We start from the raw sequence: 72089 nt of genomic DNA, 5'->3' as shown, positions 1-72089 counted from the left end.
TGCTTCAACTAGTCCCTTGCGTCTGTGTGGGTGCGCTAAAGGGCCGCAACCTGGAAGGTGTCCAGCAGCCAATCATCCTCACCACTAGAGGCTCTGTCGAATACCTGGCCCTTCTTAAATTCTGCGCCTCTAGTGCGTCCTCAGAACGCACAGACCATTCGTTCCTCTCTCCTTGTGACCTACATCCCCGATATCCCACCTCTTTGTGACTCCTACCAACTCTGCAAACACAGGAGCTCACGTACCCTAGTGCCCTGGTCCCTAGACCGTAACAGAAGGCTTTTTTAGTAGGCTGCTCTATGTAGAAGGGGATACAATGCAGATATGAATTACATTTATTAAAATAAAATTGAATTAATCTGTTTATTATACTTGTTGACGGTGCACTGAAATAGGTTGAAAAATAGGAGACAAACAGCATGAGGTAGCAAACACTGGCGGTGCGTTCCGCCATTTTGGAGTAGATTTTGGTATACAGCAAGATGGCGACGACCGCATGTTGGTGCTCTGCCATCTTAGTGTGTACCAAAATCTACTCCAAAATGGCGGCGAGAATGTGCCGGCAGCCGATGTGGCCACCGCTCGTTCAGTGTGAGACGTCACCGTCATGTGACGTCACACGCTCTGCCTCCAAGATGGTGGCGGGCATGCACAGAACACGCGTGTTCTGAAAACTAATTCATGTATGCTCGAATATCGTTTTAATATATTCGGGCATATATTACATTTGTTATTTCGGATTCGGATGATCCGCAGAATCAACTGATTTTTGTTGCGGTACATGTCAGAGCTATAGCAAATAATAATAATAATAATAATATTAGTGTGCGACTGTGGTGAGTGACTGCAGAGTGGGGAGTGACTGATGTCACTGGCTGAGTGTTCTCTGTACAGCGCTGTGATATATGTCAGAGCTATATAAATGTGTAATAATAGTGGTAGGATATTAAAGTGTAAGCTCCTTTGCTGCAGAGAATGATATTACTGGCTTAGTATTCTCTGTACAGCACTGTGGTATATGTCAGAGCTATATAAATGTATAATAATAGTAATAATAGTGTGTGACTGTGGGGGGACATTAGACTGGCTTGCATGCCTAATGTCTTCTAAGGGGCCTTTGGAGCAAGGTGGGTTTGGGTGGGGGAATGCGGGGGCCCCGAGAAAAAAATATTTGTTCCTTAGGTCCACCACTGATCAATGTATGTCGTGTATAATGTAAGAGAAAACTAAAACCTCTTGCCCTTTTCTCTATTAAGGTTTTATTTCTTCAAATTTAGAAGGAATTTTCATAATATTTATAAACAACTTCTGAATATTTATACGAACAATCATACTGAGTGGAGCTAAGATAACTCCATTATTGCTGCCAGCATATATATTTTAATAAAGGCCTAGAACTTACAAAACTGAGAGGTGCATTATTTATGATGGCTGCCATTGACTTATTATTGAAATGTCACTTATTAACAAAGCTATATGCATGAAATGAAATGTCAGCAATGGGATAAATAAATATCTCTAGTTGTTTGTTGTATACAATATAATTAGTAATACTTACATAGAAGGCCTGTCAAGGTAAGTAAAAATATAAAATAATTTCATAAGTACACAGCATATAGGATAAATACCATGCACAAGTACAGGTGAAACTCGAATAATGCTGTGCAGGATCTGTGGTTGGCTCTGCCCACCATAGACATCGCAGAGCTCACCACAGATCCTGCAAAGCCCCCTTGAGACCCAGCAAAGCCCCCCACAGATCCTGCAGAGACCCTGCAGGATCTCAGGGGGGCTCTGCAGGATCTGATCTGTGGTGGGCTTTGCAGACTGCAGAGCCCCCTCAGATCCTGCAGAGCCCATCAAAGGGTATTGCACAGCACACCTGAGACTCTTTGGTGGGCTGTGCAGAATCTATGCTGGGCTCTGCCAGCATAGTCCTCTTACCTTGCACGGCCTGACCTCTTTGGAACGCGGCCTCCTCATCCTCGGCGCCCGACACGGCCTCCTTGTCATCTTCGCTGCCCGACTGAAGCTTAGGCGACGCCTCCCGCCTCCTCCGTCAGTGTCTCTGCCTCTTCCGTGTCTCCGCCTCTTCGGCACTCGACACATTTTTTCCTCTCATGGGGGCCGTCTGCCACATTTCATACTTTAAAATAAAGTGTAACTATATCCAGTTTACGTACTACAGACACTAATACACACACAATAAGGTCTTATTCATATCTGTAAAATAATTATAGAAAAATAAACAATAATAAGATAAAAAATTATTAAAAAAATAAAAAGTAAACGACAAGATAAATAAAAAAAAGTAAAAAAAAATTAAAAAGTGCTAATAAAAGGGGGAAAAAACAATAAAAAAAATTCAAACTAACCCTGCCATTCTCGGGGAGGGGGGCGCATTGTGGAATCTGGCCTTGGGGCGGCAGGGAGAGTAAATCCCTGACCATACACATACCTTGTTCTTGCAGTCTTCTCTTCCTTAGCAGTGGGGGGCGGGTAGCGATTTGCATATGAATGAGCCGCGATATTTACATATGAATGGGTCGCGGCTTATTGATATGCAAATTACCGCTGTCCATTCATATGTTAATATCTCGGCCGGTGATACGGGACAGTGCAGGCTGCAGGAACAGCACCAGCAAGCTCCGGAAAGAGCACAGAGTAGAGAGAGCTGGGGGAGGAGGTGTTTCTCTGGCCTCCCCCACCAGCGCCCTCTACTGTCTACTGTGTGGTAGTGCCGGCTCTGCTCGCTACCACACATAAGACACTGCTCTGCACGGAGTCGGCCATCGGCATAGTGTACCGGCCCGAACACAATCACGTTGATTGTGTTCGGCCCGGTCCGGCCCGGCCGACCGGGCAAGTGCCCGGTTTGCCCTATGGCCAGTTCGGCCCTGATCTCATATATTAGTTTCACCTTTTAAGTTGCATTAGTGAAATAAATGAACTTTGCACGATATTCGAATTATTCAAGTTTCACCTGTATATAATTTTGCTGCACCAGAAAGCAAAATAGTTTGTACAATTTGATTATGAATTGTTTTTGTTGACAAACTGTTGCAGATATGATACTTACCAGCCAACATGGTGCTGGACACATGGCCAAGCCCATCTTGGTTTATTGAAAACAGGAACAGTATGCTAACACCCCCACTAAACAACTACTTTCCAAACAAGTCCCATCATCTTTCAGAGTTCTTCAAATGTTGACGTTGATAGTGGTTTTGTAATAGCACAACCTATGATCTTATCAGTTTCACAGTATTCAAACACAATCACATTTTGTTCGGCAAGGTCTCACAGGTAAAGGTGTCTGACATTAATGTGCTTCATTCTGGCACTGCTCTTTTCATGCACAGGTAGCTATTGCATTTCTACCCACGATATTGACTCAGGCTCAGGTTCAAGCTACAACAGCTGAGGATGTGTCCGGTGAAGCAGCCGTATCTACAGACAGGATTCCCCGTCCTGTGACTGACGAGGCAACCCTTTAGGCCGCTCGTCCAATCAATGGATGGCTACGAGTGGGCTCGCCTTAAGTATCACAGCCATTGTTAATACTAGGAGATGTTGACATTTTCAACTTGGTTTGGACCGTTGTCCTCACTACTCATCCATTCTCTTCCCACTTCCCCATAAGGGGGTCATGATACTTATATATTTCTCACACCCATTTCTTTTCAGACCAGGCATTGGTCCATGTATTCACTTACAATGCTGTAATCATGTCGACCTTTGTGAGTATGTTTCTCATCCACTATTGTTTTTATCTTAAATAAATTTGTCTGCACCAGGAAAAGCGCCCCTTGATGAAGTTTTTCCCCAGATTTTGCAGTCCCCCTAGCTGGTTTGGGGCAGCGTCCTGCAGATTTTTTATTACATGCTTCTCTTTTAAAACAGACTTTGCACTTCATTGCACACTTTTTATCCTGGTGGAGCAATTACATTTGGCGCTTTTTTGTTCACATCTGTACAGGCTGTAGTCCTGTATGAACCATATATCACAAGTGTACAGCTGGGGTGCCCTTATTGGATCTCGCAGATTTTCTTGCTGAGGTTGCAGGCTCTCCCTTTTCAGAGGATCATTGATGACAATTTTAATTTCAGTGATGTCCTGTTCCTTCTCCAGCAGTACCGATGAGGGTTCTTGCTCAGGTTGTTGTTCAGACAGTGCTCACAATTATATTTACAGTACTGCTGAATATTTCCTTATTGGTGTATAGATGCAGAATTCTATAACCCTTTTAAGACTCACTGTAGCTTACAAATACACCTTCCATAATACAAAGTTTCCATTTTGCATGGTTTTGGAGATAGCAGGCTGTCATAACTGCCTCTCCCCAGTATGTTGTTGGCATAAACAAATCAAAAAGCCCACTAGGAGGTGTCACTAAGCCAGCCCCCCACCCAATCAGAAAGGCTCCGTGGGGCTGCAACAGAAAGTGATTTATGACCTCTCATCTGTTGCTTTTCACAACAGTAGCTATATTTTTATATACACACATTTCACCACCTGATAAACAATAGACTATTGTGGGTTATAAAATTAGCTTGTAGAGATACCAGATTTGACATACCCATGATGTATGCCTACCTCAGAAGGGGGCATGTTAGTATCCAGCCCTCTGGACCTTCTAAACCCACCATGTCTGGTGCACTTGTGCTCATGATCAAATGCAGTTTGGGGTGTTTGTTTGTTTGTTTGTTTGTTTCTCTCTCTTTCTCTCTCTGCTGTGCAGGGACCTGAATGGAGTATACACATTGTACACTACCGATAAGTTAAGAAAAAAATAAACGGTAACAGCTCTGGCAGTGTGCAATACACCACACACTACCAGAGTTACCAGAACGCACTGGCCTATCCACCAAAACACAGCAATGAAGCAGATGGTCTATGTCTGCGTCAGAAATCCCTGGATTTCTGACGCAGGGGTCACAAGTACACAGAACAAAACAAAGGATAATGCAATGCGTTGTGTTTTTCTAAATGTGTTTTTATGCTGTCAATGTTTATCATAGCATCTAACAAAATTGTGGGAAAAATATATCCAAAATGTTTGAAAAACATGTATGTAAGAGAGTTTATGAATGTAAGAGTGTTTATGACATGTTTGACGAATGCATTGTGGTAAATTAAATTACATGTTATAAGTCAAACTGTGTGCTGACTTGTAACAAACACAGCAAGTAAAATAGAAGTAAAAGTATTAATGTTGTACACGTCAACTTACCTATCCATGTACAGTACTGGATTGTGCAGTGCACAGTAATGCACAAACAATGCAGTGCATTGGGTTGCCATTTATTTTAAATGGCATTCCAACATACCTTTGTAACAGTCTGAATGGGCCCCAAATGTTACCTGTGGAAAACGTGACCAAATACGATGAGCAGCAGTTCAGTGCTTTGTTCTAGTTTTGTTTTTTCCTCCATTTAAAACAATCAATATCCATTAAAACATGTGACTAAACCACATTGGATAAACATTGGGGAAAATGTGCTAACAAGAAAAGCAAACAATCATAACTCCTGTTCCAGTTCCAAACAGTGAACTGTAGAGAAAACAACTGAAGCTGATTGGTTGCTAATATTTGAACATTATCTTAACCTCCTCTGGCTATTGTAGTTAAACTAGAGAGATGCTACTCTGTTTTGAAACACCATTTTTTCAGAACTGTGCGCAAAAGTCTGTGATTGTGATGTCATTAGCAGTGCAAATCAGAGCCATTCTATGGCTTGTGATTACTGTGATCGCCAGTCATAGTGATAACTATTGTAAATGCTCCATGTGTTTACATTGTGGTAGGCCACTGACCACCAATTTTTGTGGGATTGTTTTTTTTGGGGTGGGGGGGTTAAATGCCACTGACCACTAATGATGGTGGTTAGGAGTTTTTTGATCCCCGTGACACAGCCGACATGCTGATCCCGGGCTCGCAGACACAGGAAAGTGGATAGGGATCACCAGCTGACCGTCACATCCTTTTGCCCTGATGAAGGTACCCTGCGTGGCCCCGAAACGTTGGCTGTTTCACTGTGACTTTGTCCAAATAAAATGGACTTATTTAAATGATATTGCTGAGTGCTGGTGATCCCTATCCACTTTCCTTGGTTTTATCCTTGACATCTAGCCTTGCATACAAAGCAGTTTTAGCGCAATGCAATTTCATCCTCCACTGAGGCCCCATTCACACATGAGCGTAGCGTAAAAGTGCGTTACGTTCGCACACGTTCATGCTAGTTTGGTTTTCACGTTTGCTATGTTAACACAATTTTCCTTTCCTTCCCCCATGCCAAGGCCATGCCACATTAAATCACTATCCATCTCCTGCCACCTTCACCTTCGTAACATCTCCAGAATACGCTCCATCCTAACTAATGAAACCACAAAGCTACTCATCCACTCACTTGTTATCTCTTGTCTAGACTATTGCAACTCCCTCCTCATTGACTTACCTTTACACAGGCTATCCCCCTTCAGTCTATCATGTATGATGCCGCTAGACTCCACCACCTAACCAACCACTCAGTGTCTGCAACCCCCCTCTGCCAATCCCTCCACTGGCTTCCAATCGCCCAAAGCATAAAATTCAAAATATTAACAACCACTTACAAAGCCATTCACAACTCTGCCCCAGCTTTATCTCAAACCTTGTCTCAAAGTATCACCCTAACCATCCCCTCCGCTCTTCCAAAGACCTCTTGTGGAGGTCATGTGGATGTCAGAAAGCCTCAGTCTGACTACAGCCTGGCAACTTCTAAATGTAAATAGACTGACTATGGTTACCATTCTTCCCACTTTCCCAGAGACACTCCACGTTTTGAGAGGTCTGCCCAAGGAAAACAAACCTCCCCAGAGGTTCTGGGAGCTACGCTGATCAGGATTGGTCAGTCCAAGACAGTCAGTGGGTCTTGTGGGAGATTAGGGACCTGCCGACTGGAAGGTGCCTGCTGCAATGCCCTTCAGTGAGAATTCGGAGGCACAGAGTAGAGGGAAAGAGGGGGGGGGGGTGAAAAAGCAGCAGAGTTTTCCACCAAGCACCAGGGGCAGATAGGACAGAATCAGGTGAGGCTGGAGCTTCACTTTAACCATTCTAGCCACTGTGAAAATCTGCTGGAATTTTTCCAAACTGGAAAACAAACAATTTCAGCAAATATTTAGACTGTTCAACAGACAAAACACTAAATTATTATTATTTGATAAATTGTATTTCAAGTTTATTGTTTTAGATTAGAACAGAATTACACATGAAGAGTTTTCCAGCTATCAAAGATATATACACAAAATGATTAAACCATTGTATTTCATAAAAAGGAGACAACATGTTCATGTAAAATGAGCTTATTCATTACCACAATGAACTAATTACATTTAATCAGGCTACCAAAAAAATATTTTTTAATACAAATGGTAAAATAATTGTAACTACTCAAAAAATTAAACATAACAATAACTTGACAAATACACAGAAAATGTGAATGGGAGGGAAAATTGCCAGTGCTTAAAGTAGATGTAAACCCTAAGTCAATTACATTTATTTTAAAGCACTGTGCATCTTAAAGTGTAACTTAAGCAGAAACTTTTTTTTTAAATGGTGGATAGTGTAAGGGAGGGTTATTACCCCTGTTTATTTTTTATTTTTTTGCCATACCATTGGAGACAATTCCCTTCACTTCCTGTACAACAGCCATAAGAGGAAGCGAGAGAAATCACTGTTGTCACCAGGGTCACTAGAGCTAGTGTCCCCATTAGAAGATTTTCCCTCTATTCCTGTTCTTGTGACAACTCAAAATTTGGGATTTTCTTTCACCATCACTCTCAAGTAATAATAGTCACCAGGACAAATGAAAAGAGTGAACCTGCTTAATGGGGACACAAACGGCAATACAAATCTGACTTCTCTCCATGCTATCAAAAAAGGTGGGGCTTTAGTTCCGCTTTAAACATTTGACGTTTGTTTTTTGACAAAAATACTGTTTCTTACCCTTTCTTTATCCTTGGTTGCATCTCAATGTTGCTAACCTCCAGAAGCCTATTTGCAGCCACTTCCTGTCTACATGCATGCACTCCAGTTATAGCTGCATGGCGTTTCTTAGGACGGATTTTCTTATGGTGAGAAGAGTGGGTCATGCCTGTGCAATGTGTACTTAAGTGTCCACATGTAGTATTTATCAAAAGACTATGTGACAGAGTGACAGCACAGGAGCACAATGGTGAGACAAGGACAGAGCATTGCCAGGAATTATCAGGAACTGCCTGACCTTCATAGTACTATCAACAGGTGTTATTTTAGGTTTACAGCAGTGGCGTAACAATCACCATAGCGACCCAGGCGGCCGCTATGGGGCCCGAGGCACGGCGGGACCCGGCCAGGACATCTCCCTGATGCCATGTGGGACGCCTGGGTCGCTATGGCATCTTGCTCGGCTGGCTGTCACTGGCGGCTGTGAGGAGGAACGCTCCGTTCCTTCTCACAGCCGCTGCTGAGTTGGTGACAACCAGCAGCTTCGCAGGAGGTGGCTGGGCCCGTCATCGGCAGTGATCGAGGAGGCGGGGCCTGGCGATCGAGGGGGCGGGGCCCAGTGACGGAGGAGTCGATCGTGGAGGAGAAGGAGGCGGACAGAGGATCAGGGCTGACAGGTAAGAGGGCTTGACCGTCCACCTGAGACCCTGCAGAGCCTACCATAGAGAGTCTATGGTGGGTTCTGCAGGGTCACCCTTAGGTGGGCTGTTTGGGTTATCAGGTGGGCGTAACTAGAAATCACAGGGCCCCATACAAAATTTTGCTATGGGGCCCTGTGATTTCTAGTTACGCCCCTGGTTTACAGCAAAGTAAAGTTAGAACTTCAGTCAGATTTTGAATGCTAAAAAAACAAAAAGATGGCCAGAGCACATAGGGGCTTACTTATACATATTTAAGACATTCCTATGCTCCTCAGCGCCATCCAGTGTCATATGATCGGCATCCGTCTAGTTGTATACTGGCTGGAACATTTATAAATCAGCCCCCAAGAGTTAAAGACCTCTAATCTTTACTGGCGTCTTAATTTCGATAATAATATAGCTTGCGCAGAAGAAATTTAAAAAAACAGGTGTTTTGGGTACGCTGTGGTCCCCTTTCTCATGGACTGTCCCTTGGATTTACACAGTATCACCATACCACCATGGATTTACATGGCACATCCTACTTAAAGAGGAACTTTACACTTATCTTTAAAATGACAACAAGAGCACCTTTAGAAATACTTAGTAACAACAATCTACAAAACAGATACTTGTAGATAATTGCAGGCTTTTTATTCTTTGCGTACTTTATTTTTCTTTTCCTCATTCTTCACACAGTGGCTATTTTTACTAAGGGCACATTAATCCATCTCTCTTTACTTCCTGTAATTCTGGTACATGTAACTAGGGCATGTGACCATGCACATTATCTCAGGAGGAAAAAAATGCCTTTCCCTGAGATCTCGCAAGATTTCGCAGTAGACGCGCAAGCTGGCAAAAGATTTGTTGCAGTTCGTTTCAGATTTTTCGGTATTTTGTATTTCGGAATTTGGGTCAGAAAGTCAATTCGTTTTGGTATTCAGATTTGCATGAATCTGAATGTTCGTTCGTTAATTTCAGATGAGTTAAACAATATTTACGAACAAAAATTTGTTTCAGAAAAGTGACATTAAAAAAGTGACATGTTTACTTTTTAACTTTTGACAGTCCATACAATAAAAAAGCATGGGGTCCCCCAATTCATTCCAGGGGTCTTAAGGTCTGGTAGGAATTTAAGGGGGACTCCCAAAAAAAAGTGTGGGTTCCCCCCTAAAATTCCTTACTAGACCCTTGATCCGAGCAGCAGCCTGGCAGAACAGAAAAGGACGGGGGGCAAGCGTACGGCCCCTGCCTCCTGCACCATACCAGGCTACATGCCCTCGACATGGGGAGGGACTAAATACAGTAAAATAGTAAATAAACACACCACACCGTAAAAAATTATTTATTTGAAAAATAAAACACAACACAGTTTTTGTTATTTAAAAAAAAAAAATGCCCTTCGATGTAATCCCCAGGTCAATCACGTCGTCCAGCAATGTAGATCAATGTCAATGAGGATGGATGACTGCCACCGACTCAGTGAAAGAAAAAATACCCAACGCCCACCGACACGTCAGATCCCGATTAACGCCGGCCACAAAATTACAGCTCTTTTCCCAAATGTCAACAAAGGGGCGGAGTGAGTCCTGATATCAAGGGACTTGTTTCACCCATTTTTTTTTACATTCCATTTGGGGGCCGAGAGCTGTCATGGAATGTAAACAAATGTGCGGAACAAGTCACCTGACGTCACAACTCGCTCCGCACCTTTGTTTATATGCGGGAGAAGAGTTGTTGTTTTTTACGGCCGGTGTTCGTCAGGATCTGACATGTCGGTGAGCGTATTTTTTCTTTCAGCGAGTCAGTGCCTGTTGTCCATCATGACTGCAGTGGATCTACATCGCTGGATGACATGATTGACCTTGGGATTACTTTAATGGACATTTTTTTTTTGTAAGGACTTGTCAAAAACTGTTGTGGTTTTTTTTTTTAAATAAATAACTTTTATTTACGGTGGCAAAGCATCCTCCCCATGTTGAGGGCATGTGGCCTGGTATGCTGTGGGGGGGGGGGCTCACGCTCGCCGGTCCCCCTTTCCTGCTCTTCCAGGCTGCCGCTTGAATCAAGGGTCTGGTTAGAGAATAAAAAGCGTGGGGTCCCCCTAAAATTCCTACCAGACGTGTTCTGGTATGAATTGAGGTGGGGAATCTACTCTGTTTTTTAACGTTTAACAACATAAATGTGGATAAGTTCAGATTCGTGATTTCTTCTGGAAAGAAAGTATATGAATATGCAGAAATTCGTCTGCATTTCGATTAGAAACGGAATGAATCACACGTGTCTATTTTGCGGTTTACAGATGAGATTTCCCAGCAGTACTTGTGATGTAACTTTCCCAGGATGCATCTCTTAAAGTGATATTAAAGACAAAACATTTTTCCCTCCCCCCCATGTAAATGTTAGCACTTACCTTAAATGATGTCTCTTCTTTCCCCATGTTTTCATGTGTTCCTCCAGCGGTGCGACGTCACTCCGATCCAGCGCTGACTGCTCTGTCCCTCCGATCCAGCGGTGTCTGCATGCGGGTGCATGTGTCCATAGACTTACCTTGCGTCTCTGCTCGTCTCCCGGCCGAGAATCGGAACTGCGCATGTGCCCGCCCCAAGATCCTTTGCGGCCGTACGAGCAGTTCCTGATTCTCGGCGCGGGAGCGAGCAGCGATAACGAGGTAAGTTTAAAATGATTTCAAGCGGTTTTTTGTTTTTTTTTACACTTCTTGCCTATATCTACTGCTTGCTAGCAGTAGATATAAGCAAAAAAAACCGGAGGGTTTAGAACCCCTTTAAGCATGGACTACATCACTAATGCCTACGAGGACCAGAAAGTTGAAAAACAATCATTGTAAGTAAAAGCAAAATACAGTATGTCTGTTTAACCAATGAATGTAAGTTAATTTCGTATTAGCAGGCAGAGCAGCGCACTGATGTGATTTTTAGTGAAAGAGGTAATGGTCCACTTTAAGGCGTAAAAGGTAACTTTTAAAATGTTGTCTGGTTTCTCTGTGATGAGATTCTTCTGTTGGATTTTCAATGCCATCTGTGAACCCACAGAGGAGTTTTCTTTTCTCTTCTTGTTCTACCCAACACCCAGAGTAGCAAGGGGAAATCTTCCTTGTAAGAACAAATACATCAATAAAATGCTAAAAATGGTCTGGTTATCAGTGCACAGGCCTGCTGGACCTCTACTCATTTCTGGAGTCTGCTCACAGAAACTATTTACCTATAAGGGTTCATTTATAAAAGTTCTTATACTCATGAGCTCCATCTGGTGGCTATACAATGGGCGGAACTTTTGTAGATGAACCCTAAAAACTCTGACACAAGTACATTGATAATACTCCTGCAACAGCTGCTGTGTGTTATCAAAAGCCCTGAAGAAGTGGAATTCTATAAATCCCCTAAACATGTTAGTTACCAACTTTTTTTGTTAAGACTGACTTGAAGTGTTATTAAAGTCAGAAGGTTTTTAAGCTATTTCAAATACTGATAAAATCACTGATGATGGATGTGTAGTTTCTTGCAGAATCAGCTGGTTCCCTGAGCATAGGCCCTGATAGTCTGTTTTGGAGTGCTCCTTTCCCTTGCAGTGTCCTATGGAGCCACCCTTGTGTGTTCTAGTAAGATGTATGTGTCTCCACAAACACACAGGCACAGCAAAGCAAGACACTGTCCTGCTCGCTGCTCTCCACTCTTTCTTCTTCCTTCCACCCTTTTTCCTTCTCCTTTCTCCATGCTAGTAGATAGGTAGCTGCTGGAGACTGCCCTGCCCCTTGTGATCTTGTACTGGACAGAAAGCGCAAGGAAGTCAAGCTGAGAGAGTCGGAGCCAGCTGTTCTAAATCATGATGACTAAATGATTGGGTAAGACATACTTTGCTGGGCAATGTACATTTGTTTGATTTGGTTTCATTACTGAAAAAAAGTTTGAGAGTTTAATATTACTTTATTATAAATCTAACGTTACTGGGTTGGCTACAGATCAGCCTTAAAGCCCATCTCCAGGATCATGTTAACCCCCTTCCCCCCTTCTAACTGGTTGCAGGAGCAAGAATGGGGCATTATGACAATGGAGCTATATGTTCCTTCCTCTGAAAATGTGTTTTTATTGCCTCTTTTGCCCTTATTGGACAGATCAAGGAGAGGTGAATCTCACATATCAAATAGGCAGTAAGGCAGTTCCCCGGTCTCGTCTGCATTTTGCCCCTCCCTCCTGCATCCCATCCTTCTTTTCCTTTCCCAGGTTCCTGCCCTATCTATATCTGTCCTCCTTTTCTACCCCCTAACTAACTCTTGTTAAAAATAAATGGTTTTGGAGCAATCAGTCTATCCAAGGAAACTGTCTCCTACGTTTTTTGTTTTTCCTTATTGTGGTATTGTTTGATATATGTATTGTGTCCTATCTGGTGCCTCGTGATCACATGTTTCTGTTTTTCTGCATGTTTAATTATTTACTGTTTTTTTCAATAACTAATCCAGATCAAAACAAATATACATTGCCCAGCAAAGTATTTCTTTATATTTTTCCCAATCACTTACAGTCGTCATGTTTTTGAACAGCTGCAACTCTCTCGGCTCGGCTTCCCTGAACTTCCTGTTGAGTACATCATTACATAGTCCTATGCAGGACTTTGCTCCTGCATAGTCTCCAGGAGCCATCCAGCTACAAACTTGGAGAAGGTAGGAGGGAAGAAGGCAGAGTGGGGAGGGAAGAAGGAGGAGAGTGTCAGGGCCAGTGTTTAGGGCACCAGCTGATACGGCATAAACTCTTTCCAAATACATTCGGAAAAATGTAAACCCCCCTCAATCTATCAATCATAGGTACCCATAGAAGACTTCGAGACCTAAATACTGGCATTTTGGAGGATTTGTCTTTATTTATTGGTGTTTGGTGGAAAGGAGGGGCTTGGCCTGCTGCATGGCTGTGTGTGTGTGTGTGTGTCTATGCGTGTTCCTAGGCACAGCTTGGAACACGCACGCATGGGTGCAACCACAGCAGCTGCTTAGCTGCTGGCCGCACACTGCAGGGGGCGGGGGAAGAGAGGATGCGGGGACCCAAATGAAGAATTGAGAAATTACAAAAAAACAAAGATCTGCAATAAAGACAGCCTCCCAAAGACAGCCCTAAAGCTTTAATATCACTTTAACTGCTTGCCGTCTGCCTAGTGCATGTGCACGGGTAGAAAAAAACTGTCTAATGCAAACAGCTGTTACCGGCTGTTACAAATACAAGCGATCGGTGGCTCTATAGCTGTCCGATCGCTTGTACATGCTGCCCTGTGCGCCCCCCTTCTGCAGTGCCGCCGCCCCCCCTCCTACATCCTCACTTTAAATCCCGGGCTCCGGTGTCCCCTCTGCAGCCCGGGACCGGCTCGGTGGTCTCCAGCGGTGATTAAATACCACCAAAAGAAAGCTCTATGTGTCCCCTTAAAATAGTATCAAATTAATTTCAGTACCACGTTGCATGACTGAATAAATGTCAGTCAAAGTACCGCAGTGCTGAATACTGAAAAATGGCCTGGCCAGAAGGGGGGTTTAGCAACCCTGTCAGCAAGTTGTTAAACTTCAACTAAGCAATATATATAATGCACAATAAGGTTTCTCTGTTGCATATAAGGGGCTTGTAGGAGAGAAAAACTAACCATTATGTAGGGAAATTACAGAGGATCTGATCCCTAAACACCATGTTATTAAATGGACGGCCAGCAAGGAGTTTCCCTATAAAGGATTTTAGCATTTTTGGGAAGATAGACATGACAAAATACTACGGTCAACTGAAAAACAGGGGAGGATACCGAGGGCCGAGGAGCCATAGGCTTCTTCTGCCACCAGTCAAACTGTTGGGTGGAAAGGAGGGGCTTGGCCTGCTGCAGGGCTGTGTGTGTGTCTATGCGTGTTCCTAGGCACAGCTTGGAACACGCACGCATGGGTGCAACCACAGCAGCTGCTTAGCTGCTGGCGGCACACTGCAGGGGGCGGGGGAAGAGAGGATGCGGTGACCCACTAGAAAATGAAGAATTGAGAAATTACAAAAAAAACAAAGATCTGCAATAAAGACAGCCTCCCAAAGACAGCCCTAAAGCTTTAATATCACTTTAACTGCTTGCCGTCTGCCTAGTGCATGTGCAGCAAGTTGGTAAACTTCAACTAAGCAATATATATAATGCACAACAAGGTTTCTCTGTTGCATATAAGGGGCCTGTAGGAGAGAAAAACTAACCATTATGTAGGGAAATTACAGAGGATCTGATCCCTAAACACCATGTTATTAAATGGACGGCCAGCAAGGAGTTTCCCTATAAAGGATTTTAGCATTTTTGGGAAGATAGACATGACAAAATAATACGGTCAACTGAAAAACTATTTGGTCTTCTAACCTGCATTATAGATCTAATTGCTCATTGTCAGATTTATAAAACCAAATGTGTTACTGCTAGAATTGTGCATATGCAGGAAATACTGTAAGCTTGTATGAGCAAAATATAATAGTTAAATAAAATGTTACAGAAACCTTTTCTGAAAGAAAGAAAAAAAGTAGCATTGCCATCTCACTTGCTGCTGATTGACTCAGTTTTACTTTCTGCCACAAACTATGTGTAAACTCACATATTATCCGAGTCACATTTACATTATTTACTGATTATCAACGGATAAATTATTTACGGTATATTTAAAAAAAAAAAAAACAACACACATTAAGGGAAAGTTTGTTCAAAAGTAAGTTAAAACTTATGGATTGTCTTGGCTAATTATGAAGTCAAAATTTCTGATGTAAAAATACGGATAAAGCTCAAGCTCTGCATGGATCAGTCACACTAAGTACCCTGTTAATTATTAAGGATTTAGAGGTGACATTTTGGATTATGTCTCAGCAAATCGGCATGTAACTCAATTTTCAGTTATCCGGGAGCTCAGAAATAATGAATATTATACTAAATTTTATACTTCAGCGGTCTTCTGCTTTCAATACCTTATCCTTCTTGAAAACAGCTATACTTAAAGGCATAGTACACCTTTTGGAAGAGTTTAATAAATGCACAACCCACATTAATAAAAAAAAGTTTTTTTACTTTAATAAATTTTTGCATTAATGGCCGCAGAGCATTGCAACCAAGATAAGTGTATCGTGTGGCAATGCACAGGCTTCTGGTATGAGGCTGGAGGAAGTAATCCATTGAAATCTGTGAGTCCCTTTGCACATGGGAGTTGTAGTGTTTCTATGAGTGGATCTGTGATTTAATGATGCAGTTGTGCAGGTGCAGGCACTCACAGCTGTGCCAAATTTAAAGACAAATAGCTGCAGGGAGGAGCACCCCGAAAATTCAGTTAAACTGGGGAGGGCAGTTTGAGGGTGGGTGACTGGACACTATTACCATGTTTCATCTTACACTCTAAATATGAGTGTAACATGCAACAGTGTCAAAAAGATGGGCTAAACCTTTAAATAAAAGGTCTCAGTCTAAACAAAATTGTTTATTTGCGAATGCTTTAATGAAAAGTCTTTATCAACTCATAGGGGGTTATTTACAAAACTGCTGAAGGCAGCCGAGTAAATAACCCAGCCGAAGTGAAGTGAGCTGGCTATTACCTCTGGCACATTACGGCTGATTTCAGCTGGAAATCGGCTGAAATCAGCCGTACAGCGGCTGCCTACGGGCTGCCAAACATGCTCCGTATGTTCAGCTGAGCAGAAGTGCAGAGGGACTTTGACTCATCCGATCCAACATCTGGATTGGTGGAGTCGAAGCTCTGGCAGCTCACTCGCTGCTGTTCGTTCTCATAGGGGCCGAACGGCAGTTAGCGAATAATCGAATGCCACCGAGCGGCATTCGGCTCGGCCATTCTGCTCGTTGCATCCAGGGTACTGTGCAGAATAGACAAAGAGTGAAATGAAAAAAAAATGTTGGAAAATATTTTTAAACATGTAAATAAATAGGAAAATTAAAAAATAATTAAAATAGTTTCAAGAAAAGAAAAAAAATGTAAATCATTTTTTTAAACGCCGGCAAAAGAAAAACAATTGGGCATAGCTAGCAGTGACAACTAGCTCCGCCCAACTGTTTGCTATTAGCTAGCATAAAAATAAATAAAAAGGTGATTAAAAAGTAAAACATAATAAGAAAAAAATGATTAAAAATAAGAAAATAACTATAAAAAATAAACAATAATAAGATTTAAAAAAATTAAAAAGTAAACGATAAGCTAAAAATGTAAAAAAGTAAAAAAATAAATTAAAAGAAAGAAACAATAAAAATAAATAAAAACTAACCCTGCCGGCCCTGCCATGCGGTTGCCATTCTCCGTTGATGGGGGGGGATTCGGGAAGGGGGGCGCATCCCCCCCCATCAAGATTCTCACAGCCACAGACATGACTCCCAAAGAGAGATGCATCATGGGATTTGTGGTTTCACCACAGCTGGAGGGCCGGAGGTTTGAGACCCCTGGACTAGGCATTCCCATTAAAAGTATATGGAACACTAAGGGGGTTATTCACTAAAGGGTGAAGAGTTTGGAGAAGGCAGGAGAAGTGAACAATCTAGGCCAAAATAGCTGATTTGGAAACATTCTCCAATTCAGTTCACTTTCCAGTTCAACTATGTTGTCCTAGATTGTCCACTTCTCCTGCCTTCTCCAAACTCCTCACCCTTTAGTGAATAACCCCCTAAATGTGCAGCACACTAGCCCCAATTTTTGTAGAGTGCGCATGCAGGAGCAGTACAGAACTGCTGGGAGAATTTGAAAGAAAAGGCAATTTGGCACCAAGTACGATGCAGTGGAGCTGGGATAGGTAAGTATGGGGCTTAGAAGGGATGCTGGTAGAGGGTGGAGTAATAGGTAAAACTGTCCTATTTATAAAAGGTTCATAGAAGAACTGCTTTATAGAGTAGACATGAATACTACACCACTCCAATTTATACCTACACTGGGGAATAGAGCTAGGAAATTACCATTTGAATCTATTGGTTTCTATAAGTTGTCAAACCTTGCTGTGATGAATGTTTAGGGACATTCTCAGGCTAAAACCCTATGTTGTCTTTGAATTATGTTCTGTCAATGAAGCAACCATTCTGAAATTGACAGTACAATTTGCATCACTCTGGGAGAGATAATAGATCTAGCAAAGATCAGGAAAAAAGAAGAAGCTATACTTACCACTTTACCCTTCCCGCTTACCCAGTGTGCTCCACCTCCTCAAAGCTTAGATCTGTGTATTGTGCTGTATGATACACTGTGCTGTATGTTACAGATTTCATACTATAAAGGATGAGATATTCAGGAATTCTTCTCTATATCTTACCTACTGACTTAAAAACTGTTGTTTTCTCTGCCAGAGCAGGTTTGGTCCCTTTCAGTACTTCACCAATTTCAGCATAAACAGATGCCTGAAAAACAAAAGAGCATAATTATGGAATGCCAAGCCCGGCCCCATTCTGTGATGTTGGCACTCCATCCAAACTTTTACTTCAATTTTGGGTAATTGTTGTTGCTTTGAATCACTTTCTCCTTATCTCAAGATGTCTGCAGCCCAAAGAGCTAGGTTTTTTGTTTTTTTTAAATAAGAGTCTCCAAGTGAGACTTCTGCTCACCAGTGCCCATCCTTGACTGCTAATCAGTTTTGGGCAGACTCAATTTTTTAATTTCTTTTTACAGAAGGAATTAAGCAATAGATACACATATACTTTATAGAAGAACTCCAGGCAGAATCTAGGGACAAAAATAACAAAGTTATAATCACCTGAACCCTAGACCCACCTGCCTGCTAGACCAATCCACAAAGCCTCTCTCTCCCTATGCTCCAGCAGTGGAATGTCCCTCGACGTTCTCATATCTAATACGCTGGATCGGATGTGATGATTCACAGGACCATAGACCAGCGTTTTTCAACCATTTTTTAGTCACGACACCTTTTAAACGTATGCAAAATCATGAGGCACCCCAGGCTAAAATGTCATCGATTTTAAGGGGGAGCCCATCTCTTCAAATAAAAAATTCTCCACACCACCCCCTTCACATCAAAGTCACCCTTTGCATCAGTAGTCCCCTTTCACATCAGGAGCACCCCTTTCACATCAGAAGCCCCCCTTTCACATCAAGGTCCCCTGATTTCACATCAGGAGCCCCTTTCACATCAGTCTTCATTCCACCTTTGCATCACAGCCCCACTACTACAAAATGTTGAGGCACCCCTGAGGAGGTTAGAAGGCACACCAGTGTGCCATGGTGTCCTAGTTGAAAAAGGCTCCCTTAGACTACCAGAGCGGAGGGGAGAGGGAGGGCTGCAGAGAACGGTCTAGAAGCCAGTCAGGTCCAAGGTTCTGATGAGTATAACTTTGTTATTTTAGACTCTAGATGAAAAGGTGCACTTAACCCTTGCAGGGTGGCGGTAGCCCCACTGCAAGGGTTAAGATTTCTTCTGCCCAGAGTTCCTCTTTAATTACCCAATATCTGTGCACTCTTGAAAAAAAAATACATGTTAGCGCATGATGCTGCACTCGTAATTATTTTGTTGCATAAGGCTCATACAGCTTTTAAAAACCATTGTTCATAATGGAATTTATAGGATTAAGCAAAGTGTATCTATTCGGTATTGACTTGCCTTTGGCAGTACAGCTGGTGTGTTTTCAGGGAATTTTAATAAAAACATAAATTAAACTTCAGCACAATTGTCCTTAAGCTTTCCTTTAATGGACCTCCATTTTTTTAGAAGTTTGGATGCTGCAGAAAGCCTAAAATGATGCTTCAGTCTCTCAGCAGAAGCTCTGTATTTGAACCACTAACTTTTTACAATTGATACACAAGCTAACAAGCATTGGGAACCTTTGCATTGCTGCCCATCCAACGACATGCAGGAATAAAGTTAACATCAGAGGTAGGCTCAGTTGCAGAGAAAAAGGCATACAAACCTGCAAGAGGTGCCAACTTTATTTTAATTTTAAAATGTTAAAGGATGGATTTGATAATTCTACGGGTAAAGTGGGAAACCCCTTTAATGGTAATTCCAACCAAAACTGAAACCTTGAGATGTATACAGGGAGCACTACCTGCAGTAGATTGCATAGATTGCTGCTAGCAGAGGATTCACCACTGTATGGAACTGCATTGTGTAGAATTTGTTAGTTAGTTTGAACAGACACATTTTGTTTACTTTGCATGTATATTAATTTTTTTTGGTTTTCCCTGGACTTGTCCTTTAACTGCAATCAGCTAAAATTGGAAAATGCACCTACAGAAATTAAAATTTCATTTCTAATTAGAATCTAAAGCATATGAAACAGGCAGCTCTTTTACGATACCCAAGGCTTTGTTTAAATATAAATATGATTATGTTAATATCTTGCATTATAGATTCTTAACATTAAAGGACAAATCTGAATTTAAAAGTGGTATTTAGCATTACGGAAATTTCTGTGTATTTGTAATTTACATATATTTCCTTAGAAACATTCACATTCTCCAATATCTCCCCCCCCCAGTCTCCCATTACTATCTCCTTTTCCCTCTCTCTCTCTCTCCCCCCCTCATTAAAAATAAAATGGTGTAAAAATGTAAAAGCTTAAAAGAAACAATTTTCTCCCAATCTATTTTCCCTTTAATTATAATCTTGGCATAAATATTAGCATTTCAGATGTATGCTGAGTTAAAGCTGTAAGCATCCCTTGTGTACACAGTTCACACTTTGAAATTTACATGTTCAGACATATAAATTTAATTTCGATCTAACTGGATATTCGTACAAATTTCGTTAAATTCAGACATTCACATGCATCCGAATGCCTGAATTTGAACGCGTCCAAATGAGAACGAATCCGAATGTCCTTTTAACAAAATTTGGACCTGTCTAAATTTCGCTCAAAAATAAACTAAATCAGATATGTGACTATTCTCTGGCCACTCAGATTTTTTATTTTTTTGGCTGCCGGGGGTTGCATTACAGGCAAGGTCATGTAACTTTGTTTCCAAACAAAAATTTGGATCGTTCCGAAAGGAAACTTCGGATGGATCCAACATCTAAATAACGAACTGAATCCAATTTCGGATCTGAAATCCGAAAAACAAAAGAAAGTATTATCTGAATCAATACGAAACTAAACAAATGTTTTGCTGGGTTACATGTCTAGTAATGGTACAATGATAGCCAGCTGACCTGCATGCCATCCAAGGCATTTTCCATAGTGTACTCAGCAAATCAACCAGTTTCTGAAGCTATCTAAACTTTTCTCCTGTGTTCTGCTTCAGGTAAGAAACCACTAGCATCAATGATCTTAGCCTTAATCTAAAAGGGACATACTTCCTCCCAATGACAACCAATGTATACGGTTCTTTTTTCCTACTGACCACTATTGCAAGTAAAAAATATTTTTCAGTTACCCTTGAAAATCTGTGTAATGCTTTTTTAACCTGTTTGCAGAGCAACACATTCACAGTTCTACCTCCTCAACCTGTTTCAATTACCCCAGATAGGACTATATCTCCAGACTCATTCTGAGCAGCTTCCTTGGTGTCCACATAAAGCACTGAGTTCCTCATGAGAGTGTCATCCAGTTCCCTCCAGTCAGGCCTACAAGCCCCGAGTGCTGAAAAACAATATTGCATCAACTCTCACCTCATACCAAAACAAGCAGAAATATGTATAATATATATGCTTACATCATAGAAAAGGCATATTTATAGTATGTAAAATTATAATTTTTGTATTGTAATGGTTATGACTTCCTGTGTCCCTCCCTCGATTTTTTTACCATAAAATCCTTTTCTTGAAGTACATTACAGGATAGTAATATAGATACATGGGCGTTTGCTGCTGCCTGCAGGAGATTGGACACCAGCAAACAAAAGCTGTTAGGACAGCCTAGTATAACCCCTCCCAGGGCCATCATGCCTCAGTTTAGTAGCAAGCAATAGTAGAAGTGGATCATAAGAATAGAGGGTAGGGAACTTGCATCCATTAATGCACTCCAAGAAAAGGATTTTATGGCAAGTCAAAAATCCTATTTTCTTAATCATACATTAAGGGATACAGGATAGAAATTTAGGTACATAGGAACTTCCAAAACAAATCTAACTGAAGGATGGGCAAACAAAATGCTAGCAAAGCCAAAAAACAAAGCCACCTCAGGTACTAGCATCAGATGAGGCCTAAATATCCACTTGGTAAATGTAATCAACATAAACAGAAGAGCAGGAAGCAGCCTTGCAATCTGAGCAGGACAAAGAGGAGAACAATGTCCTGGGAAGGGAAAAAGCGGGAAACCACCTTGGGGGAAAAAAAGAGGCCTTAGTCCTCAAGATAACTTTGTTTCTGTAAAGCACAAGAAGGGTTTTTACCTGTGAGTGAAGGTAGACAGGGGAATATCCCGGAAAGACTCCACAAGCAGTTTCTGGAGAACCAGCAGAACAAGGCTGAGACTCCTTGGTGTCACTGGTGAATGCACAGCTAGAGCAAAGAGTGCAACACCCTGTGCAGAGGCACTCATAAAAGGAGTGAGAGGCAAGCAGTCTTCATGAGAGGCAAGCAGTCTTCATGAGAGGCAAGCAGAAAAGCAGCAGGGCTGACCCTTGATGGTACCCAAGGCTAAATGTTGATTCAGACCAGACTGAAGTGAATAGAGGATTAGTCCAATTGAGTACTGCCTGGAATTGAAATTCCTTGCACCATGAGGAAAACTGCTTTCCAGGTGCCATGATGCAAGAAGTCAACTTCCTAGCGTTAAAGAGCATAGGGATAACCAAATCAAATAGGGACCTATCATTTTGTACCTGGACTTCAACAGCCGGGCTGTTAAAGCCAGAGAGCAAGAAGCAGGATGGTACATGGGTCCTTGGGACAGAAATTCTGGACGTTCTCCTCCCCAACCTGACAGGCTGGCATCCATCATGAGGATCTTCCAGATCAGTGGGAGTAAGGACTTAGCCAACTCCAGCACAGGACTTTCCATCCACCAGGCCAGAGCAAGCCTGGTTATATTGTTCAGGATAATGCAGTGATACAGAGTCTGCCAAAATGTTAAGATGCAACAGTCTGGAATGATATTGGGCATATGGGACTGCCTCGAAGAAGGCCATTATCAAGCCCAAAACCCTCTTGCAAAATCTGAGGGTTGGATGGCTCCTAGACTCTAGAGTCCAAACATGGGGGCAGACAGTCTGGGGTTTGTTCTGTGGAAGGAGAACCCTGGACAGGGCTGTATCCAATACCAGGCCTAGATACTCCAAATAATAAGATAATTCCAACCTGCAGGTTTAGTATCCACTGAAACCTCTGCAGGCTCTGAAAGGTCAGAAGGATGTTGGCTGTTTTCTCAGAATAAGAACATCCAGGAATCCATCTATAGGTATACCCCGAGTGAAGTAAGGAAAGAACAGGGAATAGCACCTTAGTGAAAACACAAGACGCAGTTGATAGACCAAAGGAAAGGGTAAGAAATTGATAAAGATGAGTGCCCACCTCAAACCACAGTAAGCATAGATGTGCCAGGAAGATGGGGACATCCAAGTAGGCATCTTTGATGTCCATAGAGGCTAGAAAGTACTCCAGATGGAAGGAAGCAAAGGCTGACTTAGCAGGTTTCATTTAGAAGATTTGCATCTAGGAGGAAGATGGAGAAAAAAAAATATGAAACCTTTTCTTTTTTTCAGAAACAAGACCAAAGCAGCTTAGGAGGTCATTTAGTTTTTGTGGGAACATTTGGTTCCAAGCTACACTGCGCTAGGAATAGGTTCTAAATAGCTTATAGGACCAGCAGCAACTATGTATGAAAAAGATGTCTGATATGGTAAATTAGTTGCGCTTGATCTAAATAAATGTGGATTCCAAAGTGGAAAATATCATGAATAACACACGAACATCTATACAAATAACCAAATATTCTATCCTAATGTGTGATCGATACGTGTATGATCAAACCCTCAATATGGACCAATCTCTTAGTTCCAAGAGAGAGCCATAATCAGTGTGGAAATATCCAAAATTCTTATTTAGGCATGTGATACGTGAAACTTGTATTCATCCACCCCACATCAATAATTGTTGTGTGACAAACGCCCCACGATCACTTAGTGTGGCTCTGAGTAATCTGTGACAAACGTAACACAAAACAAATACAGCAACCTAGTTGCAACCCTTATATGAATAACCCGTGAGTTTAACACTCTTGCATGTGTGAACTTGATCTAGTAGACAACGGTAGTGATTTCAAATACCTAATCGTGAAAATATAATCTTCCTAATAATAATAATATGCACACACTCGTTAGTGTCTCAGTGACCAAAAATAGGCAGTGAATAAATATGAATTAATAAATCAAATATATGTTCTAATTCTCCCCTCAAAGTGTATACAGGGAGTTAAATAATATAAAAACCAACCATGTACCAAAAAATAAATTTAAAAAAATAAATAAAAAAATAAAAGAATAAAGCGGAATAGTCTCAGCAATATAGCAAGCAGTCAATTTTTAAGAATCTTTGCAGTTTATATGTGACGGGATACGAATGGTTAATCTCCCTCTCTCAGTGATATTCAGAGGGATAATCCGTTCGGTTCCCTGATAAATATCCTCCAAAATATGACCAACCAGTCACTGATTGAGAAAAAAACGGAACATTCCAAGGTTCTAATAATCCATCTTCTCCTTTAGTCTCCAAGTCAGGCAATCAGATGTAATTTGATCTTAAATCTTGATTGTTCCAACGCCTCAACGCCCGCACCGGCAGCGTGTATCTATAGGTATCTCACAAGGGATACAAATGGAGAAAGGAGGCGAACACTCTAAGTGCAGTATTCAAGTACAATTTTTTTTTTTTTAAAGTATATGAATGCACTTACAAGAATCCAGAACTGATAAGGCTTTAAGAACGTATGGTAGAAAATCCGCTATGAAAAGTGAAGGTCGGTCTGGGAACATTGACAGGTTTGAAAATATAAAGCAGAGCGTACGTAGAGATTGAAATTCCAGTCCCTGGAAATCACATTGTGGACCCAGACGTCTGAAATACACTGAGGCCAGGTGGCCACAAAGGCCCCCACACTAAAGGCCACAGCTTGCCTTGGACTCAGAGGCTTGGAGAAACATGATGTCTTCTTAGCCACTGAGGTGGAGGGTTTTGCAGACCGAGTGAACCCCAAGGGCAGCCCACTTTTAAAATAACCCTTCCTCAATAGGATATTGCTGAGCAAAATGCTTGGGAAGAGTAAAGATCTTTTCCAGATTAGGCCAATCACTATAAAAAAAACACAAGCTGATATTTCCCTTTTTAAATAGAAACAGAGATTGAGAAGACAGAGTCCTCAATCTCTTTTTCTACAGCCCCTGTTATAAATGAACAGGAAGCCTCTATACTGAGTGTTCCTGTTCATTCATAACTTGTGGAGATAGTATGTTTACCATGTCCTCAATCATGAATGATGTAGATCACTTCCCATTCATTCATAATTGGGGACACAGTAAACATACTATGTCCTCAATTTACAAACACTCAGCAATCGCTGATCGCTGAGTGCTTGTACCTGCTCTCCATCCTCACTGGCTGTCACAGGAGGCTGAGCCAGCGGTGCAGGGACGAGAGCTTGATCTCCTCTGACAGCTGACTCCTCTGGCCCGGCCTCCTGTGACAGCTCTCTCTACTCCCACACCGCCGAACTCCTGATATGTCACAGGAGACTGAGTGGGGTTGTGCGGGAGGAGAGCTCAGAATCCTGTGACAGCAATGACAGCTGTCTCTGCTCTCCTAATCTGTCACGGGAGGCTGAGCAGTGCCGGAGGAGAGACGCCGGTGGTTACAGCGTTCTCGTCCCCTGCACCGCTTGGCCTCCTGTGACAGATTAGGAGAGCAGAGACAGCTGTCATTGCTGTCACAGGATTCTGAGCTCTCCTCCCACAGAGGGGACACAGAGCAGCGCCCAGTGGGGAGGAGAAAAACCAAGGATGCGCTGCAATTTCGGCCGAAAGATGGTGCTTTGCCAAAAGTGCCATTTTCTGCCATTATGTTTCGGTGGCTGAAATTTGCGTGCATCCCTAGTGAGCATACAAGAATAGTCTTAACAAGCTTTTAACCTTAGGCATGGTCAACATAGCTTGTTCAATGACAAGGCAGGTTCACAGTATGTCAAAAAAGACTGAAATGGCGTCCTTAACAGGTAAGTATCTTTTAAGAAAAAAAAAAAACATTAGCCAAACCTAAGAGATACAGTATATACATTTGCAGACATGGACACATTTGTTGTTACCCTGCCATGCAAAAAGAAGAACCCACAATTTTGTGTGAAATAACTTGAAACTGACAAAAGTAATTGTCCAATCCAACAGGTTATTTGAAGGGTGCCTGCTCCAGACTGCATGTTTCAGCTCTTTCCATATCTTGGATAGGATTCTGATCATGGCTCAGAGAATGTCACTTCTTAATAGTTCTTTTCTATTCATTTGTGCATTCAGCTGTATGGCTTTATGTATTCGGTCATTATGCTTTTGGGAGGACACATGACTGGTGACTGAGACATAACTTTCTGCCACTGTGTAGTACGTTTTGCTCAATAATTCTTTGAAAGTCTTGAGCTTTTCATTGTGCCCTGCCAGTTTAAAAGGCATCCTGTGTCAGATGTAGCAAAGTAGTCCCAAAACAAAACTAAGCCTCCTCCGTGTTTCACATCATGTACGGTGTTCTGTTCTTTGAACACTTCATTTTATTGTCTGTTAACATAAAACTATATATAAAACTAAACACACACAATGGGACCAATTTTCTCATAAGCAAAATAACCATCCAGTATGCTTTCGTTTTGTGTGAAGTTTAAAATTCAGTACAGCTAAAATTATGTTCAGTCATTGTATTTTACAGTGCTCACCACAGGTTGACACATACACAATCGTTAAAGCTGAACTAAGATAGGCATAAATATCACAAAGTAATGCACAAAGTCATCATTAAATTTATTTCTTTAAATGCTAGCCATGTAAGTATCGGCATTTGACCTGGTATTAGTCTATTGCAGAGAAAACAACAGCACAAGGAGCCAATCAGTTTATCTGCTGACAAGAATCATGTCGAGAGGAAGAGAAAGTAGTGCAAACGAGAGATGAGCTTATCAGTTTGTTTACTGTCCACTCACAGGTAGGGGACATGTGGGGGATTAGCACCTTCCTGGTGGGAGTCCAACAAGGAGTAAACCAAGGACACACCATGACGCAACGGTGTGTCCTGTGTACACTCCCGTTCGAAGTCCGTCAGTGGCCGCACAAATTTCTTTGCTAGCGGCAAGGATCTGAGGAAGTGGGTTAGTTGAATCTTTTCCCAGAATTTCAGTGGAAGCCACTGAGGCTCACGGGACAATTCCTCCAGTGACACCCAAATATCATTCCGAAGAAAGTGCTGTGCCCTATGTATGCCTGTCTTAGTTAATGTATTGAAGCCTGGGTTTTCCAATCCCGGCGTAAAGCTAGGATTCCCTAAGATCGGAAACATCTGAGAGGGAGCTGGTGATATATTTCCAGTGGGGAAAAGTTTGCGACATACTGTCCATGTCGGTCCAATTGTGGGATGGGATTTCACTGGTATCGGGACTCCACTCTCACACCACGGAAGGGCCGATAATGGGAACCCCACCTCCGATCTTTCAAGTCCTATCCATTGTTTAATCGCGCCGTGACGGCACCAGTCAAGTACCCTAGCGAGGTGGCACGCTGCATGATATCTAATCACATCGGGCATGCCAATACCTCCCTGGAATTTATGCCTACGCAGAATTGCCGATTTTATCCTCGGAGGTTTGTGGGCCCACAAGAAGTGTGTAAATGCACTGTTAACGGCTTTAAGAAATGCCTGTGGGATATGGATCGGCAAAGTCTGCAGTAGATACAAAATGCGCGGCATGACATTCATTTTCAAGATATTGCATCTACCAAACCATGAGAATTTACCAGCATGCCACCTCGCGAGGTCCGACCTAATCTCCTTGACTAGAGGAGGGAAATTAAGGTGGAAGGTGCGGGAAAGGTCCGCAGGTATAATGGTGCCTAAATACCCTAGTGATTCCGCGTCCCAGCGGAAAGAAAATGCCGACTGCAGGCCCAGGAGTAGGAAACCGACACATTAAGGGCCGTAGATTTTTGGAAATTGATGAGGAAATTTGAAACTGCTCCATAGAGTTCAAATTCTCTCATCAGGTCTGGTAGGGATTTTAAGGGGAACCCCAAACCAAAAAAATCAAATGCCGAGGGCATATGGCCTGGTATGGTGGATGGAGGGGGGGCACTCACTCGCCCCCCCCCCCCCCCCCCTTTCCTGCCCTGCCAGGCTGCTGCCTGGATTAAGGGTCTGGTATGGGATTTTAGGGGGACCACCAAATTTTTGGGGGGAGGGGGGTTTGGCATTGGGGTTCCCCTCTACAATTCCTACCAGACCTAACATTCTGGTATGAATGGTTGGGGCAACCCACGCTGTTTTTTTTTAAATTATTATTTCTGTGAACAGTTAAACACTTTTGTGTACTCTGTGAGAGCTGTCAGATGCTTAAGATTCGGGATTGAAGTGTCCGCAAAGAATCAGAGGCTATTACTGAATAACACAGATCTCTCAGCTTCTTTCATTATTTACATTTTGACATGCTGAAACAGGGGCTTCTGAAGTGCCGAAACAGTGATGTCAGCACTCTGTTCCACAGCATTAACAGAATCTGTTGCAAAGTCAGCAGCAAATGGTAATGTGGTGCCTAGAGACCCAAAAAATAAGGGGAGGGAAGATTTTACAGCCAATGACCACCAATGCGGGGGGAATAAAAACAAACACAGTTTGGCCATCAATATGTAGACATCGTTGCTGTGACCACAAATGCGGGGGGAATAAAAACAAACACAGTCCCTGACCTCCACATTGGGGGGGGGAAGTTACATAATACTGCTTCTGACTATCAATGGGGGGAGGTTAAATATTAGTCACACTGGCCATCAATATGGGGGTGGGATTCAAAAATACTGCCATTGACAGTACAATTCAAAGGGGGGGGTGTTACATAATAGTGCTACTGACCACTAGTGCAAGGTGGGGGGGGGGGGGGGAGCAGCACTGGCAATGAACACCAATGTTGGGGGGGCGGCGGAAGTAGTACTTGCACTGACACCAATGCTAGGGGTTATTAATCCTGCCAATGACACCAACAATGAGGCTTATTTTACTCCCACTTTCTCTTCTGTGTGTGTTTAATATATTTTAAATACATATTCTGCATACCCATACTTTTATTGTAGGAGTATCAATTGTTTTTTTACTGTTGGGGCATGGAAGGTTTTGAAAGAATATACAGGATTCTAGTCTAACTAAGACTGAGAACCACTAGAGTTCTCCTTTAATCCGTATCCCAGGAGCAATTACAGTTGCAGTCTACAAAACCTGTCAAGTAAAATATTAAGAAAATGAGTATACTTGTCATCAGTTTCTTAGTAAAATAAATATAATGTGCCACAGTACCATTGATATGCGCGCCTGGCTTGACCCAGTCACCATACAACAAAGGCTCAGTAGACATCGTAGCTGTGACAATCACATCAGCGCCCGTCACTGCTTCTTGCGGGGTTGAACACACGCATATGTTTCCTTCCACAGCATTTGCAAATTTTTCAGCTTTTTCTCTTGTGCGGCTCCAAATCTTGACCTTCAGGGTGAGAGGAGAGAAAGCTAGCGGAAGAAGTATTTTTAGAGTCTGCTTTCTGCTTGGATAAAGGTGATTTACTAGGTTATTGGGGCAGCATCGATAGTACTACAGAATATGGCACAGAAAAAATATTCCCAGATGTCATGCTCTTCTGTCCAAGAAAAATTACAGCTTATGCCTAGGAAAAAAGCTGAAAATGTTCCACAATATATCTCCAGAATTTGCATTTTTCTAAAACTGCTGTGTAGACAGTAGAACAAAAAAAGTTTATATCTATGCCAGGCCAGCAGAACATAAGTCAATGTCTACATTTAAGAAATATAAATGGCAATATAATTTTAAATCATAAAATCTGAGTTGGATACAACTGAACTCCAGTAGTGCACAGTTGTACAGGCCGTTCTGTCCTGAAAATGCTTACTCTGATTTCACTGCACACAGTGAGGTTCTCACAAAGTGCATCAAGTCAGAGAGAGCTTACCTATTTCCTTCCTGGAGAACATCCAGCATCAACTAGCTCTTTCTTCCCCCGTCTGACTGTCCTTGGCCCTGTTGGCATACATGTTTTGGTGCCAATAGCAACACACAGTGCTTGGATCACCTCTGTTTTACATCACTTTTTCTTGTTTTTCTGTTTCTTATCTGGCCTACAGTTTTGTGACAATGTATAAATAAGCTTTTTCTGCGATGAGTGCAGTCCTGATGGAGAAAAATGTGTGGTCGATAACATTACAGGGAAAAACTGCTTCTTTGTGTCCTTTAGATATTACAATCAAACTTTATCTATTGACTTCCGAGGATGACATAATTAAAGAGGTCAATAAATCAATACTAAAAGCTAGCTACATGTCTTTTTCACTTTAAGACCCGTCTGCTTTACACAGCCTTCTTTGTGCGCCACTCAGCTATAGATCCTCAAATCATCTCTGAATTGGTGCCAAACACTGTCCTTCCTTCTGGAGGGTGGCTACTTTTGTTCCCCATGGTTCCTTTGTGTGTTGTAAAGTAGCCACCACTCCAAGTTCGCTCTTGTGATGGACTGCAATCGCAATACACATTAGTTAACTAAATGTGAGATTGTAGTCCATCATGGGAGCGAGCTTGGAGCAGTAGCTTCATTACAACACAAACAGGGACTATTGGGAACAAAAGTAGCCGCCCTCCATTTTGTTTAAGGTACAGTACTTGAATGCATTTTGAAGATTTAACTCCTGAGCTTAGTGTCACTTTAGAGTAATCAAATGGCTGCCTATTACAATTACAGCCCTATAGCATATACAAATATCAAATTATATATAGATCCATTTGGTTAAAGTATCTTCGGAGTCAGATCAAATCCCTATTCCATTATAGGCCCTAGTGGGGGAGTGATGTTGCTCCTGAGACATGTTGGCTGTTTTTGTTTAATCAAATTGTGAACAATTAGAAGCACTTTTAGAAGTACTCTTTCACCTTTTGGTTTGGCACCCAGTCACTTCCTGTTTTTTTGGGAGCTGTCCTGCCAGAGCCATTGAGCTTATTTGAAAATGTTCCTGCATCTAGACAATTTCATTGAGCACAGAAACCCCACCACCTCTTAAATATGTTTCTTTACAAACAAAGGTATAGGGAAGGCAGGTAGGTGACTTAGCTGTGTTGCTTACCTGCACTATGAAAAAATCAGGTCACTGGACCTGTTTGCCCAAGGGTAGAGTTACTTTTGAAAGAACTTTGATAAGCAGTGTTTATATCGTCAGTGTTCAAATAAAACAAAAGATTGTTCTATCAGAGAAATTATATACCTTGTTTAATTTTCTGGAGTTCTGCTTTACCTGGAGCAGATCCATTGCAGCAGTTGCCCACTTTCCTTGTTTCATTTAAATGATTCAATCAGATCAGTTAACATGGACAGTACGTCCCTTTTGCTCTAGTTTCCAGGTAACAAAAACAGACTTGTATCAACCTCTGATGGAGGAAAAAACTCTAAATCTGTGTATTGCTGTGTGTATTTTTGTGTTCTCTACCGCAAATTCATAAGTTAGAAAAAAAATGTTCTGTATTCAAAAAGCTTAAAAGGCCTTTCAACTTTTAGCCTTTAAAAATTGGCACTGGCACAATGCAATGCACTCCTCCCCTCTCCCCTCGACTTCTGATGTCCCTATTCAAAGCAATATTGATATTTTGTGATGAAAATTACTTACTACTCTTAGTGATTAGTTACATTTTGTTCCACTGAATCCCAGCCTGTCAGAGAAATGAAAGATTTAATTGTATTTCCGGCAATGCAGAGCTTCAATATGAGCAATTCTTAGCCGCAGATGCAACTTCATCAATTTCTCTAGGTTATAATGATGGTTCCTATTTACCTCTTTGAAAGAAAACTGCTGTGTAAAGGCTTGGTAATGACTATGTGCTTGAGCTCCAGAGCCCAGAATGCAGAGCACTTCAGCAGGCGAAGGCATCAGCAGCTGAAATACAAACATGAAGCAACAGTAGACATCAGTTCCTCTTTTTCAATATGCAAACCAGTCAACAAGCTTGTACAGCAAAGCAAGCAAATAAAAGTGCCAATAGATGTTCGGTGGCAGTTTCCTGGTGTGGCTGTTTTTGGCTGCCTGGGGTGACAAACATATCTATAGTGCATCCTCTGACAGATCTGTACAATCCTCCTCCCTTCCTTATCTAAGTAAGAACTCTTGAAGGAGCAGTGAATTGCTGTTTAGGGCAGAAGTTATACCTGCAACATTGCAGGACGGTCAGCTCATGCTTTATGTTTTTGGCTAGCTTTGGTACTGTTCTATTAGACTAGCCTTTATCAACCCTGGGGTGCCATCGGGTTTCCTCAGGGGTGCCCTGAAATTTTTGCACAGTGCCATGCATTTCCATGGTGCAGGCTATGATATGAAAAGGAGGCTACCCTCCATATAAAGAATGGGGATCACTCCTTAAAACCCCACTAGACCCCTATGTAGGATAAGGGTCTGGTATGGATTGGAGGGGGGGGCACACATCTTTTTTACATTTCTTTATTTTCTTTTTTTACATTTTAGACTGAGGTGGTTCAAGATTTTGCATACTTTTAATTGATGCCATGACTGGAAAAGGTTGAGAAATGCTTTTTTAGACAATTAGACTCGGTTAAAAATGCATAAATGCACATTCAACGCATATTAACCCATAGCACTTAAAGTCTATGCATAGCCAAAACCTGTTTTTAGCTTTTTACAGAATGGGTAAGGTTAATTACCCCTGTTAGATTATGTTTTGCTGTCTTGTGTCCTGCTAAGCAATTTTCCCTTTACTTGTTCTAAAGATGCAACAAAAAGTAAGAGGAAATTTTCCCAAAGTGAAGAAAATGCCCATCTCATTTGGTTGGCACCAGAACATTGGTTCTCAACAAGATTTACCCTCACCTCTTGCTCTCATGGCATTTCTAAAATGTTAGATTTCCCCTTACCTTCTGTCTCAATGACAATGGTCACCAGAACAAACAGGGGGCTGGATCTTCCCAATGGGGACACAAACAGTGGGTCTAACCCTTTCCCACTCTATCCAAACTAAAAAAATATTTTGCCTTTATATATACTTAACTCCCAGTTAAATTTTCCCCAAATGAACCAGCAGTACAATTGTTTCAAACACACATTCAAGCCAGAAAAACAAAGTCCTTTGAGTACTAACCCTAACTGCCAACACCTAACTGTTCTCGTCATCCCCATGCCATTAACATTCTTCAGTACAGACTGCAAATCATGGTTAGCATTCTGGACTGAAACTTATGACCAGTGGAATGGGCAGGGCTCCTGTCCCACACCAAATTACCGGGTCTTTTCTCAAGTTATGCATAAGTGGTCTTTTTTCATTATGCCCTAATGGAGAAGCCATTTCTCAGCAGGTATCCAATTAGATGGCTTCTTCGTTAGGGCCTAAAAATAAATAGGTTTCAAATAAGAGCTAATCTATGGCCTGTACTGAAGGTATTTTTAAAGCATAGAAAGGGTTGAGGCTGAGAAGTTAGATCTAATTTTGTTATAACTGTAGTTATCCTTTAGGCAAATTAGTGTCAAGTATATTTTAAATTAAATCTAGAGCATTCTCTAATTATATCATTGAACAATTGAAAAACAAAATGCAAGCATTATTTCAAAAATAAAAAAATCATATAAAAAGGGAAAGAATATTAAAGAAACAAAAATAGAACATAAATCATAATCTTAACTGGTATGCCTTCATCTCGAATAAAGGACATAATGATTCACCACAATGATACTACACATAATCTTTGTATGTAACATCCTCGGTCTATTGAATTTTGAACTGGTAGAGTTATAAAGAAAAATAAAAGGATTCTAGACCTATATATAGCAGTGCATTTGATATGCAAGTTGTGTTCATCTTTCTTGAAACTGTGACTTCAAGGTCAGTTTTTCATTCAAAGGTATAGCCAAACTCCTTGGGGGCTCTGATATCTTCCTGTTATTTATAGGACCTAGTATACACACAAATGCTTCATACATTATAGCAGATTTGTATAGCCTTTAATGGATAAACAGATTTATTTGTGCAGTGATATTTATAGTATTTATAATAATATAAATATTTTATTATAATAAAAAGGTCAGAGCTGAATACTACTAGGGGCATGGGTCATGCTAATAATGATGTGTCCCAGACACTAGACCAGGGGTCACTAAATGTTGGACCACAATTTGGACATGGAGGGAATGGTGGTTCTGTCCGGACCTCGATCATCGACTGACCCTGAGTTATGGCTGGCTGACAGCCATAACTTCCGAGGCCAGTGTTTTTCAACTGCCAGCCATAACCTAGCGCAGACTTCCTTCCATTTCAGAAACCAATGGCGTCCTGGCAACCAATGACGTCATACAGCCACCCAGATCACTTATATTAGAGTGCTGTTGTGCGCCCCCCCTGCATTCCCCGCCGTGGATTTTGGGTTCCCCACATACCTGGGGAGCCTGGGACCATGGCAAACAGTGCCAGGATGGGGAGAGGGAGTAGGCCAGGGAACATCCATTTCCGATCTGCACTGTGTTCACTGAAGTGTGAAGTGCTCTGCTCTCAGCACTTTCTGCTTCAGCTGTCAGAAGCTGGCTGAAGTGCCTGGTAAACAGAAGAACATACACATTCCTGTGCTGGATGGTATGTATTGGAGGCCAGGCGAGACATCAGAGGCCTAATAGACTCCATAAAGAGAACCTGTCACCTCCAAATGCTGTCACATAGGGGCTTGGTATCCCCTTTGTGATAGCAAGTTAAATGAAAAAAGTTTTTTTTTTAAAGTAGAAAACAAATAAAATGGAAACAAATTTTAAAACCAAGTCTGTCGCCCCCGCAATCTGATTCTAATGAACATGTGCATGTAGGGCATGCACATGTATGTACACGGGATGGGGACTTCTAACATAAAAGTAACAAAAATAAAATAAACAGTGCGATGCACCACAATCGGCACATCAGCACTTTGCCTGGGAACACACACCATCAGCTGTGCGTTGCAGTGCAGCTGCTGGTATGAATGCAGCCTAAATGGCAGACTGCTCTATGGACATGAACTGAGTGACTGTACTGTCCGGGCCGTGATTGAGATCTAAAATTTTATTCACGCACTTCCTTGATTTTAATTCAATGCTCCTATACTAGACCATGGTCTCTTCAAATAGGTAAAGTAAAACAGGGATTAAACTGAATTAACAAGGCCAAGTAAAAAAACGTAGGAAGTAACAATCATTCTTTAGAATTCATTTACACTAGCTCACCTGCTTAAACGCTCTGTTTTAGTGGGTGGACTAGTGTGTTGTGACAGCTCTGGCGGGAGGAGGTCTGAGAGCATCACACTGTTTACTTTTTTCATTTTTTAAACTATATATGGAGTGTACAAACGTTATACTCCATTCAGTTCCCTGCACAGCAGAGTGGTATACTTTTCTGCCGTGTGGTAACCTGTGGTGCGGTCCAGTGCACTGAGAAAAAAATGCAGCATGCCAGCATGTCAATTCATGTTAACAAGTTGTTTTATTTCTGCATATTTGGTTGTGTTTTTTGCGCCGCTCCTTATATATTATGCTGGCCATCCACAGCTCATTATCACCACCGGGTTTCTCAATCAACTTTTGGAGCCGGGTGGAAAACGATTGGCTGAACAAAGCCTGCATGCTGACGCATCCTGTAGTTCACTTTTTTGTTAGAACGTTATTGAAATGTCATAAGTTTTATCGGCACAACATGGTGCAATGTAGTTGTTCCGCTTCGCACCACACTGCGCTGCCTTGTCTTTGTGTTGGGGCTGTGGTGGTAAAGGCAGGCAGTGCATCCAACAATGCTTCTAGTGTGAACAGACCCTCAGAGTAAATTTTTAGCCCATAACACTTTTTTTCTGAGGAGCTTTTTGCTGCTAATTAGGTTCTGATGGATGTCTGGAAAAATTAATAGGCTGTGTTTTAAATGTATTTATACTCTATTTTTGGTTTTATCTACTCCCAGTGCATTTTATTGCTAACATTTTCATTTTAATGTATTATTTGGGGTGGGGACTGTTTATTTAATTTTTCCATTTTTAGTGAGATCATTTTAAACATATTTTTAAGTATTTTTTATTTACATTGAATTTTGCTATGGTTTTTATATTAATCTATATACGAGTTGATATGTTTTAATTTGTACATAGGAATCATTTGTTTACAAACCATATTTATATCTAATTTGTAGCCCTGAGGAAGGGGAGTTGCTTGAGCCCCCGAAACATGGTGGCTGTTTCTTCTTCTCCCGTTATGAATTATTATCAATAGTATAGGATGTTGCACTCTTGGGCCTTTCATCAGGTGCTCTCATTAGACTTTGTACATAAGCAATAAAAACAGAGGTTCAAAAAGTTTGGATACACTCTTAAAAGGTAGTATGACCCAATAAAATATATGCCAAATTACAATTTTCTTCTTAGTCCCCCGTGCAAAGTCCCACAAATACTAGCTTGTTGATCCTGCCATTGAAGTCCACCCATCGAAGCTTCCAGTGATAGGGTAGCAATGATACTGCACTGCTCCTAAATTCAAAGCAGTGTTGCTACCTTAATGTTCTGTGCCTGTTTAAAGTGGGTGACAAGATGTTGTCACCTTGTATATCAGCATCGTCAGTGCTGATTCCCAGACCTGTAACTTGTTAATCAGTATCTGGCCATACCTAGTCCTGCCTACAGCATTGCCTCTGTTGCTGAACCAACTCCCACTGTAGACAGCAGTGTCTGGTTGGGGGTAACATGTAAAGCCTTACCTTATGGGGCTTGTGCATCCCATAGTAACTGGATTTGGTATTTTTTTTAGACTGTCGAACAGGAGCCTCTAGATGTACTTTAAGGACAGAACAGTTACATCAACATTTTTTACCTTCGTAGCAATTGCAGAAACTGCTGCTGTTCTTTTATCTGTGATCACTTTTCCATTGATTACCTAGATCAATAAAGCAACAACAAAAAAATTGTTAGAAATGTCTGTAAAGGGCTTTAAGCTTGAGGGGATACTGCAAGAAAATATTGCAAGTATATATACTAAGAACCAAAGATGCTTTGTAAAGCCTCTCAGCTGTTTCATAAGTAGAAAAATGTTAGGTTATAACATAAACAATCTCTTCTTAACCACATGAGTCCCAAGGCCTTTTTCTTACTAAATCTCTTTGTGTTCCAGAGCCTTTTTTCATGATGGCAATTTCTCAGTTCCGCAAGTTATATTTTTTAGCTTTTGTAGTTTACCCCAATCTATATTAGTGTTTGCTTTTTTCATGACAAACAAGGCTTTAATTTGGTAGCCAATTTTTATTTGCTTGGTTTTGTATTGGGAACAAAAAGTAAATATGAGAAAAAAAAATCATTTTCTGAAATTGTTCCCAGTGCAACATTTACATGTTTTGCACACCATCATATATTTACCCCAAAGTATAACCAGCAAAGTCTGCTGATAAAAATTATACAAGATTAGTGCGACTTTTATGCAATGTAGCAGAATGGTAAAACTCAAAGTGAACATATGCGTTTTACTTTAGGAGAGCATTTTTTCCCCAATTCACACTCTCGCTCATTCTGGAAGGTGGCTACTTTTGTTCCCCATAGTTCCTGTGTGTGTTGTAAAGTAGTCGCCGCTCCAAGTTCACTCCTGTGATGGACTGCAATCTCATTTAAATTAATAAACTAAACGTGAGATTATGGTACGCCACTTTCTACTTATTTAAAGATATACAGAAACAAAATGCTTTGCATGATGTTTTAACAGACCAAAACGAAGCAAATAAGAGAAGTTCATTGTTGATGACTTTAGGCATCAATTAAAGTCGACCTATTGTTTTACATTTATCACCGACCTTGGGTTAAATAATTAACCCAAAATATACGACGATGTTCAACTACCTCTGTTTAGAAAGAGTGTAGGTACCAGTGTGAAAAGGGGTGCTGCCAGGTTGGAGGATGAAACATTTTATTTAAAGCAGTGTTTCCTTCACATCCCTTTTCCTATTCTGTTTGTCGTGTTACATTCTTTGTCTCGTGACGTTTACATTTATACATTTCTGTTAATTGAATGCATAATTTGATGTTTTAGCTACAGTACACTACGCTGTACTTTTGTTATAAAACCAACAATCCTTGATGGCTGCAGGGCCATAAAGGAATGACTAGCATTGCTCCACTAATTATTGTGAAATCAGGAATAAACTGCTAATTTTTATTTGTGATGCCATAATGACATAAAAATGTATTATGCATGATAAAGGCAATGCTTTATGTTATACTGTATCTTGTTGGTCCTTAATTGATTAAACTTAGAGGCTCATCATTCTGGGTGTGTCATCATTCTGGTCTCCAGGTTGCGGCATCAGTAAACTGGTGCACAGCTTATATTGTGATTGGTGGATAGTGTTCTTCATTATACATCATAGTATAGATACAGTATATTGTGATTGAGAAACTTGCTCTGAACACCGGGTGGTTATCTGTCCCAAGTTTGGATAAGCAAACAATGCGTATGGAGTGACCTTGGAGTGATGTGGGCCAAGAGCAGAGCAAAGACAGGAAAGATTGGTGCCTAACAATGAAAGTAATCAAAAGAGTTGAAATGCTGAGCATTAGCTGTGGTGAGCATAGGGAACAACTATGACTCCAAAATATGAAACTTAGATAAAACCAGGCCTTCTGGCATTCTCAGGGAAGTTATCAAGTTCTTATCTGTCATCTGTCTGTTATTATTCCTCAAATAAGGATTTGAGGACATTTTTGCATGCATCTGTGATCCATGTACCTGTCATACTGAACAGTCAGCTGCGACAGTTTATCTGATCTATTCAACTTAGCATTGTCTTTCACAAATGTGTATATACAGGTGGCCATACACCTGCCGATTATAGTACGATAATCGCAGGAAATCCCGCGATCGTACGATAATCGGCAGGTGTATGGAAGGCGTGCTACCCTGGCTTGAGAAAGAAGACGAGAGCTTCGAAACGCGTTGCCAAGACTACCGAAACTACGCTAAGACCACCGTAACTACCACAAGCATCCTATCCTATCCAAGTTTAGACCAGCAAGATTGCCGTCGCTCGGCGGCGCCTGCGCACTGCGTCACTCATCTCAACCCCGCACAGAGAGCCACTGCTCTCTCTCCCTCCAACATAGCACTCGTTTGGCGTTCCCCACCCGCCAACGAACCGGACCCCTGCAAACAGTGGATGGGACCGACAACCATCATTCACCATCCAACCAGACGCTCCAGCACAGCGTGAGGGACGGACCCACACCGAAGATTTTTCAACCAAGCAGGCCAGCAACCCAGCAGCAGGTTTTACACACAGGCACCCGACGGAATCGCACCCCGGCTCTGCATTTGAAGACCCTGCACCCAACCCCAGAGGAGACCGCCGGACACTGCCTCCAACAGGGACCCCCATCGCCGATGACCACACTTCCTTAAGAATCTCGCGGTGAGTTGATATATGCACCACACACCGCTTAAACTTTCCTCCACCTCATTTGCACTTCTTGGTTTTCTTTGTTTTTTATTTTTCTCCCTCCACCCCTGATACTCTACACGTCGCGGAGAGAACACCGGGTAATATTAACCCTGCATACCCAAGTCCATCCAGCTCCTTATTTCTATTTTTAATTTTATCATTTTTTATTATTATTATTTTTTATTTATTTTTTTATTATTATTTTTTTTTTATATATATTTTTTTCACCTGTCCAACCCCAAGGGCAGTTGCGCTTCAGACCCTTCTTTTCTGTTTTTTGCACTTATACTAATTGGACACCCCGGTCCATGTTGAACAGAAGCTGCACGCCACACCCACTTTTACACCTTCCTCTCCCATACAGCCTAGATTTAGTCATACAAACACCCGGAAAGCTCTGAACAACACAAAACCACTCATCCCCAACACCACAGGAGAGCGCTGTTATCCAGGACTTGAATCCTTAATTTTTTCGTATGGAAGGCGTGCGACTGTTTCTACTGTACGATCGCACGTCTTTTGGCTTACGAGCACGTCGGAAAATTAGCTGAAAATCGCAAGATTTTCGGCGGGTTTGTGGCGTGCTCGTAAGACAAATGCGGCACGTGCCGGTGTGCGCAAGCGGGGCGGTTCGGGCTTGCGATGATCGCAAGCACAATCTACCTGTCCAAGATGGGCAGATCGTACGAGCTTTAAATTATCTTACAACCATCGCAAGATTAAAGTCGTGCAATGGTTGTAAAGTGTATGGCCAGTTTAAGATAGAGTGATCGGGGAGAAATATACACATGGTAATCAAATCCAGCATCTTTTCAGCTTTAGCACAGGTGCTACATGTGCTTCAAGGACGGTAGCTTATCAATTTCCAAGGATTGTTGCGACTTGACATAATCCATTTTTTTAGATATAATATAGGACATTTCAGACCAAACACAGCAAGCTAGGTGAATTGTACTATAACTAAAATTAATATAGGCACCCCTCCACAAACAACCACCACCAACCGCAATCTCATTCGACAAAGTTGATATAAAAAATTTGGACTGGTCCAAAACAGGGGGCGCAGTTCTTGATTTTTCCTTCTTTCTTTAGCCCCGCTATTCTTCCTCTTTTGCCCTGTGTTTGCTCTCTGTACCTTCCTCTGGTTTGATCTTCTTGGTCTCTTTCTATCTTGTAATCTGCCTCTACTACCTCCCCTTCTGTCTTCGGTTCTCCTTTTCTCTTGCCCCCTCCCTTTTCCCACAAGGTGTCCACAGACACCATCCTAGGCTAAGTCGACGGTACATATGTACATGTAGGCAAGCTATGTGTGCTTTTATGGTGCTTTTTCTACATATGATTAGGAAACTACATCGTTTTGTGCCCATTCATTTATTTCATTTCTTGTACCGATTTCTACTGCAGACCTCCTTTTTTTTCCCTTACCCCCTCTGACATTTGTTTTTCACATCTGTATTTGGAAGTAATAACCTTAAATAAATGATTTACAAACACAATAGCAGCTTCTTTATGCCAAGCATTCTTCATGGAGAGCTTTACTTATACATTAAACATACAGTTAGCATTTCTGTAATTCACATTTTTCTACGTTAATCTTTCACGTTATTTAACAATGAAGTAATCTATTGCTAATCTGAGAATCAGAAATAATCTGTCAAGTAAGATAAGCAGTTTCTTCTACTTCTGAAAATGACTGTTCAGTATGTCAGCGTGGCATCAACTGAGATAATGTATTTAGAAAGAGAAAGAAAAACAATGCATTACGCACAAGATTTAACTAGTTCCTAATCAAGAAACCTTCTAGTAAACCCAAAGTGGCATAAACCCTGCAGAGAGAATGGTAACAACTCCCCCTACTGGAATTTCCAGATATAAAAATGCTAAAAGTCACTGCTCTGTACAATAAATGGTGCAGGAAAACGCATTATACTTACTGCCTTCAGACTCCCATTTGATGGTTCAAATAACAGAACAGTTGCCTGGTGAGATGGAACTTCAGATTCGGTTTTATTCTCATAAAATGTTACGACCTTGGTTGTTAGGGCATCATCCACTGTGCTGTAAGCAGGCATGACTCCTAAAAACCTGAAAAAATAGAAAAGCATGCCGATTTTCCCATACAATTCATGCGTTTTCTGGACAAAAAGATTGTTTACCCCCGGGAACTAAATTAAAGAAGAACTCTGGGCAGACGAAAACAACCCTTTCAGTGTATCTACCCCCTCACTGCAAGGGTTAAGTGCTAGTTTTGGTCTAGGGTCTAAAGTAACAAAGATATACTCGCCCAAAACTCAGTTTCTGGACTGGTCCCTGCAGCCTCTCTTCCCCTTCGCTCTGGTGATTGAGTGTCCCTCTGTGTCCCCACATCTAATACACTGTATTCGATGTGATGACTCACCGGTTCTTAGATCACCGGAGCGGAGGGGGAGGGGCTGCAGGGAACAATCTAGCAACCACACGGGACTGAGGCTCATTGCAATGCAGGGTTAGCCCCAGAGCAAGGGTTACGTTTTCTTCTGCCTGGGAGTTCTTCTTTAATGTAATTTGGGAACACAAAAGTAGAGAAATCCCAGCAGTTCACAAATCTAAATGTTTTTTTTCATTCTTCAGATGACGCTTTGCTTTTCTTCCTACAAATCTAAATGATTAAATGTAAGTAGTATAACTAGGGATATTAAATATCTGGACTCCTATCAGTCCATGTCAGATTAGCCCCTAAACCCCAGTTGTATTCTTTATTTTTTAGGTGGACTATAATGATCATATCAAGGAATTTGTAACACCAACAATGTGTACATCATGACAGGTGTACATGCAAACATTCCGACTTGACAGGTTTCAAAGCCTGGAACTTGTCTTCAAAAGAAAGGCTCCATTTACACCTATATTTTATGTGTGATTAGGGATTCCTGCATCAGGAACTTGTCATTTCCTGCAGCAGGATTCCCAAATCTGATGTTTACAAGCAGCGGCTGTCACCTATTCAAGTTAATGATCGTGTGACAGCCCCTTAATTTGAGCGCATGCACACCACATTTCATTGTGTGTGATATGATTACAAGCGGTTAGGAATCAATCAATATCCCTGGACGCGTTGATCGTGTGACTTAATGGCACCTAAAATATAGGTGTAAATGGAGCCTAAAGCTGATGTCATCACGTCTAAAGCAGGCTGCTTCATATAATGAGGCAGCCTGAGGCTGTTGCCTCGGGAGGCAGGCAAAGCGGCATGGCTGCTCTGCTGCACAATGTTTGCAGTATGTCTGCCGCCCCCTTTCGAGCCAGAGCGTCCCAGGTTGCTAACAGCAAGACGGGGAGATGTGTAAGGGCCATACACATCTCTCCACCTAGCTCTTAGCAGCCTGGGATGCTCTTGCTGGCATCCTGCTGAGCTCCTGGCAACCAGTGACATTGGTTCCAAGGAGCCCGGCGGGATTCCACTCCCCCACCCCCCGCCACTTCAGGTCGAAAAAAAACTAGGGATGGCCCTGCCTGCATAGATCGTTTACATCTGGAGTGGAGGGGAAAAAGGTCAGTGCTGACCACCAGGGGAGAGGGGAGGGGGTAAGTAAAAGTGTCTTTACCCCTGCAGTGCAGAGGTAGTCTCACTGCAAGGGTAGATTTTTGGTTTGCCAGGAGATGTGCTTTAAAGTTTCCAAAACATGACTTGTTCTTTATACAAACTCCAACTTGGAGACAAACTCCCCCTTTGTATAATGTGTCAACCTACAGAAAGGAATGCCCATGGTATAGTTAGAAGTGAGTAGAGTGGAATTTCTTTACCTATCTGATTAATGCCCAGATCTTGTGCACTCATTTCCCTACCAGATCCAGTGAGAACTGCCGTTAAATGAGTTGTATGGGTAAATCAGTTGTTAGGGGACTGTAGTAACGAGCTTTGGTTATGTGCTGTTGGCTATTTGTTAAGGTAGTACTAAGCGTGTGCCCTTTTTATCTCCGACACATAGTTATTCATTAATGCAGCACAGGACAGAAATCCATTTCGTTCATCGATGTTCCTAAACACTTACAATACTCTCAATTTGCTGCCACATACTCTGGATTGCTAAGCGCCACTTCCCCAAACTTCGGGTCGGGGAACGTGCACTAATATCGCCATTAACAGTCCTTAGATCACATTAATTGGGAATACATATCCCATCATGCATTCCACCAGCTTGTATGCATGTTGTGTCATCGAAGGAGGAGCAGAGACATTTCTTAACTGTGTCCTCTCAAGCTACCTGTGCATGTCAGGTTAGTAGTGTCCTTCACGTCAGGCTGTAGTCTTCTTACAGGAGCAAACCCAAATGGGTGCCAAAGAGGGGGCTCCATTGGACCCTGCCAGGCACAGGGGACACCCAAAAACAGGAAAGCAAGGGCAGGGATAATGGGAATGGCTGAACAAGGTAGAAAGAGAGGGAGGAGCAGCATCTAATGCAGAGGTTGGCAAACTCTGGCCCTCCAGCTGTTGTGGAACTACAAATCCCATGAGGCATTGCAAGATTCTCAAAGCCACGACTCCCAGAGACACATGATGGGATTTGTAGTTCATCACAGCTGGAGGGCCAGAGTTTGCCCACCCCCTGACCTAATGCAAATGTGGACCTCCTCTGATTAAATGTTTAAAAGAAATAGGGTTTATTAGCACTTTAAGAGCATTCTTGTGTCATTGATTCATAGTAAAGTTGGCTTTGCATCTGTAGAATTTTGTGCACATTTTCATACGAAAAAGCAGCATATTCATTCATCAGACCATTTATTAGTATCATCATGGACTCAACAAGTTTCAATGATATTTCACTCAATTGCCATGCCAATGTGTCACATTGCAACGTTTGATTTCGGGATGCCACGGAAGCATACCTCCCAACTTTCTGAGACACCGTCCAACACTTTGAGGGGAATTTATCAAAACTGGAGCAGACAAAATCTGGAGCAGCTGTGCATGACAACCAATCAGCTTATCTCTTTCATTTTCTAATCTTACCTGACAGGCTGAAAAGAGACGCTCATTGGTTGCCATAGGCAACTGCTTCAGATTCTTCTGCTCCAGTTTTGATAAATTCCATCCCAATGTATTTTTGGCACCCCTGCCAACCCCTAGTTATGTGTACCATTAAAAATTTATATCCCAAAACTGATTGGTTAAACCCAGAATAGTTCCCCCCACCATTACTTTTACTTTACACTGGCTTTTCACTGGCTTTTCAAAATAGTAAACAAGATAATTAAGAGATAAAATCACTTTTGGTGGTTAAAAGGTACATTTTCATTAATTTCCGTACATCAGACCAAAAAGAGGGACAACTGAGCAGGAAAGAGGGAGAGAGGAATTTGGTATAATATTCCTTTTCCAAGCACATGTGCATTACAATAATTATATTATTTCCTGTCCATGAATCACATTTACATTTAGAAATGTATTCATTCGAGAAAAAATTTCCATCCTTCTCCTGTGATTCTTCATCACACTATGGTCGAGAATGATTGTTGAATTATACCCAATAACCGAATCGAATGACCACTCAAAAAAAAATATTTTTGAATTAAATTCTACTAGTATAAAGCAGCTTTAGTATATGTGCAGTTTGTGTATGTTCTGCACATATGGTAAGTATGTGTGTAGAAGAGTAAAGCATAAGTCAGTTAAATCAACAGTAAAACCTGTGTATCACACATTTGCAGGTCCTCAAATCATCTTTGAATTGGTTCCGACACTGTCCTTCCTGCTGGAGGGTGGCTACTTTTGTTCCCCATGGTCCATGTGTGTGTTGTAAAGTAATCACCGCTCCAAGCTCGCTCCTGTGAAGGAATACAATCTCAATACAAATTAGTAAACTAAACTTGAGATTGTAGTCCATCACAACAGTGAGCTAGGAGCAGTGGCTACTTTATAACACACACAGGGACCATGGGGAACAAAAGTAGCCACCCTCCAGAAGGAAGGACAGTGTCGGCATGAATTCAGAGATGATTTGAGGATCTACAGCCGAGTGATACAGAAATAAGCTACATTTTTGTTAATAGTTAAGGCAGTTGAATGCATTTTTAAGATTTCACTCCTGAGTTTAGAGTCTCTTTAATCCATTATTCCAGCAGTTCTGGAACAATATAGAAAGTCCTGCTTTCTATGCTATAACTTACCCACTGTGCTTTGCAACTGGCACAATGGTCCGGATTGGCTGTATAACACCTCCTTCACTGCCGCTAGAAAAGTTCACCAGTGCCTTCTCCAGCAGAGGGATCAGAGTTGGGTAGTCCAAGTACTTTTCCACTACATCAGGCCCCAGAAAAACAGGCTGTTCACCCATGTTTACAAGTGAACAACGTCTTCAACTTGTCCTAATTCAGTCCCAGAGCTCTAAGAGACTGAGTGATCAACCCCTCCTGCAATCATCAACTACTGTACAAAGCCACGCTCCCTTACTAACGGTTGAAAGTGATTGCACCAGACCTCCGCTTATAGCCCCTCCTTCAGACTTTCCTAAGTTTGTTAACCCTACTCCCTTCAAAAACTTTTTTGCTATTATGACAATAGCAGCTGATTTAGTTGCGTGAAAAGATATGTTTGTGAAAGTATGAGCAAAGCCAAGTAGATGGTGGGTTAAAATCCAGTTGAGTATGCTGATACTTATGGTTCTTATGGTTTCAGAAAGCGCGATCTATACACTTTATTTCTAAATGCTGTCTACCTGCTGCAGTACAGCTGGCCATACAGTTGCACTTTATCCTTGTTTAGCCTGCAAAAACAGCGTACATGGGGAAATCTCCGCTGCTGGTCTATAGTATTCTGATGGCCGGTGCCCAAAGCTGTCAGAGTATCTGAAAAGTGACTGCAGCTGATTGGCGAAAATCGGTAGGGATTTTCGGCAAAGGAGACATGCAAAGTGCAGTGTGTACGCTCAGCCCATTCACGGCATCTCTTAGCCCTCATTCACTGTGTGCACGGCCGTATCGGGCAGCTCCCGGGAAGGACAGGTGCTGCGTGATTATACGCCACAGCCTGTCCTTCTCTATCAGACTATGCCCGCTCCCGCTGTACGCCGCCGTACTCCCATAGAGAAGGACAGGCTGCTACGTATAATCACACGCAGCACCTGTCACTCCCAGGAGCTGCCCGATATGGCCGTGCACGCAGCATGGATCTATACGGGCTGCCCATTTATTGTGTGAATGAGGACTAAAGGTGGCCATACACCTTACAACCATTGTACAACTTTTCTTGTCCAGACATCTCACCCTCATTCAATTTTCTTACAACTAGCCCATAATGCACAGACCAATGTAATTCACAATTAAGGTTTGTTAGCGCCACCACCTAGGTGATTTTCATCGAAAGAACAGGTTTTCGTTTGAGCATGTGCAGTTTTTATCTTGAGATTTTTGTTGTACAAAAACGCAACTAACCTGTCAATTTTCGCCTAACTAGACGAAAGTTTTCTAGCCTGCTTGAAAGGCAAAAATCTGCCAGTTGTACAGTAATTGAGGTTGTGCACTTCCCATCAACTGGCAGATTTTCAGACGAAAACGCAATCGCAGACAAAAATCTCCAGATAATTGTAAGGTGTATGGGCACCTTTAGATGGGGAAGATGTAACACCTGCGCACATGTGCAGGAGTTACATCATCAGTGGCCACCAAATGGCTGAAAAGGACTCTTCAATTCAAGATCAATTTGCCAGCGCTGGAGAAGGGCATGTCTGTAAGGTAAATAGCATGTCTGGAGGATAGGGTTGCCACCTGTCCGGGATTCACCCGGGCAGTCTGGGTTTGAATGCTGTGTCCAGGTTTCATTGCAGCAGAAACACAGACACAAGATGTCAGGCAGACAGGGGCAACCAAAATTAAGATAGGGGCTACTGGCCTCCCACTGAAAAAGTCTCAATTGTTATATTTACATATTAGTGGGTGGCGCAATTTACATATGAGTAAGCTGTGACTCATTCTCCCACACAAATGTCTGGGCGTCGCTAGAATGTTCGGGTTTCGCTTGAAGAAAAGGTGGCAAACCTAATGGAGTAGTCCCCACTGCCAGGTATTGTCTTTAGTAGTTGCTGCTTTATTGACTGCTGAATACCAGACCAGCACCTGCATCTAATTGGATGCAGTCACTGTTTGGCTGCGAATTTTCAGACTGACTCCTTTGACAATAGTTGAATAAAAAATCAACTTTTGTTGAGTGGGTTCGGGGTGTTGGTGCTGGGGGTACAGGATTAGAGGTGGTCACCAACATTGTGACAGCTTAACATTTAATAATGAATTCAATGATTAACCATATCAAAAGTTCAACCCAGTCCTGAAGGAGTGAATTTCACCACAAATGTTTCAACATGGGGGTATTGTATATCTGAAGGGGGTAATAAAATACACATCAACTATGTATGCCCCCTTAAAGTGACACTAGACTTAGGAATCAAATCTTAACAATACATTCAAGTACCTTAACTATTAGCCCAGGTTCCCACGCGTCTGTACGTGCGTTAGCAGCATGCGGTTATTTGCGCGTCGCGCACATTTGAATGTGCATTTAAACGTGCGTACATAAAGACGCACGTTTTGATTGGCAATGCAAAAACGCTCACGAAAATGTGCAACGTGCTTCTGTTGCGCATTTTTGGCCATTTCCAGTTAACTCTATGGGGAGGAAAAGTGTTTTGAACTGCCAAAGAAGCTCCTGTATCTTTTTAGGCATCTGGCGTTTTCCTGCTAGGCGTTTTTCTGCTCAGGTGTGAATCAGGACCATTGAACATCGTGGAATTTCTTGTGTTGGGCAGTTAAAAGGGTTTTCCGAACTGCTCAAAAACGCCTAGGTGTGAACCAGAGCTTAACAAAAATGTATCTTATTTGTGAATCACTCCGCTGTAGATCCTTAAATCATCTCTGTATTGGTGTTGACACTGTCCTTCCTTCTGGAGGGTGGCTACTTTTGGACTCCATGGTCCCTGTGTGTGTTGTAAAGTAGCCACCGCACCAAGCTCGCTTCTGTGATGGATTCCAATCTCACATTTAGTTTAATAATTTTGGAGTGCTAGGACCATGGGGATCAAAAGTAGCCACCCTCCAGAAGGAAGGATAGTATCAGCACCAATTCAGAGATGATTTGAGGGTCTACAGCCGAGTGATACACAAATAAGAATAATTTTTGTTAATAATTAGGGGTATTTGAATGCATTTTTAAGATTTTACTCCTGAGTCTAGTGTCACCTTAAGGGGGGGGGGGTTATCATTTGTGTTCAACTTTGTTATTTACTAATAAAACTTTTAACATATTATATTGTAAGCTATGTCTTCTTGGTGCTACATTGAAAGTCCCATTTTCCACCATATATATTTATTCATGGATATACAGAGAGAGGCAGTATTAGTGAGACTCTGTAGTAAATCTAAGTTGGGATTTCTCTCCATTTCAGTGTGTAAAATATATATGAGGGTACCTCAGGGAGAAAGACTTGCTGCACCAAATCAATAGCCAAAATATCAGTTGCATTCCAGTCAAGCAACTAAATGCCAAGCTGTAATGCATATGCATATGAGATTCAGGCGCTCCGCAACATTCATGGACTACAGCAGTGCCGTTTGGCCTACAAATAAAGTAATTCCCCCTTCCACAGTAATAAGCGTAGATGGAGGAAATTCCTGCTGACAGCTATTGTAAATAGTAGCTGCTGCTGAATATCCGGACAGAGTGCTGTTTGTCGGAAAATTTTGACTGGCTCCTGTGGCAAAAATCAATTTAAAAATTGAATTTGTCGGATGGAGGGGTGCCAGAAGGGCCAGCTGCAGCTCGAATTTCAGCCGGTTAATCAGACACCTGCCAAAATTGTCTCCATCAGTGGCCAGCTTTACAATAGCTGAGCTGAAAACTGATACATTGGTTATGATGGACTGAATCGGGGCAGAACAAAACATGTCATTCGATGTTCCAAGCTGTCTAAGGAAGCACCCTCTTTATCCTAGTTTAACTGTAACAAAAGGTAAACCCAAGTGAAGCAATGCTGCTCTGTCCATATACTGTATTCCAAAAGAATATACTCTAATGGAACACACAGTAGAGAATGCATAACTGGGCCACAACCCTGATTAAGGTTCCGGATTAAAAACGTTTGGCTCACATATTGTGACAATTAATAACATATTGTTATTAATTCCCATTAAAAGTAGTATTAAACTATCAAACTTTTTTTTTATAATGAATCCAATAATGGAGTGTTAGCTTGAGCAGTTACAGTCATCATGTTTCTGAACAGCTGGCTCCAACTCTCTCAGCTTGGCTTCCCTAAACTTCCTGTCCAGTACAAAACCACAAGGGACAGAGCAGTTAATCTACTAACTTGGGGAAGTTAAGAGGGAGCAGGAAGCTGGGGAGTGGCTTGCCTTGCTGTGCCTCCGTGTTTGTGGAGACACACACAACTTACTAGCACACACAAGGATGGCTCACTAGGACCATGCAAGGGTAAGGAGACACCCTAAAACAGGATATCAGGACCAGTGCTCCAGGGACCAGCTGATACTGCAGGAAGCTACAACTTATAAGTATTGAGTAACAGCATATGTTGTAAGTGATTTAATCGGCATTTGAAATAGCTTATACACCTTTTGACTTTAATATCACTGCTGTTAATTTTTTTTTATGAAAATCAAATATTCTTGGAAAATCTGTGCTGGTGCAGAAGCAGGAGATGCTTCTGTCTCTGGTGTTGCTGGGGTGGGAGCTTCATCTACTATCAGGACACAAGCCTGCAAAAAATACAGGGAGAGTGCTCCTACATATAGTATGGTTGTTATTGTTATTATTATTATTATTATTTATATTAGGATTGATATAGCGCCAACAGTTTGCGCAGCGCTTTACAATATAAGGAAGACATTACAACCACAAAACAATTCAAGACAATATCAAGTAAGAATGTCAGTACTCCTTTTACATGGAGCTGAACCATCTGTAAAACCAACAGCTGAGCCCTCATGATTACTACAAGAGAGTTGCTGTCCTGCTGTCATTTGAATTTTGACTGCTGAGTTACGCAGGGGAAAATTGGGCGTGCAGACAAGCAACTCGTGCATAAATGAAGGCTACAAACAGTTTGCTGCCCTTATTCATAAATGAATGCTTATATGCAAATCAGCTTCTCTGGACTAAATGAAATGATTTGCAACATTGAGAGGGAAATTTATCAGAACTCGAGCAGACAAAATCTAGAGCAGTTGCCCATAGCAAGCAATCAGCTTCTTGTTGGTTATGTGTTTAGATGAAGCACTGAGATCTTGAGGAATACTGAATTAAGTTTTACTTGCTTAGAAGGATATTATATCAAAATACAGCATTTACAGCATACAGCTAGAACTTCCTGTATACCATAGATAAAAGCATGCATGTAGAAAACTAGCATAGACTTGACTTGCACTACAGCGCCATCTGGTGCTCAAAAGACAATATTACACCTCTGAATGTCAGTAATACAAATCAGTGTATGCTGTTGTATTTCCAACACTGCTCCCTTCAGTGTGTTCAGTTAAGATTTTAAATTGAAAGAGGGAAGCTGATTGGTTGCCATGCATTACTGCTCCAGAATTTGTCTGCTCCATTTTTGATAAATTCCCTTCTATGTGTTTATTAGTGGATAATACAATATTTTATGACTGTTTATTATCATTATATTACTGAATTATTGTCAGACAAGCCATTCTGAAAAGTTGCTGCAGTCTTTTTCCCAGGACAAAGTATCGACATAGAGGTCAAAGGGAGGAAACAGTGAGCAGTGCAGAGGAAACGAAAAAAAATCAAGATTCCTGGAAGTTTTGGTTTAAGAAGAAACGCTGAAGCAGGAGACGTAATTATTTTATTTTTTTTGCATGTCTTTTTTAAAATGTGAACATTCATTTAGATAAAAGGGGTACTAGAATTCATCAATAGAGTCCTGGAAAGATATAAGAAACGTTTGGGTGGCTTAAAGTATATGTAAACTCAATCACTACCATCTTATATAAGTTCATAATGTCAATTTAAGGTCTCATGCACATGAGGAAATGAGGCCGTATAACCTAAATTGTGGGTGTATTTACCCAACTAGTATGCACAACTGCTGTATACAGCCACCCATAGTAATGAATGGCTAACGGGTGGCTGTATGCATGTTGATGCCGCTACTTGCATAAACACATCCATGCGTAAAGCTTTACGCTTCTGGATGCAGACTGTCTATGCTCATATACATGCGTTGTTTTATGCAAGAAGAAGCGTAAACTTGCTTAGATCCGCATAGTCATTCATTACAATGGGTGGCTGTGCACACCAGCTGTGCAAATACTACGTCAGTTGACATAATATGGCCTCATGACATAACTATGTCAGTTGACATAATATGGCCTCATGAGCCCATATGCACGAAGCCTAATAGTGTTTACTAATATATTTAAATGTGCATCTTTTATTAAAGTAATACCTGATGACCCTGCAATAAAGGTAATTCTGCAGACACTTCCTAGATGCAGAGCCAGCCCACTCCCCCATCTGTTCCTCCAGTCAGAGCTGGAGGATCGGAGCGGGGAGGGGGGAATCCCTGCAGGAAGCTGTGACTGATAGTGGCAGCTCTCTGCAGGGACAGGATCGGGAAGTGAGCGAGTGACGGCATGTGTTTGCTCACTTCCCGATCTATTGAGCCGACCTGTGACAGTTTAATTGTCACACGTCGGCTCAAACTATGAGGCTGAGTGATTTTCACTCACCTTATAGTTCTCCTTTTAACCTCGCTGGCGGTAATCCCGAGTGTGGCTCGGGGTTAATTTTCATTACCAAAGCGGTAACCCCGAGCCACACTCGGGATTACATCGCGCGTTACTTACCTTGTCCACGATCCCCGCTCTGTCCTCCAGCCGATGCCGGCATCCATCTTCCGGGTTCCGTCCCTTGCAAGCGTCCGCGTCGCAGGGGGGCAGAACCGGTGGGAAATTTAAAAGTAAAAAAACGAAGAAAAAAAATTGAAACGAAAAAGGGCAAAAAAATATGAAATAATCAGACCACCAGGGAGGTTAAGTATACTTTGTCTCCCATTGTCCCCATCAGGAAACCCGCCATGAGAAATGCCATGCAGCTCTCAGTGTATGTGGACGAGTAATGGCTGCAAAGAGGCTGCGTGAGATCAGCAGTACTGAGATGCAAAAAGGAATAAAAAAGAGTGAAAACAAAGATTTTATTTTCTTAAATGGCAGTTGTTTAAAATACACAAAGGGGAATTTATAAAAACTGGAGCAGACAGAATCATTAGAGTAATTGCCCATTGCAACCAATCAGTTTCTATCTTCAGTTTGTTTAATTAAAATTTGAAAATGAATGATAGAAACTGGTTGGTTGCCATGAGCAACTGCTCCAGATTTTGCATGCTTACGTTTTGATAAATTCCCCTCACAGTGCTTTAGCAAACATAATGTCATTTCTTGAGGGTTTACATCTATTTTAATTTTTCAGAATTTATCAAAAACTGTCCCCTTTATAAATATATATTTATATAATAAGGTATAAAAATACAAGGTCCAAATAAATATAAAAGCTTTTATTTACCTAAAAGTATTGCCTACAGACATATGCATTTCAATCAGTATAGAAAAAACATGTTTATATGTAATTGAATTAGAATTTGGGGAGCTTCAGGAACGAAATGCCAGAAGCAAGAGTTGTTCTCATTTTCCTTTTCATGTTTTTGATCCAGTGTGGGAGAAATAAAAGGTAAAAATCTGACTGATCGATATGGGAAACGAAAACACTGCTTCTTTCAGGCACTTTTATTTCTGATTCGCAGCATGAATCATTGTGTGCTTGCAGGAAAATGTAATTCAATTCTTTATCATTTTTTTGTTTTGTTTTACATTTTGATTCAGTGTTTAAAAACAATTGGGTCACTTAAAGCCTAAGGGCACGTTCACACTAGCTGCATGCTAAAACAGTTGGTTAGCGAATGGACTAGTGTTTGTTGTGTGCCGGCGGTGGGGGGCGCTGCCTGGCATTGTTACAATGCAAAGCTCAGTTTACCTTTTTCTTTATTGAAATGTCAAAGTGACATTTCACTCATTCAACTGAGCTGTGATGCAAAAATGAAAGGTGAGTTCAGGTGAGCTCTGGTGCATTGTGGAAAATGCAGCATGTCTACATTTTTACACAATGCACTGAATGCCACCTGAAGGCAGCATTGTAGTGTGAACAGGGCACTTAGAATGCGACACAGGCATTAACCCTTGCTACATAGTTGTTGCTACCCACTGCTATCTCCCCCAACTGTCCATACTTGATGTATAGATTGACTTATTGACAACATGTATGTGATGCATATTTGGACATCCCTGTTTTCTTTTTGTAACTAAAAAAAAAAACCACAAATACCTCTTTAAATAAAGAATTTACAAAAAAAAACAGGGCACTTAGAAAACAATTGTTTTCATGTGTCCTTGCAGTGACTGGCGTTGATCAAGGGCAGCAAAACCACAGTCACCATATACAGCGTAAACATGTCCTAACTCTGGGTACATTACAAATAATTACAATTGCTTCCACCTTCTCCCATGAGAGGGTGGGCTAGCACTCATTAATACTTACCTTACATGTTCCTGCAAACTTTCAGTTGTAATGACTGTTTAAATGAAGCAACTCTACATGCTGGTCTCCAACCAGTCTTGTCACGGCCGCTCTCAGTGACATCATCATCAATCAGTGGTCAGCTCAGTGCTGTAGTGGTTAGCGCTTCTGCCTTGTAGCACTGGTGGTCCCTGGTTTAAATCCTGGCCAGGTCACTAGCTACAAGAAGTTTGCATGTTCTCCCTGTGCTTGCGTGGGTTTTTTCGCACACTCCAAAGACATGCTGCTAGGTTAATTGGCCCTCTTGTATGCATGTGAGAAGGGCCTTAGATTGTAAGCTCCTTGAGGGCAGAGATGGATGTAAATGTGCGCTGTGTAAATTGTTGGCGCTTTATAAATACCAATAATAAATAAATCAGTGCAGGGTCATCATGATCAACCCTATCATCAGGATGCGACATTGAATGGAGTGGTCGCTTGAAGAAGTGCCCTTCCACTTTCGAGTTCTGGAGACCATAGGACTGGACTGCTAGCTGTTGCAGGACCAGTGGCAGACATACCATGTGTGCAGTTGTAAATGGGCTCTCTGAGACTTAGGGGCCCATTTATAATAGATGTAGGTCAGCAGGGTGCTAGGACCCCCTCCTGCTGTCACATAGACCTATTCCATCTAGCTGTGAATCCATACTCAGTGCTTTTTTTAAAAGGGATTGGCTCAAAAAGTGACCTTGCACAGGGATCTTTTGATGACAGTTGTATTAGCGATTTATCCCTTGCTGAGACCTCTATGCCTGCCCTGTATAAGCAGATACAATCACTGCAGACAATCCTTATCAGATAGCTGAACTCACCAAATACCTTTTCATCCACAAAGGTGCTTTATTCCATCTATCAGGTTATAGCAGACAACAGGATACAGCAGATGAATGAATTGACGGTATTTAAAGTAGTCAAAGATGATAATGTTTCCAAGCATGCAATGCAGATTAATATGTTGTCCTGTTACAAGCAGCCATGACACTAGGCACTGAGCAAGAAAGGGAAATACATCATAGATGGGAGGGAACACAGAAAACATGTGCAATAACCAAGTGCAATAACTAGAATGTTAGTAAGAATGTGCAATAACTAAGATGTCAGTATATGAACTTACTATAATGTCAGTGAGAAAGTGGCTTAAAGGAGAACTATGGGGTTAAGGCTTTTTCCCATAGTTCTCCTTAAGGTAACGGGAGGACACAAACTAGCGTCCTCCCGTCACCTTAGGCTCGGTATACCGCGAGCTGCTGCTCGCGGTATACTGAGACGCTGCAGCTGAACCGGATCCCGACAATTATGCGGATCCACCCAGCTGCATGACTGACAGCTGGCTCTGCCTATCTAGAGGCAGAGCCAGCTGTACCTGCCCCCTCCCCCGTCACGGCAGAGAGCCGTGACAGGATCGAGAGGTGAGCGAACACCGGTATGTGTTCGCTCACCTCTCGATCTACTGAGCCGACCTGTGACAGTCTCATTGTCACAGGTCGGCTAGAACTATGAGGTGAGTGAAAAGCACTCACCTCATAGTTCTCCTTTAAGGAAAATAAACTATATCAATTCTCATCCCACATTTGTATGAATATTAACCATGACTATATTTTACACAACTATTGTGGCGGTAGTGGTGACCACTGCACAGGACCATTGAGCATGAGAAATACGCATCATTACGCGCTGCCCGGTTTCCTGATTGGCCAGGAAACGGCTCCATGCTCTCTCGTCACTTGTGACTTCCCGGCCAATCAGGAAGCTAGCAAATCCGTGTAATGACGCAGCGCCCGGCATTCTGATTGGCCGGGAAGCCGGTGTCATGCTCCCTCGTCATCTCATGAATCATAATATTTTTAAAAATGTGACTTGTCCCTTTAAGAAAAAGTATCGTTAATTGGTATCTGTGAGTACTTGATCAAAAATATCGATACTCGTACTCGGTCTTAAAAAAGTGGTATCGGTGCATCCCTAGAAAAGAGGTTTGTATATCCTTATCCTGGTGTGCTAGCTTTGTGAATGTATGTGCTGTGTTGTGTTGGGTAGTTGGAGAAGCATCTAGTAAACATGGCAAGGGTCATGTGACTGCACATTTGCATTTGGAGTGGCAGAATTGTTTTGCCACCTTCGTGAGGAATAAATGAGAACTGCGGAAGAATTTCCATTCAGTGTAAAGTGAGTGCACCAAGGCGTCATTGAAATATCTTGGCACTTTATCGTGGGAAGCTAGCCGGCCCGTTGTTCATACTCAATCTATTCAGCCGTAGACGTAAGACATTTTTCCTTCCAGCTGGCTACCCCTCTAATAGACTTTGATTGAGGAGTGACCCAAACTCACTCTCCCACCACTGTCCTTGTTTGACATTATATTGCTGAACACGCACATGAAATGCACTCCTACCGTCTAGTACTGATGCATTTGTAAAAAGGCTTTTATATAACTTAACAGAGGCTGGTAGTACCTTGATGAATGGCCTCGTCAACAAAAAATATTCCCATCCTAACTTATATATTATTATGTGATACTGGTTCTTTTTATTACTTTTCCCACTGTCTAGTGAAGTTTCAATTAGGAAAAATGCAACTCCACCCAGAACTGATCTTTTATTATTTTGTAGCGTGCTATTAAATCTAGTGTTCATCAGATTGTATGTGGTCTGATACTCATTTGTAGTTTGGTTCATGTTGTTCTCCCCCTAAACAATCTATCATTGCTTGCCATCTGTCTGCTGCCAGAAGTACTACAAGGTGTGCTCTGGTGATAGAACAGAGCAGCCAATGGGATTGCTAGGAGTAGATGTCCCTTCTGCGCTGTACTGTCTAAGCTGGCTAGGCCCTAATCGCCTGGAGACTAGCCTTGGAATCACCCTGGAACCTGGGGGCAGCAGGTCCAGTTGTTGCTGCTGCTAAAGATAGAGATCAGTACCTAATACCTCAAGTAATGCAGTGTCCGGTGCTTGGCCTGCGGTGCATGGAAGCTGCAGCCACACTCCCTGAGAAGCCCCGGAGTCTAAATCTGCCTAGATGATCCTAACCCTTCTCTACCTCTCTCCCTGAAGTTCTACAATAACAGTTTCAAGCATCATAACTACAGTCTGGACCTCACTTCAATCGTTCAACAGAAGGGCGATAAGTGCTGATGGGCAAAGTGAGCAACAATACCCCTAGACAAGAAGAATCTGAGCTGTTGTAACCCATAGCAACCGACCCTAGTAACGCCTGGTGTGCTGTGGATCGATATTAGAGGTTTCTTATAGAGGAAAGGCAGGGAGACCCGTTAGTTCAGTTTACTGTAGATCTCCCCTTCAGAGCCACCAGTAGGGTTATCCTATATTGGGATAGCACGGACCGGGAAGGGGGTGCGCTACAATTTTTTGGTTGCAGTTGAATTACTGGCTAGCAGCTCAGACTTTCCTGTTTCAGTCTGCTCTGCAAAGAGAGGTGTATTTTGCACCCTTTAGACACAGGCTGTCAGTAGGACAGCGGCCTGCAGGCAACAGCTTCTCCACTCCCAGACAAGCCGCTCCAATCTACCTCCAGCACTAGTATACAGATTGCTCCACAATGCTATGGAGGGCATTGGTTACAGGCTTTACACGCTTCAACAGTAAACAGCTTCTCCACTGCTGGTCCAGCCACTCTGACACCCCACCTACTGACCGTATGGCTGCAATAAAGTGACTGCAATGATGCCTGTGGCTAATCATTCAGGAGAGAGAATGAAGAGAGACAGCCAGGAGAGTACAATGATTAACCACAGGCTCTAAAGGGTGCAGCTTACAGCCTTTAGTAAAACGCTGTTCCTAGGCTGTACTGCTAAGCTACGGAGAGCATCAATTACATAAAGGCTCTGCAGAAGAGCCAGTGGATAACTACTATCCCTAATGCTGGGGATAGTGTCTATCAAATAGATACTATCCCTAATGCCACTGACTCAAGCACTTTGACAGTGCCATTCATGTCAATTGAATTCCAGACACCCCCTGCACGCAAAAAATAGTGCATGCAGTGGCGTCACAAGGAGGGTGCGGGGGGTGTGGCCCGCACCTGGGTGCCACCATTGGACTGACGGTCATTTTGGTGTCACCCCTTATGAAATATCGGGCACTCGTTCTTGGACTGAGAGCCCGACAGTGTCAGGAGAGAGGAGGGGACCCGGCGGCATACCGCATCCTGCCGGGTGAACGTCCCCTCTTCTCTCTGTCGGCGTCCATCACCAAGATGGCCGGCAGCAGGCGTCAAAAAGACTACTGCGCATGCGCGACCCCAGGTGACACCCAGCCTCGCGACACCACTGAGTGCATGCACAATGTTTTGTGATTGCACTACATCTGAATGCAGGACATTGTATCACCATGCATTCTGGTGAAGCCAATGACATGAATAGCACTGCCAATACCTACACCCTCCCCCCATTAATAGCCAGCAGACACCTGGAAAGTCTTGTCACAGCACCATAGGAGGTATTGGCAGTGCTATTCATGTCATTGGCTTCACCAGAATGCATGGTAATACAATGTCCTGCATTCAGGTGTAGTTCAATCACAAAACATTGTGCATCCACTCAGTGGCTTCGCGAGGCTGGGTGTCACCCGGGGTCGCACATGCGCAGTGGTCTTTTTGACGCCTGCTTGACGTCACAGCCGGCTTCAACCAGTTGCTATTTATTGGCCGGGACCTACGAGAAGACTCTGGCAGGTGCTGGCCAATAGGAAACAGGATGTGCATCGTTTTTTTTTCTTTAAAATATTTTACATTTTTAATAAATTTTCCTATTTTTTAAACAATTTTTCTACATTTTTTTTTTCTCATTTAACTTTTTTTCTATTATGCTCGCTACCATGGAGGTGCTGAGCAGAATAGCCAACCAGAATGCCGCTTGCGGCATTTGGCTATTTACTTATTGTGAGCTTACTTATAGAGTGAGATGCCGGAGCTCTGGCTTAGCCGATCCAGATGTTGGATCAACTGAGTCAAACTCCTTCTGCACTTCGGCTCAGCCGAACATACAGAGTATGTTCGGCTGACCGAAGGCAGCCGATGTACGGCTGATTTTAGCCGAGATACGGCTGAAATCAGCCCTACAAGGCTGAAGTGAATAGCCGAACAGCGTTCAGCTCACTTCGGCTCCGTTATTCAGTCGGTGAATAACCCCCATATCGTTTGCGCACATATATAACGCTATATGTGAAACAACTGCACGGATTTCGCTCGTTTGCAGCTATTATATAGCCACAAACGTTCGCGCTTGCACTATTTTGGGGGCCGTGCGGTTTCGTACCGTGCGGTCCCGCAACAGTCTGGACAAAGCACATAAAAGTGCATTGCTTTTTCTGTTTAGAGCGGCTCTGCTCGTATTCAGACAGCCGCTCCAGTGTGAATGGAGCTTTAACCCACGCAACCCCCAAAATACTGCAAGCGCAATAATCCATCAGATTCCGCACGTTCGCGGCTATATTTTATATAATATAAAACGAGCGGAATCCGTGCAGTTCACATATAGCATTTGCGTCCCGTGCAGGTTCCCACATGAAAAACCGCACGGGAAACGCAAACGCTGTATGTAAATAGAGACTAAAAGGTTAAAAATCTTCCTATTTACAGCTTAAAGAAAAAATGTCATTAAATTCACTTACCAGCATCAGGGCTCCCGATCACCAGGTTCCAGTAGAACTCCTCCAGTGGGGGGCCAGGGCCGGATCTCAGTGGGGCCCCCCCAGCATGAGGCTCTCGTGCCTCCGTCCCTCCATCCACCCTCCGCGGTAGGTCCGCCCCCATCCACTGTGACACGCCCCACCTCAGAGCTCTTTTCGGCCGCAGTGCTGTAGGAGATCCCGCTCTGTTAAAGCGGCAACGGCAGTGCACAGCGGGCCCGGCCGGAAGGCAGGCGACACTGCCGTCGCCGTTTTAACAAACCCTCATCCCCTTCCATGCGGGCTGAAAAGGGCTCGGGGGTCGCTGACGGGCCCCATCTTTGGCCCTCGGGCAATGCCCATTTGCTCAGTCTGCCCCTGGTAGGGGCCCGGCCGGGAAGATTGTGAGCTCTGCTCCTGACCGGGCCCCCCTCCGTTGCGGGCCCCATAGCGCCCGCATGGGTCGCAATGGCGGTAGTTCCGCCCCTGCTCCTAATATACTGTACATTACATGCTCCTGAATGCTGCATTCAGAAAGCTGCGCTGTACACTGCATATTCCTGAACCTGACCCCTTTTCTTTATATGAAATGTCACATAATAGTAACTAGGGATGCACCAATACTGTTTTCCGGTATGGAGTACGAGTGCTGATATTTATCTTTCGGTACTTGCAAATACCGCGTACGGATACCAGTACTTCCACTAGCATGGAGCTGGCTTCCAGGGCAATCGGGAAGCCAGACGGCATGTCATTGCCCGGGAAGCTGCCTCCATGCTGTTTGGCTGGCTCCATGCTGATTGGCTGGGAAGCCGGCCAATTAGAAAGACGGGAGGCAGGTTATTATCAGCAACCCAGCTTCCTGATTGGCCGGAAAGATGGCTCCATGCAATCTCCAAAGCCTGGCTTCCCAGCCAATCAGTATGGAGTTGGCTTCCCAGGCAATCAGGAAGCTGGTAGACGGGTCATTACCCGCCACCCAGCTTATTGATTGGTCAGGAAGCCGGCTCAATTCTGTTTGGCTGGCTCCATGCTGATTGGCTTGGAAGGGGGCTCCTGATTGGCCGGGAAGCCGACTCCATCTTTCCTCGCAGCACTGCCGGTCAGAGGAAATCTCCCTTTCTGTATAGGGGAAGGTATCAGAGCATTTGGGAGAGTACTCACCCAAATACTCAGTATCAGGTGCATCCCTAATACCAACCACTGCGCATTAACAAAGAAATATCCATACATATCCAAAATATGTATTGAAGCACTCATGGGTCTTACAGCAGAGTTAAGTCAAAGCTTCAGCATTTCATTGTCAATGTTTCAAGAAAGCTCAGTTCATCTTTATCAAGACTTGACAAAGACGGACTGAGCTCCTTTGAAATGTTTACTAAATTTATCTCCACTGCAAGACCTGTCAGTGCCTCTATAGCTATCTTGGATTATTATAGTATATTACATAGTGCTGAAACTGCACATTGTAAGCTGTGCTGCACATTGCATGCTCCTGACCAAGATGTTTATTGTCTCAACACAGGTTTCTATATTTTCCCCAAATATTTTATTAAGTTTCCCTTTAATAAAGGCTCAGGTAGTTTTAACAAAAAGCTGCAAGTGTTATAAAAGGGTTTTATGTAAAAAAAACTGATCCTTTGTTTTTATATGTGTTACTGTGAGACTATTACTATTACACTGTAATTAAAGAGTATTTTGTGGGTACAAGGACTGTGATATATGTGTCCAGTGTATACAGCGAGTAGGCTAGGGTTGCCACCTTTTCTTCAAGGTGAAACCCAAACAATCTAGCGCGGCAATTTTTTGGGGGGAGAATAGACAGGAGAGAGCCAAGAGAAACAGCCAGTGGAGAGAGAGAAAGGAGTCAGTATCAGGGAACCGTGCGCGGTTGTCCTCACACCGCATGCAGGTACCCACACAGGTGGACCAAACGCATGACCACACCAGACACTGCAAATGAGCATATATACACAGTTTAATATGCACACCAAAATAATATAAACAGAAACAAGTAAGAGTAGCTAACTACATCTAAACCCAACCACATGCAAAAACTAAAAGGCAAGTAAACCCGGGGAGCAAAGCAACACCAGGGGAGCTAAGGGACAAAAGTCAGGGTGCTAGGGGGCATCAGGGCTCAGGACTGCAAACAGGTGACAGGACTCCCAGGAAACAGGACTCAGGACGGGAAGCAGGTAACAGGACTGGGACTCAGGATTCACAGCAAATGGCGAAGATACTGAGGCAATATCCAGACTGCAGGGAGGGATTAAATAGCCTCCCAGGTAGTGATTAATCACCGACAGCTGGGAGACAGCCACAGGTTAGGACTGAACATGCGGGCTCCAGCACCACCCAGTGGTGGTCTGGTACCTAACATCTCCTGTGTGCCTGAAAACACCTGTAGGTGAGCGCAGGAACTGCAGGACCTGGTTCCTGTGCCACCTGGAGGTGCTATGGTCCCTGACAGTCAGCCAGGAGAGAGAATGAGGAGAGACAGCCAAGAGAGAGAGCGAGGAGAGACAACCAGGGAGAGAGCAAAGAGAGGCAGCCAGGAGAGAGAGCGAGCGGGAGAGACAGCCAGGGGAAAGAAAAGAGAGACAGCCAGAAGAGAGAGTGAGGAGAGACAGCCAGAAAAGAGAGTGAGGAAAGAGCGAGGAGAGACAGCCAGGGGAGAGAAAGGAGAGACAGCTAAGAAAGAGTGAGGAGTGACAGCCAGAGGAGAAAGAAGCCAGGAGATTGAGAGGAGACAGAAGCCAGAAGAAAGGAGAGACAGCTAAGAAAGAGAGTGAGAAGATACAGCCAGGAGACTGAGAGCGAGGAGAGACAGCCAGGAGAGAGAGGAGACACAGCCAGGGGAGAGAAAGGAGAGAAAGAGAGGAAAGAGCGGGGAAAGACAGCCAGGAGAGAGCGAGGAGAGACAGCCAGAGGAAGAGAGGGGAGACAGCCAGGAGAGAGCTCGAGAAGATACAGCCAGGAGAGAGAGCGAGGAGAGACAGCCATGGTGGAGAGATTAGAAATTTATGAACTGCCATAGCCCAGTCACAGCAGAGATCTACACCCATGCTGTGCATGAAGTGCGGCTGCATATGAGCAGGAACACCAGGCAGGGCCGCCATTAGAATCATGAGGCCCATGCAGACTTCCTGGCTGGGCCCATCCCCTATCCTCCCTAGTCAAGAATGCCCCCCCCCCTCCCCCCCCCGGTCACCTAAAGGAGAAGAATGAGGCGGCATACATAGAAAATTGTGAGTGTAGCAAAATTGCAGTGGGAGGGGTTTAAAACTTGAGCCTATGCATAGAGTGCAGGGATCATAAGTATGTAATGTTCATAGTGAACAGAATTCAGAGGTCAGAAGTATGTAATGCAGAGTTTAGACGTCAGGAGTAAGTAATTCAGAGTTCTGGGACCAGGAGTAAATAACACAGAGTCCAGAGGTCAGGATTAACTCACAGTTCAGAGGTCAGGAGTAAACAGTGCAGAGTTCGGAGGTCATGAATAAACAATGCAGAGTTTAGAGGTCAGGAGTAAATATTGCAGAGTTTGGAGCCACTGAGACTGGGGCACCGAGACTGCCAGACAAAGGCTGCAAGATGGCTGAGAGCAGATGAGGGCTGGCTGTATCCCCCTATCGGCGGCCCTGACACCAGGACCCCGTGGTTGCCCCTGTCCGCCTTTGTCCGGGTTTCAGCTGGCCTGCTTAAATGCTTACATGCTTAAAATGATGCGGGTTTATGCATGTGTCCTTTGCTCACTGAAGTAGTCAATGAGATTTTAGTAAATAAACGTGTCTTGCGTTTTGGTGCGTTTAGAAGTTAAAATTTATTCCTGGATGAACCTGACTTGTGTTTCCTAAATGGAGCTAAACTGACTCCAGATAAAAGCATCTAACCACAAGGTGTGAATTGATCCATTTGAAATCATTAGATGCATTTATATGTGCATATGTGAAAACCATCTTACATGCATATAAACGCATCTAATCGCACCCTAGTGTCAATGTAGCCTTAAAGTGCAACTAAAGCCAAACATTTTTGTTTTGTTTTGAATATAGTAGAGAGGGATTAGAACTAGGGATGCACCGATACCGATGCTAGTATCGGTATTGGTGACAATACTGGGCATTTTCATGAATACTTGCACTCGTGAAAATGCCCCGATACTATGCGCAGATACGGATGCTTTAAATTTTTTCATGGAATCGGCTGCCTGAGGTCCCGCGCTTGCACAGCGCTAGTTAAGCCACACATCTCCTATTCCTCCTCCTTTCCGCTGCCTACACCCAAGAGATGCCGCACACAGCCCTGGTGACCTGCCACACAGAGCCCTGATGCTATGCTGCACACAGCCTGGTGACACACCATACACAGCCCTGGTGACAAGCCGCACTTGGCCCTGATGACACGCCACACTCGGCCCTGATGACACGCCACACTCGGCCCTGATGACACGCCACACTCGGCCCTGATGACACGCCACACTCGGCCCTGATGATACGCCACACACAGCCCTGGTGACACACCACACACAGCCCTGGTGACACACCACACACAGCCTTGATGACATGCTGCACACAGCCCTGGTGGCACTGCACACAGCCCTGGTGACACTGCACACAGCCCTGGTGACACGCCGCACACAGCCCTGGTGACACGCCACACACAGCCCTGTTGACATGCCACACTCAGCCCTGATGACACGCCGTACACAGCCCTGATTACACACTCCATACAGCCCTGTTGACACGCCGCACACAGCCCTGGTGACACACCGCACACAGCACTGATGACACACTGCACACAGACCTGGTGACATTTCACACAGCCCAAGTGGCATGCCGCACACAGCCCTGGAGACACTGCACACAGCCCTGATGACATGCTGCACACAGCCTTGATGACATGCTGCACACAGCCCTGGTGGCACGCCACACACAGCCCTGATGACACTGCACACAGCCCTGTTGACACTGCACACTGCCCTGGTGACACGCCGCACTCAGCCCTAATGACATACCGCACACAGCCCTGATACGCTGCACACAGTCCTGGTGACATGCCGCACACAGCCCTGGTGACACCGCACATCCATAGCGAGACTCCACACAGCCCTATGGGGGGACCCCCACACATCCTCCTGAGACCCCGCACAGCCCTGGTGAGACCGTGTACAGCCCTGGTGAGATCGCACACAGACCAGGTGACACTGCACACAGCCCTGGTGACAGGCCACAGACACAGCCCTGGTGAAAGATCACAGACTCAGCCCTTGTGACACGCCACACTTGGCCCTGATGACGCAACACATAAAGCCCTGATGACATGCTGCACACAGCCCTGGTAACACACCCCACACAGCTCTGGTGATACTGCACACAGCCCTGGTGACATTGCACACAGCCCTGGTGACACTGCATACAGCCCTGGTGACACGCCACACACAGCCCTGATTACGCACTTCATACAGCCCCGGTGACACGCCACACGCAGCTCTGGTGACACGTCCCACACAGCTCTGGTGACACGTCCCACACAGCTCTGGTGACACACCGCACACAGCCCTAATGACATACCGCACACAGCCCTGATTACATGCCGCACACAGCCCTGATGACATGCTGCACACAGCTCTGGTGACACCACACACATCTCCGGGTGACATGCTGTACACAGCCCTGGTGAGACCGCACACAGCCCTGGTGACACCACACACAACCCTGGGTGACACGCCGCACACAGCCCTGAAGACACGCCGCACACAGCCCAGGTGACACGCCACACAAAGCCCTGGTGACACACCACACACAGCCCTGGTGACACCACACACAACCCGGGGTGACATGCCGCACACAGCCCTGAAGACACGCCGCACACAGCCCAGGTGACACGCCACACAAAACCCTGGTTACACTGCACACAGCCCTAGTGAGACTGCACAGCCCTGGTGACATGCCACACACAGCCCTGGTGACACTGCACATCCATGGCGAGACCACACACAGCCCTGGTGAGACCCCCACTCATCCTCCTGAGACCCCGCCCAGGTGAGACCATGTGCAGTCCTAGTGAGACCGCACACAGCCCTGGTAAGATGCCATACACGGCCCTGGTGAGACGCTGCACATAGCCCTGATGAGATGCCGCACACAGCCCAGGTCAGACCCCACACAGCCTCCTGAGGCGCCACACAGTCCTGGTAAGCAACACAGAGTATGTAGCTTCATATTATTTTGCATTGTTGTATAATGTATTGCTAAGATTTGTAGTCCTCTATGGTTGGTTGTATTCTGCATTGCTGTATAATATATTGCTAGGGTTTGTAGTCCTCTATTGCTGGTGGTATCCTGCATTGCTGTATGATGTACTGCTGGGAGTTGTACTCCTTCTATCACTGGTGGTATTCTGCATTGCTGTATAATGTATTGCTGGATTTGTAGTCCTCTATAGCTGGTGATATTGTTCTGCATTGCTGTATAATGTATTGCTGAGATTTGTAGTCCCTCTACAGCTTGGAGTCAGTGGCAGAACTACCAGGGGCACAGTTTTTGCAGCAGTGACAGGGCCCTGGCGCTTCACCACTGTCCTAAAACCATTAGACTGTATTGTTTTAGAAAAACTGTCACATGATGATAAAAAAAGGTATCGTAATTGGTATCGGCGAGTACTTGAGGAAAATTATCGGTACTCGTACTCGGTCTGGAAAGAATGGTATCGGTACATCCCTAATTAGAACGCCTATCAGGATTGTATTGCTGTGCCTCCGTTAGGGAGATTCACCCCTTCTATTTCTCCTGGTGACTGTTAGGAAGATTCATCCTATCTATTTGTCCTGGTGACTGTTCACCTGAAAGTAAAAGAAAATCCCAAATTTTAGGTTGTCATCAGAACAGGAATAGATGGGAAATCTTCTAATTGGGACGCTAGTTCTGGTGACCCTGCTGACCAACTGATTTCCTTCACTTTAGAGGGATTTTATCTCACTTCCTGTTGTGGCTATCAGGCAGGAAGTGAGGGGAAATCTCGCCAATAGAAAACAGATGGCAAAAAATGCTGACAGAGGTTATAACCCTCCCTTACTTTATCCAAAACTTTTTTTTTCGGTTTTGGATAGAATAATTGAGGGTTATAACCCCTACTTTAATGGAGATCAAGCTTTACAGCAACACCGACTGAACTGAACCGTGTTCATACCTGTTCCCCTGTTCACACCAACTGTGTCCCTGTTCACACCTTCACATTCAGTGAACGTGCGCCAAACACACACATTCATGGAAAGCGTCAGAAACATGCAACGCGTTCACAGTGCCCATACTTGTTAATGGCCCCCCCCCCTGGGAAAATACACATTAAATGCAAATGTTTGGAGAAAAAAACGCAGTACGCCCGTAGCGGAATCTGCAACGAGCCACTCACTTTCCCACATTTGTTGCACATGTGGCACCCAATAAAATCAATGGGCAATGCTCAGCAAACGCAGGAAAAAACACACATGAACGCACACGAACAGGTGTCACTGTGTCCTAAGTTCATGGAACACAAAGGTGTGAATACTGAATAGGGACTGATTCTGCTGGGAGTGATTGAGCAATTGCAGCAACACTTTTATCTGCATGAAAATACAAAGTGTATGAAGAGGGACACATTTCAGTGTTTTATCAGTAAATATTATTTCACATTTTCAAACCCAGTTTTCCTCCTCAGTATCATAGCTCTGTGTCCCTCACTAGCACACAAGGCGCCAGCTCAGGCAGTGCCTGCCAAGCCTGCTAGAGAGGAAAGAGTTAACAGAGAAGGGGCGGCGCTGGGCATGCCGGGTAAGCGGAAGAGGCCATATTGTCTTCCTGTCAGCGGCTGAAGGAGAGAGTGCGGTCATGAAGCTGTTCGGCAGCGCTCGGATCCTCTCTGTAAGATATTAGGGTGTCGGTGGTGTCCCCGATCTCTGCCCGCGCAGCGGGGGAAATCTATATAACGGGATAATGGGCCGGAATAGTTTATAGAAGGGCCCCTGTGTGTTAGGCCTGCAACCCTGTTTCCCCACACTGTGACCCCTCTTCCAGGGACAGGTGAAAGGACACAGGGTCGGGGTTTGTTGGCTGTCACAGGCCGGGCTTTGTGAGGACTGTAGGGGCAGCTCATTATATGTTTATGGAAGGGAGGAGGATGAAGGTCACCTCTCTGCTCTCCACACAGCTTCCATTACTTTGTGCTGTGTGGAAAGGGGAGACACCTGTTTCTTTGGCTGTGTTGCTTCTATGTTGAAGACATGTTTAATTTTTTTGTAAAACGAAACAAAAAATGCACCCATATTGCAAAGAAAAAAAAAGTGCATTTATTTTTTTTATCGGAGCCTGCAATACTCAGGCTCCTGCAGATTGCTGCCCCAGTGCTAGGTCTGTACTGATGTACAGCTTTTCAGCTATGGAGCTGGAGGAAGTCATCAAACGACTACATGTGTGCTGATGTCATTGTACCCCATGGAGAATGATGAGTCCCTCTGCTGCAGTGAGAGACAGGACTTGTAGTGGATGTGCGAATGGATCTGTGAATGTTACTGTGACAAATTCAAATATGCACAGGAGACTGCGGGGAGAAGTACCTCAGATTCAGGTGCGTGCGTGGGGAGAGACTGCAGGATGGCTCCATGTTCCACCCTAAATATGGGGCATGGTAGTAAAAGTTGACCTTGGCTTTAAAGATCAACTCTGGGCAGAAATATTATTAGGAAAGGTGCTTTCCTACGTTTATTAAAACATCATCCTAATGCAGCGTACATTACTACACCACCAGTCTATTAAAATGTTAAAACTACCAACACATTCATTATTTTTTTTATTTTTTTTTACATTTAAAGTTCTGTTTGTGCAATCTTGATGGAGTTCTCTTTTCCCTTAAAGTGAAACTCCAGGAATTAACCCTTGTGTCTATGACTGCTCTGTAACGTTAACTTGTTTTGGCCTAGGGGCTGGATTAAAGAAATATACTTGCCATATCCTCTATCCCGCTTGGCTGCTAGACCAGTACCCACAACCTCTTCTCCCCCATGTCCCGGTGGTTGTAGTAACCCTGCTGATGTCATCACGTCTAATGCAGGTGAATGGACGTGAGGACGCAAAGGGACATGCAGAGGGGAAGAGAGGTGACCACTGGCCAGGTGAATATGTCTTTGGTTTTCCAGCCCCCAGACCTAAATGAGCAGTTAACCCTTGCAGTGTGGGGGTAGGCCCACTGCAAGGGTTAATTTTAGTATTTGGCGTTCCGTAGCATTCTGCTACGTTATGGCAAGTGTTACAGTGCCCCAGTTTGTTTTTGTTTGATTTATGATGCCTGATGACATCATTTTAAGAGATCCCTTATCTCAGATCTAAACTCAGTCTCTTGATTGAAAGTTAGACTGCTTTTTAATGGAGAACGGAAATGTAATGAATAAATATTGAGTTTGCCATTACCTTTTCTTATGAAGATGAAAACTTGTCTGTCTGTCCTCATCTTGTGTCTTCAGTATTTTGAATCCCTGATCTCAACAAGTATGCAGTTCCAAAGCTCTTTTACTTCATTTTGCCTTTACAACTTGTTGCTTGCATGTTCCAGGTACATGAGCCAGTGGCAGCTTCAGTACTACGGGGGTTGGATTTTTTCTGCTCTAGTTTTGCTAAGTCCCCCTCAGTATATGTTTACGTTTTTATATATTATTCAGTAACATTGAGCCACACGTAAAAATTCTTGGAAGACCAAAAGTGTGTTTCCCTTCAATTCATCTGTCCCAGTGTTAAATACTGAAATAAAATGTACCCTTGTAAAGAAGTAATCTTGAACTTAACTGTTGCAGTGTGCAGAAAGTCCCACGAGTGTTGAATTCCTGTTCCTCCACCAATGTTATGGTTCCTTCTGACACTTTCTATATTACTGCTGTGACCTGCAGTGACATGGAGACCTAAAAACTTAAAGATGTTCCCTTACTTTTGTCTTTGTGACATTGATCACCAGGAAATAGAGTGACAAGAACATTAGTAAAAACTTGGTAGAGGGTCTTACCTTATCCTCTCAAAAAAAAAAAAAAAGTTTTTTATTTTTACATACTCCTGTATCTCATTGATCAGGTCTGAACAAAAATCTGTGTGGTCAGCATTACGCTACATGAGACACTGATAGCACTATCAACAATCCTATGTTTAAATCAGGACTTCAGTCTTGTGTTCCATTGCAGAGTGGAATTCGTATATTAAACTGTATAGACCATTTAACCTGCTATAGACTCTGAAGGATTGAACAGTTGAGTGAGTTATGTTCACTGATTGGTTTTATTTTGGTTAATTTGAGGGAAGAAAACGTGACTGGAGAAGAGCAGAAAAAAAGAAATGTCCCATTAGTGACTTTATAATACCACATGGTGGCTACTTCTGGAGTTTGGCGGGTCACTGAATGAGTCAAGGTCTCGATTTGTAGTTGTGCAAAGACAGTATGTCAGGACAGTGGTAAACTTTGTTGACATCCTACTACTATTGAACTACTACTATTGACTGAAAATATTTTTTCATCCAGGCATCTAACTTTGTCATATAAACATCACTAAAAAAGAATTGGACATAACTAAGGCAAATAACTAGCTTCCCAAAATAGATTTGGGTATGACTGGCAGTGACATTATTTAGAATGAACACCAAGCCTGGAATATTGAAACCTTGACAGACATAAATAATGTCCAGGAAGCCATCAAACTTGATTTCTGATTTAAATGCTAATGGGTCAAACTGATGTTATTACATAATTTGAGGCTATAACTTTTAATGAATTTAATTTTTATTTTATTTTTTAAATCATTGCATAATCATTTGAGAGATTCCCTGAAGTTGTGGAACATTTGCACAAAATTCAAAACATCTTCTGTGTGTTGCGGTTCCATTTTTTGGTAGTGTATAGGGGTACACTTGTCTCCTGTATTCCTTGTGGGATGTTCACCCCCAAAAAAGAGCTTCTAATTTCCAAACAACTTAATTTTATTTTCATTGAACATTTTTGGTAGGTACACAGGCAAATGGTACTGAACAATGTCTATACTGAAATACATTTCAATACATTGCGGTCAGCATACCTTAAAATGTGTATGTTTGCTTTATTACAGAGGAGGCTGTACTCTGCAAAAGCAGCTTCGAAGCCAGAAGCTGCTGCCAAAGCACGTCTTCTTCCTGAGGAGCTTGAGGTAAGTTATGTACACCTTAGGGATTTGGTTTTCTTACTATTTTATGTGTGTAAATCTGCATCATGCACACAGTTAAATTCCTTTTGTGGCCTTTTTTTTTTTTTTTTTCTGGAAAGCATTTATGTCCTTTACTGGTTTATAAAATATCTCCATCACTAGCTTCTAGCTCATGAATTACTGCCTTGTACATTGTTTTACAGATCACAAAGTTGTCAAATGGGCTGGTTATTGCCACTCTAGAAAACCACTCCCCATCTTCTAAGATCGGAGTGTTTATAAAGGCAGGAAGCAGATATGAAACCGCCAGCAATTTGGGTGTTAATCATGTTTTACGTCTTGCATCTAACTTGGTAAGTCTCAATCCAAATTTAGCATGTGTCTAAAAGACTCTAATGGATTTTCCTTTGAACTATATGGCTCCATAGTGACTGATATGAATATTATATAGATCCAGCCTCATAACATATGTCGGCAACATTTACTAGTTTCCTCTGTTCCTGACGATAACCCTAAATTATGTTCTGGTTAGGTGCTTGTTCACACCAGTAGCTAGGACTGACATTTTTCAGAAACTTGTCAACGCCAGTGGCAGTTTTCTCTGTGCCAATGCTGGTGTGATGTGCACGCTGTTTACTTCTCTTTTTTTTTTTTACTGCTGTATTCAGGTTGCTATGTACACAAAAAAAAAGTAAACAGTGTGCTGCACTATTTCAGCTCATCACATTGCCCCCCACCAGATCTCACTCAGCACACTAGCCTGCACACTGAAACGCTTTTTATTTGCAGGCTAGTAAATGAGCATTTTACATCACACAATTACAAAGTTGGTGGGCAGAGCAGCAGACAGGTGATCCAACATAGCTCACTGAACACTACTTCAATCAGCAGTAAAAGCTTACTGGTGATTGGAGCAGTACATGGGGGCATGAGTTGGACTGGTGGAGACCCAGTCTGCTGCTTTTGCCTGTGAGAGCAGCGGTCTGACTCTTCAAGGTTATTTTAAGAGACCTATCGGCCAAATTTGTTTTTGTTTTTTTTACAGTTTTTTTTTAGGATCACAGCAATGCATATACTAATGTCCTCTTGTGACCCAAAACTCAGCTGGGACAAATCCCAACACTATTGCCTGGATTCACCCTGATGCCTGATTTACAACTGGCTCTACCTCTCTAGAGATAGGGCCAGCTGTGGCCCCCCGTTCCTCCAGTCAGCGCTGGAGGAATGAAAGGGGGGGGGGGAGGGGATTCCTGCAGGAAGCAGTGACATTCACCACTCTATGCAGGGAGATCATTGCGAAATGACCGATCGTCCGCATGTTAGCACTCAGATCAATAGAGCAGCCCTGTGACTGCTTCAGTATCGCACGTTGGCTCTAATTGT

The 72089-nt window shown here is 43.0% G+C and overlaps 2 protein-coding genes across 2 annotated transcripts in view; one reads left to right on the top strand and one right to left on the bottom strand.

Annotated features, from left to right (window-relative positions):
* Positions 1-17737: 17737 nt before the first annotated feature.
* On the bottom strand, positions 17738-45689 carry CRYM (crystallin mu). Its single transcript, XM_018565880.1, has 8 exons — positions 45428-45689; positions 41215-41365; positions 36673-36735; positions 31636-31737; positions 29107-29290; positions 21099-21220; positions 17944-18028; positions 17738-17760 (listed from the first exon to the last, which is right to left on the bottom strand). The coding sequence occupies exons 1-8, from the start codon at positions 45592-45594 to the stop codon at positions 17738-17740; spliced, it is 897 nt and encodes a 298-aa protein (XP_018421382.1). The 5' UTR covers positions 45595-45689.
* A 21621-nt stretch (positions 45690-67310) lies between these two features.
* The window catches only part of LOC108794929 (cytochrome b-c1 complex subunit 2, mitochondrial), a 20456-nt gene continuing 15677 nt past the window's right edge, over positions 67311-72089 (top strand). The window contains exons 1-3 of the mRNA XM_018566108.1: positions 67311-67416; positions 70632-70709; positions 70910-71059. Coding sequence (XP_018421610.1) covers positions 67384-67416; positions 70632-70709; positions 70910-71059 — 261 coding nt within the window. The 5' untranslated portion in view covers positions 67311-67383. The remainder of the gene's footprint in view (positions 67417-70631; positions 70710-70909; positions 71060-72089) is intronic.

This window comes from Nanorana parkeri, unplaced genomic scaffold, assembly GCF_000935625.1.
Source record: "Nanorana parkeri isolate BGI_ZX_2015 unplaced genomic scaffold, ASM93562v1 scaffold3, whole genome shotgun sequence".
Classification (NCBI taxonomy): domain Eukaryota; kingdom Metazoa; phylum Chordata; class Amphibia; order Anura; family Dicroglossidae; genus Nanorana; species Nanorana parkeri.
The sequence above is the reverse complement of the archived record's forward strand: the minus strand, read 5'-3'. Positions and strand labels throughout refer to the sequence as shown.

Excerpts from the sequence above, each read along its gene's own strand:
- CRYM (XM_018565880.1), bottom strand. The coding sequence starts at position 45,594 with ATGGGTGAACAGCCTGTTTTTCTGGGGCCTGATGTAGTGGAAAAGTAC. Across the intron at positions 36,736-41,214 it reads CAAATGGGAGTCTGAAGGCA|GTAATCAATGGAAAAGTGAT; the intron begins GTAAGTATAATG and ends TTATTGATCTAG. Across the intron at positions 31,738-36,672 it reads TTTCTGCAATTGCTACGAAG|CTGCTGATGCCTTCGCCTGC; the intron begins GTAAAAAATGTT and ends TTTGTATTTCAG.